This window comes from Panicum virgatum, chromosome 2K, assembly GCF_016808335.1.
Source record: "Panicum virgatum strain AP13 chromosome 2K, P.virgatum_v5, whole genome shotgun sequence".
NCBI lineage: Eukaryota > Viridiplantae > Streptophyta > Magnoliopsida > Poales > Poaceae > Panicum > Panicum virgatum.
In genome coordinates, this window is record NC_053137.1 from 50,412,149 (window position 1) to 50,479,014 (window position 66,866).

At 51.1% G+C, this 66,866-nt stretch overlaps 10 protein-coding genes and 1 long non-coding RNA gene across 15 annotated transcripts; 3 read left to right on the top strand and 8 right to left on the bottom strand.

Moving 5' to 3' along the window:
- Positions 1-4,012: 4,012 nt before the first annotated feature.
- On the bottom strand, positions 4,013-7,487 carry LOC120683162 (beta-glucosidase 30-like). The gene is made up of 7 exons (XM_039965191.1): positions 7,250-7,487; positions 7,044-7,110; positions 6,268-6,326; positions 6,111-6,186; positions 5,732-5,809; positions 5,539-5,626; positions 4,013-5,419 (listed from the first exon to the last, which is right to left on the bottom strand). Exons 1-7 carry the CDS (start codon positions 7,376-7,378, stop codon positions 4,414-4,416), a joined length of 1,503 nt encoding a protein of 500 aa, XP_039821125.1. The 5' UTR covers positions 7,379-7,487; the 3' UTR covers positions 4,013-4,413.
- A 4,595-nt stretch (positions 7,488-12,082) lies between these two features.
- Positions 12,083-15,850, bottom strand: LOC120683179 (squamosa promoter-binding-like protein 17). Its single transcript, XM_039965208.1, has 3 exons — positions 15,047-15,850; positions 13,230-13,366; positions 12,083-13,136 (listed from the first exon to the last, which is right to left on the bottom strand). Exons 1-3 carry the CDS (start codon positions 15,376-15,378, stop codon positions 12,472-12,474), a joined length of 1,134 nt encoding a protein of 377 aa, XP_039821142.1. The 5' UTR covers positions 15,379-15,850; the 3' UTR covers positions 12,083-12,471.
- Positions 15,851-19,076: 3,226 nt separating this feature from the next.
- On the top strand, positions 19,077-19,437 carry LOC120696111. Its single transcript, XR_005684015.1, has 2 exons — positions 19,077-19,235; positions 19,316-19,437. It is a non-coding gene; the product is annotated as an uncharacterized LOC120696111 (long non-coding RNA).
- Positions 19,438-26,574: 7,137 nt separating this feature from the next.
- On the bottom strand, positions 26,575-28,166 carry LOC120683189. The gene is made up of 3 exons (XM_039965218.1): positions 27,889-28,166; positions 27,724-27,783; positions 26,575-27,225 (listed from the first exon to the last, which is right to left on the bottom strand). The coding sequence occupies exon 3, from the start codon at positions 27,126-27,128 to the stop codon at positions 26,709-26,711; it is 420 nt and encodes a 139-aa protein (XP_039821152.1). The 5' UTR covers positions 27,129-27,225; positions 27,724-27,783; positions 27,889-28,166; the 3' UTR covers positions 26,575-26,708.
- A 2,624-nt stretch (positions 28,167-30,790) lies between these two features.
- LOC120695407 lies at positions 30,791-32,358 on the top strand. Its single transcript, XM_039978666.1, has 2 exons — positions 30,791-31,330; positions 32,305-32,358. Exons 1-2 carry the CDS (start codon positions 30,791-30,793, stop codon positions 32,356-32,358), a joined length of 594 nt encoding a protein of 197 aa, XP_039834600.1.
- LOC120683209 (protein EMSY-LIKE 3-like) lies at positions 31,659-36,450 on the top strand. 4 transcript variants are annotated; one of them, XM_039965248.1, is made up of 11 exons: positions 31,659-32,263; positions 32,742-32,816; positions 33,522-33,721; positions 33,818-33,927; positions 34,025-34,238; positions 34,313-34,435; positions 34,520-34,588; positions 35,106-35,348; positions 35,432-35,494; positions 35,618-35,681; positions 35,967-36,450. In XM_039965248.1, exons 2-11 carry the CDS (start codon positions 32,780-32,782, stop codon positions 36,023-36,025), a joined length of 1,182 nt encoding a protein of 393 aa, XP_039821182.1. In that variant the 5' UTR covers positions 31,659-32,263; positions 32,742-32,779; the 3' UTR covers positions 36,026-36,450. The 4 variants fall into 4 exon arrangements, with proteins under 4 accessions (XP_039821182.1, XP_039821174.1, XP_039821170.1 ...); XM_039965240.1 differs by having other exon boundaries at positions 31,665-32,263; positions 32,684-32,816; positions 35,964-36,450; XM_039965236.1 differs by having other exon boundaries at positions 31,666-32,263; positions 35,964-36,450.
- A 795-nt stretch (positions 36,451-37,245) lies between these two features.
- LOC120683199 (damage suppressor protein-like) lies at positions 37,246-40,756 on the bottom strand. Its single transcript, XM_039965229.1, has 3 exons — positions 40,211-40,756; positions 39,239-39,689; positions 37,246-38,551 (listed from the first exon to the last, which is right to left on the bottom strand). The coding sequence occupies exons 1-3, from the start codon at positions 40,576-40,578 to the stop codon at positions 37,568-37,570; spliced, it is 1,803 nt and encodes a 600-aa protein (XP_039821163.1). The 5' UTR covers positions 40,579-40,756; the 3' UTR covers positions 37,246-37,567.
- Positions 40,757-41,438: 682 nt separating this feature from the next.
- On the bottom strand, positions 41,439-43,081 carry LOC120683229. The gene has a single exon (XM_039965270.1). It carries the CDS (start codon positions 42,807-42,809, stop codon positions 41,700-41,702), a length of 1,110 nt encoding a protein of 369 aa, XP_039821204.1. The 5' UTR covers positions 42,810-43,081; the 3' UTR covers positions 41,439-41,699.
- Positions 43,082-43,445: 364 nt separating this feature from the next.
- LOC120696112 lies at positions 43,446-44,059 on the bottom strand. The gene has a single exon (XM_039979259.1). The coding sequence runs from the start codon at positions 43,989-43,991 to the stop codon at positions 43,653-43,655; it is 339 nt and encodes a 112-aa protein (XP_039835193.1). The 5' UTR covers positions 43,992-44,059; the 3' UTR covers positions 43,446-43,652.
- Positions 44,060-44,749: 690 nt separating this feature from the next.
- On the bottom strand, positions 44,750-47,100 carry LOC120683243. The gene is made up of 2 exons (XM_039965301.1): positions 46,679-47,100; positions 44,750-45,171 (listed from the first exon to the last, which is right to left on the bottom strand). The coding sequence occupies exons 1-2, from the start codon at positions 46,856-46,858 to the stop codon at positions 44,998-45,000; spliced, it is 354 nt and encodes a 117-aa protein (XP_039821235.1). The 5' UTR covers positions 46,859-47,100; the 3' UTR covers positions 44,750-44,997.
- Positions 47,101-47,386: 286 nt separating this feature from the next.
- On the bottom strand, positions 47,387-51,310 carry LOC120683233 (AT-hook motif nuclear-localized protein 10-like). Of its 2 annotated transcripts, none has more exons than XM_039965284.1 (5): positions 50,009-51,310; positions 49,405-49,457; positions 48,598-48,729; positions 48,306-48,467; positions 47,387-48,050 (listed from the first exon to the last, which is right to left on the bottom strand). In XM_039965284.1, exons 1-5 carry the CDS (start codon positions 50,535-50,537, stop codon positions 47,784-47,786), a joined length of 1,143 nt encoding a protein of 380 aa, XP_039821218.1. In that variant the 5' UTR covers positions 50,538-51,310; the 3' UTR covers positions 47,387-47,783. The 2 variants fall into 2 exon arrangements, with proteins under 2 accessions (XP_039821218.1, XP_039821225.1); XM_039965291.1 differs by having other exon boundaries at positions 50,018-51,309.
- Between the last annotated feature and the right edge of the window lie 15,556 nt (positions 51,311-66,866).

Sequence of the window (66,866 nt, forward strand, 5' to 3'; positions counted from 1 at the left end):
CCTTAGTGGAACCCGGGGCCAAGGTGACCGTGATTGTGTTCACGGAAGAGACTTGGTGGCCGAGTAGCAATACTCTTAGTGAGTGCTACAACAACGTGGATGTAGGTGTGCCTTTGTGGCTAACCGAACCACGGGATAAACACCCGCGTCAAGAGTTTGCTATCTTCTATCCCTCTCTTTAAGCTTCCGTATTTCATACTAGCAATTTGTGTGCCTTTACTTTCATAGAATAGTTTCTTGATAGAAAAGGCTATAGGTTGCTAAACTCTTTTGGGATAGGGGTTTCGCACTAGAACAACCTAGTTGCACATCTAGATAGCATGTTTTAGTTTAAGTTTTGTGCAAACTAGTTGGAGCCATAGGTCTAAATTTTTATTAGTGCCTAATTCACCCCCTCCCCCTCTTAGGCTAGAGCACCCGATCACTTTCACTACGCATCGCCCAAAAACGCAAGACTCGACCAAATCAGTGTTGGAGCGAGTCCTTCGTTTCCACCGTGTGGGGCAACCAGATTAGCAATGGCCAAGAGAATTTATGCTGGGCCCACTCAAAGAAACTGTGCGTTGGATGAAGTAGTTTTCAGATGGAGTGTCTTGGTGACATGGCATCTAAGAAACTGCCTATGGAAACTTCGGGTTGGGATTGGCCTAAGAACGGTCATGACAACAAGTTCACCCCCACTGTCGACCACCTCCTTCGTCTCCGGCAGTTCCTACGACAGGATCTACCGCGGCTCGCCACCACCATACCTACGCCCGCGCTCTAGTTCTGGCCCACCAGTTGCCTAACTGTTCGCCAGCGGCTGGCGGCTCCCAACGCCTCACCGTGCCGCCCCCTCAACCCGCCACCACCGGCGGGCTTTTCTGCTCCTCCCCTCTTCTTCTAAGCTCGGAGGCCACAGGAATACCTGGCAGCCCTCCTCTTCAAACTCCGGCGTCGAGCTCGTGGAGGAAGATAAACAGAAGCTCCCGAACCCACTTACAGTGACTGGGAGCGGCTTTTTGCAATGCTTTGTCTCGCACCCACGCATGTGACTGCGAGTATTTGCACTATCAGTTGGCTCGCTCACCAGGTGCACGAGCGGCCAGACTCGCTGGGATGAACACCTGCATGCGCATTTAGTGGTACACGTGTCTGTATGTGTGCTCTGAGTATGATGCGTGTGAGTACATTGCATCCTCGTTGTACTCTCTAAAACAACACTGCCATTGGCTGCCTGGCAGCCACGTGCGCCGGAGGTGGCCGGCACGCAGCGCCTCTGCCGCGTGGACGGTACGTGCCGCCCATTGCCTCCAGCTTTCTCTTCCCTTCCCTATGCAAGAACAGTAGGAAGGAATGAAGAGCAAGGGGAAAAATGAAACTTCAAACCTAATTATTCCTTCAAAGTTTAATGAATCAAATTGACATTTCGGCCATAGATCTGCAATGTCAAAGCCGAAAAGATCTAGAGAAAAGATCAAAATAACCAACGCGGAACAAGAAAGAAAATTGAATTCCACACAAAGAGCTCATTCTGGAGAGAAACTCAAAAATAGGTTGAATTCGTGAGAGATTTTGTGGTGGTGGGGGGGGGGGTTGAACCAAAGTTGCTCACAAGGATCGTACCAACAAAACAACTCAAGAAAGTCGAACCAAATCGCAACCGATAGCAACGAATGAAAATTCATCCAAAACTTCACCCAAAAATGCTAAAAAAGATAAATTTTTGAACACGGCATAAGGAAACAATTGGGCATGAAATTGATTGTTGGATTATTATCTTAAAGAGGTCTGATTACAAACTACTTCTAGACTAATCAAAGCATTGGATGACAACAAGCTCAAACGAAGAGCCACTTCTCTCTCCCTCCATGTAACCTTAACCAATCACTCTCACAAACAAAATCACCAAAGAGATAGTTTCCAAACCAACCCACTCTCTCTATATAGGCGTCCGACAAATGACCAAAATGTCTTTACATGAAGCACACAATCCAAATATCCCTCGGGGGTAAAATCGTCCAACTTTTATCTACGTGTCAGACGGACATGTTGTCTTGATGCAAGTTTCACGACGACCAGTGGCGGAGCTCGAATGAAAATTTAGGTGGGGCGCATTGCAAACACAATTTTAAATGACATCGCAAGAACGCACATCAATAGCTAACCTATGGAAAATTTAAACATTGATTGATGATTGTACCTCTAATTTGAAGATAATTGCCCATTAATTCAACAAAGACCATGCAAACAAGAAAAATGTCCAATTTAATCGTGTCTAGGTCTTCTAGTGGCCTAGGCAAGTCAATAGTCCGATTTTTGAAGGCTTGAAATGTCTTCCTGATTTCACCTCCATCAAGGCCTCTAAAAATCTCCTTCTCAATGTAACAGAGTATCAAGTCATTAAGCCATTCATCGGACATCCTATTGCGCAAATCTATCAATTGCTATTTGACATCCAAGATCAGAAATAAAATGAAGATTTGCATCAAATTCCCTAATGAGATGAGTACCTGCACTTTCTTCTTCATCCTGTGTTTGAACTTGCTCTGTAAAGGCATGTGCATGTTCTGTCCTAACCTCTACATCAGTTGATTCAACTTGAGAAACTACAGCTAGTTCTTGATGTATCTCTTCAGATTCCACAGGCACACCAATTTGACTTTCATGGGTACTTGTGCGGGATCCAAAACCAACAACAGCACGCGACCGTGGCCATCGCCTGTCATCGGCTCCCCGGCGTCGCTGCAACAAACCTCCCCCACCATCAGAGCAGGGGAGCAGCCGCCCGTCGGCGCTTCGACCTGTGCTGCGCAGCTCGGGGCCGAACGGGCGGATGGCTGAGGCGCCTCTGGCCGGGGCCGTGGGGCGGCTGCAGGCGGGGCCGCGACACTGCAGTGGAGGCGGCGGACGGCGCTGCGGAGGGCGGACCGCCGGAGCCTGGATACGCGGTGCCAGCGTGGATGCGAGTGAGGCAGCAACCTGCAGGGAGGTCGACGGGAGAAGGCCGAGTGAATTAGGGATTTGGCTTTAGGGAACTAGTTCCATTTGGACTTGGGCTGGCTTATTGGGCTAACTGGGCCTTTTCTTATCTGCCTGACATGGAACAGAGGTTACGACGGCCGCCGCCACCAATTCTGGTCACTGCGTTGCCGCGCTCCATGCTCGCCGGCAGAGAGGAAGACAGGGGAGGCTCTAGTGGTGCTGCTTCGGCGGTAGGTGGGGCAGCTGCCCCACCATGCCGCATGGGGAGCTCTGCCTCTGACGACGACGCCATATGCCCTCCATCACCACCATCTAGCTACACTAGATGCATCCACAGTTTTGAGGCCCAAACTAGAGAATCTGCTCGCATAGAGGTTGTGAGGCCCAAACCGTCAATCTCCGCTTGGCCGCCACGCGATCCCGATGTCGACGCGTGTTTGGCCTCCGCCAAGTGCCACGACGCCTTCAAGTCTTTTGCACTCCCTCTCATGAGCAGTCTACTCGAACTTGTCATCACTTTTCTTCTTAACTTGACCGACGCCGTCTTCATCCGTCCACGCACACTTGCTATTCCGTGCACCATGTGGATCGTCCATAACTTTGTTCGGGTCCCCCAACTTCAAGTGTACTCGTGTTTATCCTTCATCATTCCTGGTCCATCGGCACGAACCTTTCGCTTGATTTTCACCGCATGTCGTCGGCCGTCACGTCGCATCCTTACACATCCCGAGTCAAAAGATATATACATCGATCCAACACAATATTGTCAATCACTCATCATCATATAAGAGTGACCATCATTGGTCCTCAAGTCCAAAGAAGATAGCAGGTATAAACTTTGTGCTTGAGTCGCCACTTCTCGGTTTGTTATCCCCCCCCCCCCCCCCCCCGGTACTTGCTGAGACATTATGTGGCTTTAAGCCATCCATGATTGGCACAGCAGCTCACACAATATTTCCTTCACAGAAAAAGACACGACCCTCAAGAAATAGGCGTCTGAACTTTGAAATAGTCACCACAACTCCAAAAGCACCAAAGACCAAACAGAGACTAAATAGCGAATCAATTGATCAAAGCCTGCTCACAGCTGTACTTGGTTTAATTATTCTGGTTGATGAGAGGAACTGAACTACAATACACGTACGTTGGACCGACAGATAGCTCGGAAATGAGCTTTATTTCCCCTCCCTCTCTGCAAGCACCAAGCACACACAATCACAGCAGCAACCCCGACCCATAGTAGACTACAGGCCCACAAAACAGCTATCGCTCTCTGGAAACAAATACACCCCGGCCCCTCGGCAACAAACTAGCTAGAAGATGCCATGGCATGGCAGCAGCAACGGCATGGCACCACCAGCAGCTAGTCGATCGAAACAGGATGAGATCGATCGATATGGATGGCCCTCGTGACCAGTGTGGACTGCGACGCAAATATAATTAAACCGTCTAGCGCTTCAGGAACTTCTCGATCCAGTAGCTGGACTGCTTGCGATAGCGCTTGAGCCCGTTGAGGCGGTCGATGAAGATGAGGCCGAAGCGGTCGAGGTACCCGTCGCCCCATTCGAAGCAGTCCATGAAGGTCCAGGTGAAGTAGCCCTTTACCTTGACGCCGTTCCTGATGGCGTGGTTCACGAACTGCAGGTGCCTGGAGTGGAACTCGATCCGGTGCCCGTCCTTGAGCGCCTCCCTGAGCGGGATGCGCGCGCTGTTCTCCTCGGCGATGCCGTTCTCGGTGACGTAGATGACGGGGTTGTTGTAGCGCCGGGCGGTGTAGAGCAGGAGCTCGCGGAGGCCGGCCGGGTAGTTGAAGAAGATGGAGACGAACTCCGGCGGGCCGATGGGCACGCCGTTGCGGAACCCGGAGGTGTTGGCGCGGATGTCGGTGTCGTACGACTGCTCGAGCCCGTTGGGCGCCGGCGCGGCGGAGGTGTAGTAGCCGGTGTAGTAGTTGACGCCGATGAAGTCGTAGGAGCCCTTGACCAGCTTGATCTGCTCCTGCGTGAACCCCGGCAACCGGTCGCCGAGGAAGCTGGTCATGGTGCCCGGGTACGCGCCGTGCACGATGGGGTCGAGGAACCAGCCGTAGACGAAGTCGAGGCTGCGCTGCACGGCCCGGCGGTCCTCGGCGGAGGCGGCGTCGTTGGGCACGTACCAGTTGGTCACCACGGTGATGCCGATCTGGCCGCGCTGCGCCGCCTGGTACCTGGCGCGGTACAGCGCCACGGCCTCGGCGTGGGCGAGGAGGATGTTGTGCGTCACGATGTAGGGCTCCCGCGCCGAGTCGCCGGGGAAGCACGACTTGGAGACGTGCGGCGAGCACCGCCCCGGCGCGAACTGGCCGACGACGTACCCGCGCTGGGCGTACGTCCAGGGCTCGTTGAACGTCGTCCAGTCCTTGACGCGGTCGCCGAACTCGCGGAAGCACACGTCGGCGAAGTCCACGTAGTCCTTGCTGCAAGCAAGCACGTACACGGTTGCTTGGTTAGGGTCACAGTCACCCCGTAGGCAATTAAGAACCTTATTATCCCAGTGATGACTGATGACAGATCATTAACAGGAACAGGCACGTACATGATGTTTTCACTGAGGAAGCCTCCGTACTTCTCCTCCAGGGCCAGGGGCGTGTCCCAGTGGAAGATGGTGACAAATGGCCTCAGCCCTGGCGATGAAAATGAAGTTCTTTTGAATGTTATCGGCTAGCCATTGACCACACCGCATGTATGGATAATGGATGCAAAGAGTGATTAGCCAATGAAATACGGACCTTTGGCTAGGACCTCGTTGATGAGGTTGTTGTAGAAGGCCACACCTTCTTTGTTCACTCCTCCACTCAGGGAACCATCTGCGGAAAAAGCACGTGATGACACGTGACACAAATCAGTGTTAGTAGATGAGCATAATTATTACTCAATCTGGTCATAGATGGTTGCTGTTTTTTTAATGTCAATAATTTTAAATTTTGAATGTCAGTATATCTTTGAATTCGTTTAAAATAGATTTTTTTAAAAAAAGATTTAAAATGTTTCTTGTTACTGATCATGACCAATGGTTCAGTATCCCGGGGACCATGCATAATGCTGGGTTCATAAAACAGCAGTTATTGGCGATGGGAGGCTGTGCGTTGAGAGCTGAGCAGTGCTAACTTGGCAGGATCCTGGTCCAGGCGATGGAGAAGCGGAAGGCGTCCAAGTTCATGTCCTTGAGGAGTTGCACATCCTCCTGCAAACAGTTTTAATATAGCATCGTTCGGTTCAGCTGATTCAGAATGCTCCCACCGAATGGTAAGTCAGTGTCGGTCACCTTGTATCGATGGTACATGTCCTCTGCCACGTCGCCATTATCGTTGTTCATGATTTTTCCTGCAAATCGTGCACAGGTGTTTTCAAGCAGTCAAGATAGTGGCCGGTCAATTGTAGTTTAAAAAAAAAGTTCAGTTTACACTCTCCAACTATTATAAAGGTTCGATTTGGAAATTTTATAACTATAAAACCGGATAGGCAATGGAGACTATCCAATTGTCGAAACCAGGCAAGTTTGGCTCTTGAGATGGTTTCGAAGAAAATTTTATTTTTGAAAATTAAAAATATTCAAATTTAAACTAAAAACTTCATAAGTAATTCAATTAGGAAAATATGCTACTAGTAACGAAATTTTTCCAAAAAAGTAATCTATCTATTGTCACTCTACTTCTCAGTTATTGGGATTCAACTTTTTTATAATCCTAGTATTTGTTTACTTTTAGTTGTGCCTATTATGGAATAAATAAGATTCAAATAGATCAACAATAGAGATGTTACATTTTTAGAAAAAAACATGGTACTTGTTTTATATTTTTCTTATATAAAATGAATTAGTTTTAATTTTTAAATTGAATTAGAATTTTTTTAGTTTTTCTAAAATACAAAAATCACATTTGAACCTATCCTAAGGGCCAACCTTATCTAGTTTCGATAGTTAGATGCTTATAGATAGCCCTTGTCCAGTTTTATAGTTGAATGTTGGAAACTGAATTTTTATGATAGTTTGAAGATGTAAACTGATCTTTTCTTTTCTTTTTTTGATAGTCAATTGCTGACCTGGGATGTGAGTGAAGTTGTCCCATATACTGAGCCCTTTGCCTCCTTCCTTGTAGGCGCCCTCGTACTGCAAGGCACCATGCAACTTGTTCAGCTAACAACCCGCGACCGAACACAAGTTGTTGCGTGCTTTGCGAACGGATTGGCAGTTAGGAAGGAAGGTAGAGCGGAGTGGAAACGTGCTGCAGGCTCGGCGGCATCATCACCTGGTACGCCGCGGAGCCGGTGCCGAAGACGAAGCCCTTGGGGAAGCTGTGCCTGTTGAACTTGGCGTGGGCGCCGCCGCAGGCGAGAGCCGCGACGAGGAGCACGGCGGCGAGGAGCCGCTTCGCCATTCCGGTCCCCGATCCCTACACCCAATCCCCAGGACCTGGGCGGCACCGGAACGGCTGGCTCCGGCCTACTGCTGGAGCCGGATTGCCGCTGCACTTCCTGTGGACTAGCCCCGGCCGCCATTTATAGGCGGGAGGACGAGCTGCTGGTGTGATGGTGTCCCTTTCCCGGACAATCCCTTTGCTATCCATTTACCGTCGCGACGCATCGACATTATTCACCTCTCTCTCTCTCTCTCTCTCTCTCTCTCTCTCTCTCTCTCTCTCTCTCTCTCTCTAGATGTGCACGTAAGCACACTGCAAGGTCGAAACGTACGTGGAGCGGCGCTCGGGACACGCAGTGGACAGCCCCGGAAATCACAGGTCCCATCCGGGCGACCTCGACGCGACGGGGGAAGTAGACGCGCCGGGCCGGGGACCCTTTTTTATTTTTATATCGCCACGAGGTCCACGTTGGCGCTCCGGAACAATTTATCTGTTCACACGGGCTGCGCCTGTACCCGCCGCGAGCTCGGTTCGTTTTCATGGTCCAGCCGCCGCGGCCCCCCGGCGGCGAAGGCTCCACGCGACGCGACCTGCTCCGGCGTCGCGAGCTCGATCTATCGCGCGCTGGCCGGCAGCCGGGCCAGAGGACAGCGGTGGTGTGATGGTGAGCCGAGTGGATCGACCCGGCCGGCCGCCCGGCCGGTCCCGGCGCTGCGGATCACGGGCGGATAGACGGGGGCGAATGGTTGGTGGGGCGAGGCTCTGGGAGATCGGGCAGCTAGCGCTGTAGCGCCTGGGGAGAGGGGGCAGCTCGCCGGCAACCGGCATGTGGCGCGGCGGGCCACCGACGGGCGTGCGCGGGGTGGATGCGGCAGAATTGGAATGGCAAGGACAGTGATCTCGTGGTTTTGACATTGCTGATCTGGGACGGATGGTAATGGAAGGTATGGAATTGGTTGGATGGAACTTGCTCAAATTGTTCCGAACACCCGAAACGCACGGCCCCGATCGTAACCAAAGTCGTCGCCGCCGCCGACGGGGAGGGTCGGTTCGGTACCGTCGACCGGTTGGAGCAACACTGCTGGGTGTCGCCGGGTGCTGGAAGCTGGCCATCTACAGTGTCTGAATATTGGGGCAATGAACCCGGAGGTTCAGATGATAGGCGCGTCGCATAGAAATTTATGCGAGCGAGCGACGGGTGATAGTGGGATTAATTAGGTGGGGCTGCTTCGGATTACGAACACAGAGAGCCTAGCTGCGTGCCTAGCCCGAACCAGGGCCTCGCTGGCCGTCGATGTCACCAGCGCGCAGCGGGATGCATCCGCCGATCCGGGACGCCACGCCATGGTGCGTTGGGCGGAGCTCTCATAGCCGATTCTCTGCTAAATTTAGTAGCTCTGCCTGCTGATTTTGTAAAGTAATTCTGTGAAATGTATGCAGCCTTTTCTGCTTATGTGAAGTGATTCCCTATCCTCATTTTAAGAGTGTATTATCGAGAATCAAAGAGAATTACTTTCAACCGCAGAATCATGTCTATCAAAAATTCAGCTTCGTTAAAGAATCAGAATAGATAGAGCTCTACCAACCAGACTCTAAGCGCTGTTTTTTTTTCTAATAAAGAGAGGATAACGACATCGCTCATTGTAGAAGACAGGCGGTATTAATTCCTGCATTAAGAGGTAGGAATGGTCATTGTATTTGTTAATTTGCTAAACATGGTGATTGTGCTCCGACTATGCCTATACGTGGACATCTTAGGTCCACCGTTATCGTCACTGTGCGTCTGTGCGGCACTGTTCCGAACTATAGCGAGGTCGGGACACAAAATAAGGAGCAAAATGAATCGAGAGGAAAGTGATGCCAGATTATTTGCTACACTAGCTGTACTATACAGTGATGGACCATATACATGAAAAGGATCCATGATCTGGCCGTGTCGGATGATCGGACATGGTCAGATTTAATCCACGTCATCCAATTACGTATGTGGCTAAGGAACCAATGACCATATTGTTATAGTCGAGTAATGATTATTGGGTGTGATTTATACTCTCACAGTGGACCAACCAAAACACAAAGACAACTAGAATAATCTTTGGGTGTGATTTATACTCTAACAGTTGACCAACCAAAACACAAAGACAACTAGAATAATGTTTCGTGTACTAGCATAGTGCCCGTGTATGGGTAATATAAATTTTATCTAGATTTATATGAGACCATTTTTGTACTACTCTGTGTACAAGTCGTACCGTGGCTGCGTAGGTATTGATTGTTCAAGTTTTGATTGATATTCAGATTGACTTTTTTCGTGTTCCGATTAAAATTTTGATTGATTTATTTAGGTTCCAATTAGGATTCCGATTGACGGACCATGAAATTATTGCTTGCCTTAGAAATAGTAGAGATAGAGATTTGTGAACTAAGCTGATAAGGTTCCTTGTAGTAGAAGGTTTGAGGTCTCAACTCGGTACGGTTATATTTTTTCAGTGGTAGGCGACTGTGCCCGTCGATAGTCGTCAATTTCGAGAATCTTCCGGCTTAGTTTTTCGGAGGTGCTCATAGGGGTAGAGTTGCGTGCATGTATTTATAGGTTATGTGTGTGTGTGCTTTTGTGAGCGTCTGGGTCTGTATTATATTTTGTAAAAAAAATATTTTATATTTTTTACTTTATTCTATTCACCCATTCATTCACAAAGTTCAAGTTTATTATTATCAAGAAAAACAGCCGGATCAAGAAACCAAGTATAACCCACGACGGATTAATCAAGAAAGTATAACTTTTTTTTCTGAGAGGGATCAAGAAAGTATAACTACACTCGGCCTTGTTGTTTGATGCTGAGCACTCGCTCCCCGCGGGCCTTTAGTGGTCTGGTACCCCTAAGGCCACTTTTGCAAACCGAAAAAGGAAGTCTCAGAGGCCCATCTAAATTCATTCACATTTTGCATTAATATATAACTTTTTCTTGACAAAAATAAGGTACTACAGCATCTAAGGCTTGTTTTGAATCGGGACCTATCAGGCAGCTCGCTGGCTAGGCAGCGATCTCAGCCTCAGGCGATCAAAATTGAACGCCTAGGAGCGTTGCCTAGCCCAGACAGCTTTGCCGAGGCTCAAACCAAACAGCCCCCTACAGTCGAAGTTGTATTATCCATTGTCACTTGTCACGGTAAACATTTAAAAAATTTAATAGCAAAATTATTATCAAATTTGTATCCTTTTGCATCGACATATCCATGATGAATTCGGTATGTTCGGCTGGCCTGTCAGCTAACCAGCTAGCAATATTTTTCTCTCACACCAAATCAGCTCCAGCCACTAGTCATCAGCCAACTAACAGTACTTTTTTCTTACATTACATCAAATCAACACCAACCGCCAGCCATAGCCAATCGAACGGAATGAATACGAATACCGACAGGTAAAGGTTATCAAAATTGTCGATTTTAAATAAGATCGAAGGTCTTTAACTATGATCACAATCATAAAATCTTAAACATAAAATATACAGGCTTAATACAATTAGCATCCGTATTTATGTGCTATATATATGAGCATACATCAATTATCAATACAGAGTAGGGAAGAGTAGCAGGAGTGTCAGAGCAGCGCTACGGCCACGATGGCTATCAGAATCAAGTACGCGCCCTCGATCACCGGCCGCCTAGCTACCATGGCAGCCAGCCCTTCCACCTCTCCTCGGCGTCCGCCGGGGGATCGCGGACCAGCGGCGCCGGGTCGTGCACTCGAGCCCGCCGGCCGCAGACGCCGCAGACAATGCCCACCTCCGGCACGTCCACCACGGCCACGACGCTGAAGTTGCAGCCGCAGTAGGCGCAGGAGCCGACGACCTCGGCGCCCATCGCGTCCTGCACGGACAAGCACAGCTCGTCGTGCTCCAGCCCCGCCTTGCGCCGCTGGGCGAACTCGAGGGCTATGTCCAGGTGGTCGGCGGCGCGCCGCCGGCGGTACATGGCCGCCGAGAGGGCGGGGCGCCCGGCCTCCGCGCGGACGCCTTCCACCCACGTCTCCACGAGCACGCGGAGCCTGTCCACGCGCCGGAGGCACGCCGGGTCGTCCGACGGCGGCGCCTTCACGAACGCCTCGTCGTCGGCCTCGGCGTCGTCGTCCCGGACGAGGCGTTCATCGCCGGTCGTGTCTTCCACCAGACAAATCGCGTGGTCCGCGTGCTGGAGGCACGCGGGGTCGTCCGGCGGCGGCGCCTCCACGAACTCCTCGTCGTCGGCGGCGGCGTCGACGACGTCCCGGACGTGGCCCGTCGTGTCTCCCGCCAAGCACATCGCCGATGCCTCGATCGACCGACGCAATGCAGCTGGTGGTCGGCGGTCTCCGTGGCCGAGTACAGATAAGTTTTATGGAGCTACGAGTTGCCGGATCACGAGCGTGGCCGACGTGGTCTCGCAGACGAACAAGAAGGACCTGCCGGAAATAGAGTCTGGGGAGTACGGAACGGCTGACGCCGAAGGTTAAGTTTGGAATCTTTTCTAGACCGTGCTGATACTGTCTGTCTAATCCGACTCTAAATCGGACACCCCTCGCAGCTACATTTCTCCGATGGGGATTCGGACTCATTTCTGCCCCTGCGAAATGCCAATGCGTGATCACAAACTAATTTGGACCTCCATTCAAACATCAAATCTGGTCTCTTGAAAAATCGTTTTTTTTTCGAAGAAAAAATTCGTTACAACCAGACACGAATAGGATGATGAATTGACGATTCCTTCATTAATTAGGTAGATATAAAAATCATCGTAGATATTTGAGTTCCAAACTAAGCAACAACACGAGAAATAGTAACAAGTCCCTTGAAAAGCATCTTCATAGGCGAACAATTCAGGTTACGGAGTTCTAGAAATTGTAGGATCATCATCATCAGGTGGCCGATCGAGTTCATGGAAGCAGCGGGCTACACGGGAAAGGGAAACTCACGACGATCTACCGGTTAGGAATCCCCCCCTGTTCCACCCTGAAAACAGAGTCAGCAAGGTTCGGCGCGCAAAACCAGGGCGCCCAGGTGCTCCATGTCTTGGTGGCGTGGCGAGGGGCGAGCGGCGAGGCAGGCGGTGCCGAGGGGGGACGGCCCCCGTCCCTACAGGGACCAGTTCATCGCGTTGCTGGAGTGGCTGAAGGTGCCGCCGGAGCTGCCGTGGTGGGCGTGCGGCGTGTTCGACGGCCCGCTTCCCTGCAGCGCGAGCTCGAGCTCGCCGGAGAAGTTGCCGTGGTGGACCGAGCCCGGGTGGACCAGGTGCAGAGCATCCTCGGGGTGCTGCACGCTCCTGGCGCCGTCGGGGGCAGGGCCCCGGGAGCCGGTCCAGGCGCCGGCCGCCGGGTAGCTGCTCGCCATGACGGAGGGCGCCACCGGGGTGCCTTCGAAGGCGCTGGCCTCGGACATGGCTGGGGACCGGTTGTGGCTGGCACTTTGGGCACTATCCCATGGCTGAGTTGTTGTTGACAGAAGAGAGAGAGCACAGCTGGAGTCGGTGGCAACTCCGGCGACACATCCGCCCGGCGGGAGCTCGAAGGCGGCGGGGAGCACCGAAGGCCCCGCCACCGAGCCGCCATGGCCGATGTATGCGTGGTTGCCGTAGCCCGCAACTGTACTGCGGTGAGGGTGAGCTTCTTGGTTCCCTTGCCACTGGATAGTACCCGGCACCCGATCGCCGCCGGGCTGAATCGCTGGCCACGCATCCCTCACGCAGCTCGGAACCCTTGGGTACGAGAAGTCCAGCAGGAAGCTCCTGAACCTGCCAGGCTCTGGAGAAACAAGAGGTTACAGAAATAGCAGATTAGCATATGCATTTGAGGAAGAGCGACTATGGGTTCATCACAGGTGCCGCACTTGTGTACCTTGAAATGATGCGGCAAGCCGGCCATAGCGTGAAGTGAGAGGTCCAGGTGGTGGCTTCCTCCGGCGCTCATTGTGACCAATGAGGCGGCGGCGGCAGCTACGTTTTCCTTGGTCAAATTCAGGTAACTGGTGGAACCTGTGATTAGGGTGAACAATGTATGTTTACTAACTGCACGGACTTAACAAGTGACTTTACTGAAGCAGTCACAAGACAACCTAGCATATCAACTACTAAGGCAGCATCACCAAGAAAACAATTCAATAAAATAGGTAGCATCTACAAATGGGAAAGGGTTATTAAGTTTTTACATAGCAAAAGCAGGCTATGGAATACTACTAAGGCAGCATCACCAAGAAAACAATTCAATAAAATAGGTAGCATCTACAAATGGGAAAGGGTTATTAAGTTTTTACATAGCAAAAGCAGGCTATGGAATATCCGCGGCAATGTGGAAAAAGAAATTTTGCTTGCACATGGAAGAGGGAATTGTTTAACTCAGTAATCAAGACTCTGCTACTGACTTTTGTATCTTAATACCAACTTGCATCAAATGAATAAACATACAAAGCATGCCGCATGTCATGTGAAAAGCTGCGTTGATACAAGCAGAGTGTGTGTTTTCTAATCCTCTTTACTAACATTTCTTATTCAAAGTCTATACAAGTATATATAGCGATATGAACCAAAGACACGCCTTTCATGATTAGATCCATACATCAGGGCCCCATGAAAAAGATTTAAAAGGTTACCATCATGTGCGAAGAGCACCTGCAATCATTCAAGGGGAGCGGACACGCGTAAAGACTTGGTAAAGTGATGTGTTTATCGAAGGAACAACAGGTTTATCTATCAATGAACGGTCAGAACCTTCTCTTTTTTCCGGTGATGCAAAAGGCTACAGACAGTATGAGTAGGGATAGTTTTCCAAAAAAAAAAGAGAGTAGGGCGGTTGCACAATCTCCCCCCCCCCCCCCCCTCCAAAGAGTTCATCAATGTTCAACGAACAGCAGCATTAAGGAGTATGATGCGTGCGTGTGACCTCACAGTTTATACAAATTTGGATTAAACAAATTAAACAACATTATCGACCTACAAGCAAGATTATCGACCTAGAAGAAAGAACTAGATGCTGTCACAGATGAAGGTAAGACTAATTACAGCATCAGCAAAGATAGTACTAAATTCATTGCATTTTCATCTGTCTCAGCCCTGTTTCCAACTTCTGTTCCATTTCATTAGGGCATTAAATAGTGTCGTACAGGTGCTACTGTACTGTGCTACCCAATAGCCATTCACATAGGCTACCTACAGTAGAATAAGAAAAAGAGAAATCTAGGCTTCCTATATATGTGCTGCTCAGACAAGATACTCTGAATGTTCACATCTATGTCCCTTACTATTCTGGTCAGATTCCACTAGCCCAAATTTTACATCAACTTGACGCCCACCAAACAATTGCGCACCAACGGTACTCCCAGTATCCTATCATCTAGATGCCATGTTACCACGATTCCACGGACGCATGAGCACAGCAGCAGAAATAGATGTGTGGAAATCGTCAGACAACCGTTGTGTTTCAGTTAAAAAGAGAGTTAGATGAGCCAATTGCAGAGATTGGCTTCTGTTTTTTTTCCTCCAAAGCTACATGTAGGCATCCCAAAGTATCACGAGCGGAACAATAGGCAGGCAGCTACTCCTCTGCTGACAGGGATTTTTTTTTCTTTCAAAAACTGCTGACAGGAATGAACAATTTTTCGAACCCAATTTGGGGCGGTACCGGGGGACGGAAGGAGTAAGAGTTCAATTTTTTTTTACCTGCTGCACTGCTGGCAGAAACGCTGCTCCATGCCGGCGACGACGACGCGCGGCGTCTTGGTGTGCATGGAGCAGACCTTGTGGCGGCAGTGGTACGGCTTGGCGCCGCTCAGATCCACGCCGCAGCCTTCCACCTGGCACCTCGGCGGCGCGGCGGCGTGGGGCGGGCCGGCAGCCACGCCCTTCCCCTTCCTGCCGCCCGCCGCCGCCGCCCCGCTCCCGCCCGCGGCCGCCGCCGCGTCCTGCTCGAAGTAGATCTTCTTGCCGAACTTGAGCCCGCGGACGTCGTCGCTCCCGCCGCCGCCGTTGCTGCCGCTGCCGCCGGTCTCCATTGGCACGCGCTGCCGCGTGCGTCGCCGCGCGCCCTACGGCTTCCGGCTCTCGTCTGCGGCGGCGGCGAGGGCGTGGCTCCCTAGCCCGCCCTCCTCCTCTCTACTGGCTACTAGTGGGAGGAAGTGCGACGGGGTGAGGGAAAGAGCGAGGGCGAGGGAGTGGGGCTGAGGGAAAGGGAGCTGAGCGAGCGAGGGTAGGAGGAGGAGGAGGCAACGGGGAGCGGAGCAGGCGACAACAGTGGTGGCGCCGCCCTTAAAATAACGCCTTGGCGTGGGTGGTGCAGTGTGCGCGCGTGTGCGCCTGTGTGGTGTACTGGTGTGCCGCCGCCGTCCCTCTCCTTTCCTTTCCCTCCCCTCACCTCGCGTTCAGGCGCTCACCAGTCGCCACCAGCGTACACGCACTCCCACTCGCCGAGTGCCAGACTGCCAGTCGGAGCACCAGCTGCCGTTGCCACTGCAATGCTAGCTGCTACCTCCGGCTCCCCGCCACTACCGCGCTCCTCTTTTCTCGCGCCGCTGCCACTGTTCCATGCGGCTACGCGCCTCCTACCCTACTCGCTCGTTCGGCTGGCTTCCTTGGCTGGTCGCCAGGTCTTATATAGCGCGCGCGTTCTGGGGTGGGAAAGTCCCTGCCCGATCGAGCCGTCTAATATTTCGGCGCGCGGTGGCCGCCTCCGGCGATCCCACACCCACCGCGCGCGCGCGCGCAACAAGGGGGCCGGGCCGGGACGGCCCGTCAAGTGCCGTCGACGGTGACGAGGGAGGCCGGCCGGCCTGTGACATGAACAGCGCCGGCAGTGCGCCAGCACTGTGCCGCGGCAGCGCTGTGCGCGCCACAGTGCCTGCCCCGCTCGACGGTGTGGTGCGCCGTGCCGCGTCTGCTTCCCCGCATCGGGGCCGCGCGGTGCGCAGGGGCGGCCAGGGCCCTCACAGGGTCCCAGGCACACTCGCCCCCCCGCGCGCCCGCCTTGCCTCGCTACGTCCACACCGCACCGCACGGCGGCGTGCGTGCGATCAGGGTCAAGTCTTTCAGCCGGGCCGACGAATGAACAGGGCGGCGGGGGCACGCAGCTGGCGCCGCTCGTGCGCGCGCGGCCATTGGCCGGCGCCAGCAGCAGCCACTGCTCATCACTCGCGCAGCGGGCGTGGCGGAAGACTATTGATGGCCGGTGGTGGTGGCGGCGGGTCCGGCCGCGGCCGTGAGCGAGCAACGGTGGCCTCCTGTTACTGAGGAGAGGTGAGGCTGCCCCTCAGCCGCCGGATATTTCACAGTGCTAGTACCGGTTTGCGTGGATGTGCGTGGGCTTTCGATTTGGTCTAGTCTAACGTGGAGGTAGATAGAGTACGGACTTTTTATTCCGGCTAGCTAGAGGGCTAGTACAGTATTGAATGGCACCAAGTACTCTGCCCGTGGTTCTTATTGTAAGACTTAGACGTGGGATTTATCATAATTTTTTATCTAATTTATATGAAGGTACCGTCCTTAAACATCGCATCACATGATTGATGATTATACTGATATAACTATTTTTTTTAGAAGAATAGGTACGTGATCTTTTTCTCCTATGTTTATTTAAAGTAGATAAAAAATATGTGCGTACCACTTCTTAAGCACCTATAATAACTATATCTTATAAAACAATCTCTTCTTCTATGAGTCCTTAAACAAATGTCTATGTGATGGACTTACACACATGGTCTTTTCAATACGATGGCAGCAAGACCGATCATCCCCAGTATGGAAGCTCGATCTAGCCTAATATCTTACAAGTCACGTCGACGAACACTTTGCATGTAATGACAATTGGCAAATGATATCATGTGGGAGAAAATACGAGATTAACCTAACATGATTGTTTATTTACGAACTCAATTCTAACATTTCCAACTTGTCTTTTTTTCTAAGTTTCTCTAGTTTCCCTCGTGTTTTCCTTGTCTCTGTTCCTCCTATCATTCCATGAGAATCTTGCACATTTCACTGGCAACATGTCGCCGATAGTTTTTGAACTTTGATCCGGATTTGGACTTCGTTCAACTGGAAAGCTAGGAATTCAAAATTGTCCAACGACAACACAAAAGCCCGACCCCAAATGCCTGGTTTCCTCATGCCATGTGCACGTAGCCTCGCCCACAAAAATATAAGGAGCAGGTACCATTAGCGCAGTCCTCGGCGAGACAATACAAAACGGGGAGGGGTTACATGGGGGCATGGGGCGATGGACGTTCTTGGCCTCTAGCCTCTCCTCTCCCATGCCTCCCCCGCTTTTGAGCTCGACAAGACGTCTCTTGCCGTAGTTTAACCGCTGGTCTAGCCCCGGGTCAGGGCGTGCCTTGGCGTCTTCGGATTGGTGGAGAATCTCTTTACGAGCACCCGCGCGCAGACAGTCCTAATGCAGATTCCACTACTAAAATCTTAAATCTCAAAGACTCCATCACAAAAAATTATACTTCTCAATACAAACTATGTAATATTAGTTTCTATATATAAAATTATTTATTATTTTTCTTTCATCACAAAATTCATGGACTCCACACCCCCTTCACAATGCAAATCTCTCTGGTTTCTTAGGCATTGAAGGTCGCGTAGACTTGAGATTTTATCTAGAAACCAAATCTTATTTTTTTACTTCTCTTTTCAATAATTAGAGTGCCACATCAGCAAAAAAAAAATTATAAATATATTTAGACTATGATAAAATCTGGTTGGGAGTGCCCTTAGCGCTCAAAAGCTCGCGGCAGAGAGCTTTGGATTTGCCTCAAAATGCCCCCAACTGATTGCCCTGGGGCTCCGTGCTCGCCACCCTCAGCGAGTAGGAGCAGGGGGGGCATGCAACTTGCTTGACTCTTTTTTTTTATATAATCTCTTGTTGCTTGGCTCTTTGGAGTGTTTTACATATATACCATTATAAAAGATGGTCCCGACGTCTATACCACTAAAAAGAAGTTTGGTGACACCTTTATATCATCGCGTTTTTTTGTTTTGACGTCTGTATCATTCCGTCCATCTGGTGTTAGAATTTAACAGATTCGCAGCTCTGACGGATGGCACCCACCTATGAAATTGTCGATTGTGCCCTCATTCCATTTATCCCTTAGTGCTACTCCACGAGTCAATCTCCTCGCTCCACTCTGCGCCCCTCCCTCCCCTGAACCCTAGCGCGCCGCCGCATCTGGGTCCGCCAGCCGGCCGCCGCCTACCGCCCTTTGGATCCGTGCCAGCCCTGCCTCCCGGCCGTGCGTGGAGGAGCGCCGGGGTGCCGCGCGTCGGGGCCCGCACCGGGGCACCGCACGTCCGGCGTCGGGGGCCTGCGAGGGGGCGCCGCGCGTCGGGGCGCTAGGGGGTGCCGCCCTGGCCGCGTGGGGGCGCTGCGCGTCCGTCGTCGGGGCGCGAGGGGGCGCTGCGGTGTGGGGCCACATTGGGGCGTACGGCAGCGCCGGCAGGTTGAGCTCGAAGACGCGCTAGGTACATTACTGATTTTTTTTCTCACGATTTCGATTGCTCATGAAAGCAGAGGGGTGTGATTGGCTTGTATTTGCTTGCATATGTGATGAGGTTGCATTGTTGTTCATCTGTAGGATGGACGACAATAGTCGCTTCAAGCTAGAAATTCGAATCGTTGCTCCCAACTGTCGTGGTAGATGGTACAACTTGGAAAAAATTGTGGATGCTGACTTCACCAACTTCAGAGATTTAGCATTATTGTGGCCACTCTTGCATCAAGAATGGTCTGGCCACACAATGAGGCAGTGGCTAATGCTACACACAAGAAAGGGAAGAGAAAATCATCTTCATCATCATCAGGTGCCAAGAAAAGGAAGAAGACAACAACCAGTACTTCAACAAGTACTGCTAGCAGGTATGGTCTTGTTCTGTTCTCATTTTTCAATACTTTGTGATTTACAGCTCACTGATAGACATTTCTTGCTTTCACACAAGATCTGGAACTGGATCTAATGATCATGTGCCTCTCCAAGTTCTGCCTCCTGTTCTGCCTGCTGCCTCAGCACACACAGCGCTCACACCAATGAAGAAATGTGGTGTCACGAAGAAGCTAACACCAAAAAGGGCACCAGTTCAGGTTGACAGCCCGGCCAGCCCAGCTGCTGCAAATACTAGAAGCAAGAAGAAACTGAAGCTTGAATAAAATGTGATTGATGAGTGTTATTTTGTTCTGTAATATTATGCAATGGAGTTGTCTTTAAGACACTTTAGTTTCGATGACCAGTCCTGTGGAGATGGAAACCAGTAACTTAGGTGCTTAAATGTTGATGCAACGAACAAGTACTTTGTGATGTTATTTGTTACTGTGAATTGTTCCTCTTGATGTTGTGTTGCTGTCCACATGAATGGTCCTGATGCTGTCAAAATGATGGACAAAAATTATATTTTTATTTGTGCTGTCCAAGTATAATTTATTTGTGCAAGTATTAAAAAATTATATCGTATTGCTGGAGTGGCATGGAAGACAAAAAAAAATTTGGTCATGTACTCAAATGTTGGAAGCAAAATAGAATGGCATGGAGGGTAAATCATTTTTTGGGCACCTAAGGGCATCATGGACCTTTTGCAGCTCTGTTAGCATCCGTTACCCTCCAATCCATCTATAATGGTACAGACGTCAAAACAAAAAAAACGCGATGATATAAAGGTGTTATCAAACTTTTTAGTGGTATAGACGTCGGAGTCATCTTTTGTAATGATATACATGTAAAACCATCGGCTCTTTGAGAGCCTGAATCTGAAACGCTGGCTTGCTGCTGGTGCCCATGCATGCCACCTATTCTGAATCTGAACTCTGAAGACTGGAGTTCACAACAGGGGGTATTCATGCACAGGACCACGCCCGCCCAAGTACCACTGTACCAGTATATACTAAAAGAGCCGTGAAGTACACATGAGTGCGCTCGTGCAGCTAAACAAAAGTGCATGACCATTTGAAGAGAAGAATTAGAACAGTAGGAGGCATTTAGAGGATTTAACTAGGACAGGAATGCATGGTAGATTAATGGTTAACCTGGGATGGAAGTACAGGCCAGGACTACCCGATGTATCCAAGTCACTCGGCGCAAGGCTAGTAAACGGTGGCTGTCCTTGCTTAGCTGATGCAACTGCTGGGGTTGCTTGAAAAAGCCAATGCCTTGTACTATTAGCTCGCCCGGGTCCCCGGTATCAGTTTGTACAAGGCGGCAGTGTGCATCAGTTACCATCATTAGTTGATTCAGTTCTCTGTAAACACAGGAGCACGCACAAGTCATGTAGCCTTATCCAACTTTTTATCCAAGCAGGCACTGGCCATGTGCTCGGCAGCGGTGTGTGATGATTTTTCCTCGAAAGAAATGATTCAGTCAGGAGCGGAAAAGAGGCAGTGGCAACTGGCAACCACACCGGCATTGTGTCCAAGGATCGGCGACACAACAAACGCAGGTTTTCGGCAGCTGTGTCCTTCGCCTTTTGTCCCTCGGGGCCGGTCGTTTTTGCTTCCGGCAACTGGGCCGGCTTGCCCGTACTTTGGATCGTGCTTAAGCCGGCAGCAAATCAGTTTGGAACTTGGAGACAGAGATACACAGTCACGGTCGCCTAACCTATGTCGCTAACGCTGTAGCCTTCGTGTGAAAACAGTTCGAGCACTCGGTGGTGAATTCGTTAACCTGATGATGATGCGCTCCTGCTTAACGGCTTGTATAATAATCCCGTTGCGTCATCTCCGTCTCTCGCCGCAGCTGCTGCCATCGCCGCACCGCACGCCGATGGCTTCGGTCACGAGCGTCCCCCATGCGCGCGTCGCATTCGGCAAGTGCCCGGGTTTCCTTTCGCATCGGCGTGACATCGTCTACACTGCCGCGGGCAGCAGCGGTCTGCGCCCAGCACCGAATCTCCCGGCCGGCTAGCTAGCTGCCGCTGGTACCGGCCGCGGCCGGGCAGCACCGGAGCGGCCGCGGCCGCCGCTGGCCCTTGCCTCAGCTACAGAGACCCGACGGCGACGGCGCGCGAGCGGGGGGCCTAGGGGGCATCAGCATTCAGCAGAACGGCCAGGCCCGTGGCGCGCGCGCGCGCGGCAGCGCCGTGCGTGGCGCGAGGCGACTACACGAGGCGGGAGAGCCGGAGAGGGTCCCGGGGCGACGCTGCCGCCGGCACTGTTGCTGACGCTTACCGGTGACTGTGCGCCGGCCACCGGGTCGCTGGCGCACGTGGGCCGCCTCCGGGCGCCGTGCCGGGCCCCCTTGCTCGCCTGCTCGCGGGCGTTACTGTGCGCCTGTGAACTGTGCAATGGGCCGGGCAGCGGCGACGGCGCTGCGGGTGGCTTGGTCTGGTTAGTATGGCAATGGGCCAATGGCCGCGCCGGAGACCTGGCGCGGGTATCTGGATGGTATTGCGTAGCAGGAGCGCAGAGCAGGCGAGCAGCTAGCTATACGGTACTCCAATGTATGCGATCCTTGCACGAGCTGTAGAAAAAAATACAGTCCACCAGGTGCGGTTGCTTTGTGCCAGGCACAATGGTCATGAAGACTCGCGAGGCACGCGTGATGACGTTGATCTTGCGGTGGTAGCTTCTCTGGCTTTGTTTCCCGGCGACGGCGAGTCGTCCCCCGCCGTCTCGCGCGCGCGAGTGGCCTGCGGCTGAGCGCGAGCCCCGCCCGTCGCGCGGTGAGGCGTGGCGGACGACGCGGCCGGCCGGCGTTGCCTCCATGTCCTGGCCGGGCTCGGCTCCGCGCCCGCGGGCCGTACAGTACAGCGCGATCGATGCGGATCCAGGCGGACAGGCCCCCGGATTGGCCCGGCGCTGTGTGCACTGCGCGCCTGCCGGACGGGGAACAGTGCTTGGTCTGCGAGCCTGCGACCGCTGCGCGCGGAGAGGAGGAAGGGAGAGGTCGCATTCGGCTTCCCGGCGCCCCGTCTGATTGGGCTGGCCCAGCGGTGCTGCAGCCCGCAGCCCGTGCCGGTCTGCCGGACTGCGGGGGGCCGGCCGCGACGCTGCGGCCAGCCATTGCCATCTCGCGTGCGGAAAATCAGCCCCAAAACGAGCTCGCAGTCCCGCATCCAGCGTACTCGACGGCGCAGGTTCTCCAGACGCAGCGGCCCGGGAGCGCGAGGCGGCGGTACGCGTCGGATTGGACGGCACGGGGCAGTCGTCAGGCTCAGGCCGGAGTGTACACACACTGGGGCCATGTTCAAGGCTGAGCCGCCTTCCTTGCCCGGTTTTCGGGCGCCTCGTCTGTTCTTCTTTCTCGACCTCGCCGTGATCTCACCGCTGCCCTCCTAATTTTCTTACAGCCACACCGTATTACGGTCACAGAGTCACTAGTGCAGTAAGTAATAATCTTGCATTCGCTAAAATCAGAGCTAATAGGGCATCGTTTGGAAGAGCTCTGTTGGTGTCTTGATCCGGCGGTCCGGACCCAACTAGTGATGATGCTGCGTGTTCCTCGTCCCAGATAGTTGATGCAAAAGGCAACACAGTCACGCACGGGTTTATCCTGGTTCCGGCCGCGGGGCCGTACGTCCAGCAAAGGAGTGTGCGAGAACACTATACTGTCTTGCACCGGGGGTGCCTGTAGTAGGGGTACAAGCGAGGCGAGAGAGAGAGGGAAACTCCCAGATCTCTGGGAGAGGAGGAGTTGATTGAGGCGAGTGCCAATATCGGGGCTCAGAAGAGTGTATGTGCTCTGTGAGTAGTGCTGAGTGTTGTGTGCTGCCAGATGGATCTGCCCCCCTGAGATAGAGCCCGCCTCCCCTTTTTATAGACACAAGGAGGGGCAGTGTACATGCACGAGAGAAAGGAGAAGCCGTCGTCTTCTCCCCGAATTGCGGGGATGCAGTGGTCGAACACTGTAGAAAGTGCACTGTGGGGTATAGCGTCTGGCGTGGCAGTCGTCCTGGGCGTCGTCCTTGGTCTTGCGGAGATCGAGCCGACGTACTCGTAGCTCCAGCGGGCGGCGTGGTGGTTGCTGTAGGTGGTACCGTCCTCCAGGCGTGGCGTGGCGACGTTCCGAGGGTCCTGCAAGGCAGGGTCCTGTCCTGGTCAAGGCCGGGGCCGCTTCCGAGGGTCGTGCCCATGCCGTTCGAGGGTTCTGCGGAGGGGAAAGCACGAAGAAGGTACGGAGAGTTGGCAGCACAGTGGCTAGAGTAGTGCCGAGCACGTCTTGCACTGTGTCGCAGGTTCCCACAGTGTCGCCACAGCGTCCGGAATGGCGGAGCAGTGACCAAAGTTGGCTGACGGGGCTCCGGTCATAGCCACTGTGGGGAATGGCGGCCTGACGCCGTCTGATCCGGGATCTGTGGAGGAGTGGTTGACATTTAATGCCTCCGTACGGCAGGCAGACGAGCGGAAAGGCCGTTTGTCCTTCCTGCCGAGGGGTGGCCTCGAGCGAGGCGGAGACGCGGGGCGCGGTCGAGGGCCTCGGCGGGGAGCCCTCGAGCGATGCGGAGATCGCCCCGCGGGTTCGAGGGGGCTTGGATGGGCCGCAGTGTGTACGTGGGCCGCGCATTGGGCGTCTTTAAGTCATTTCTTTTCTTCCGGATTGAAAAGAGACCGTAGGCCTTCGTGGACCCGGTTGTCTAACATGTGTTTGCGTTTTTTAAGGCGATTTTAGTTTCCTGGTTAGGGTGCCCCTAATCATGATACCCGACAAGCTCCGAGATGCTCCGGCTCCATGCACCGTTGGGCTACCAGAGCTGGAGCCGGAGCTGGTGGAGCTACTTTTTTCCGCTCCATCGGCTTCACCTCTTTTCTAGTTCACTTTGAACTTGATTTGCTTTCCAGTTCCTACTAAAGTGCAGAGTAAGGCAAAATGATAGAGGCAATTCCATACGAGCCATTAAAAAATTTACAATTCCATCTATGCCACTAAAAAACTTCTCACTCCCAACCAACCATTGATCAAACTTTCTATGGACTCCTGTACCACTGCCGTTAGCTTTTAGTGGAACGGCAGCAAACAACAGCTTGAAATGTCCCTTTTGCCCCTCCTACATGTGGGTCCGCGCTTAAGTCTTCTTCCATCTCTCGCTCCTCCGCTCGCTCCGCTAGCGACCGGCACCGCGCCACCGCAGCCCTGCTGGCAACCTAGGACAGAGCCGGCGAGGAGCACCAGCGTGGCCTCCCGGTACAAGGGCTCGGTGCGCGGCGTGGCCCCGTGCCCCGTGGCTGAAAGCGCGGCGCGACGGACCAGGTACACCTGGGAGAGCGCCACCCTGGCGGCCCGGCCTTGACCCAGAAAGGGAGCAGGCGCTCCTCGAACACCATGCAGGAGCCGCCCAGCACCCACACCAGCAGCGACAAGGCGTAGCTGTTGAGCGCCATGAAGGCCGAGTTCATGGCCCACTTCTTCTTCACGATGCTGTCGTACAGCACCACCAACCTCGGCATGGACTGGATGCCCACCAGCGTCGCCGCAGTCAGCTGCTACGCGGTCGAACACCGGCGTCGCCACGCGAGGGGGCTGCCTGTTGGGAAACGGGGTAGGCTACTCTAGCATTACTACCGCATATACCCAAGATATTTACGAGTAGAAGATCATAGATTATTACCACTAGACGCGCAGCGCAGCGGAAGAAGTCGCGCGTCGATGTAGAGGAAGTAGTCGATCACGTCCCATGAACCGAGCTCCTCGTATTTGATCCCAACAGCCGATCAGCGCAGCAGTCGCAGCAGCGCCTCCACGGAGTCCACACGTACGGGGATGAAACGCGGGGCGTCGGTGTGCTAGCACCGCACGCACGGCAAGGGCGGCGGCCGAGAGAGAGGGAGGGGCGGCGGCTAGGAGGTGGCGCAGCTCTCAGGGTTGTCGCCTCCCTAGCCCCTCACTCGTATATATAGGGCGTACTAATGGGCTTCTATCTCATAGGCACATTAGTAACTCTAATCCCTCTTGGATCAATATTCTATTGGGCCTTTAAACCGTATTGTGATGATGGGTTCTTGGGCATATCACCAACAATCTCCCACTTGCACTAGAGACAATCATACAGGCAAGCTTTCCAACATTCCAAACCCCTTAAGTGCGTGACCCGTTAGGTTCATGTGTAGGTGGTCGTGATCGGAAATTATTTCCGAATCACAAGTCAATAGCGGCACCTAACAGGGCATAGTGACTCACAAATACACATAAAGATTATATCGGCCGAACATTAGATATACTCATACACCGATCCCTTTGCCACACGATACCAGTCAAGCTCAAAGCGAGATGCGTGCCACCTTTGTGATAACTCGACCATTCTCTCGATCTAATAGTGGATTCTATTCATAACTAACCTTTAGTCATCATGATTAACTCTTTAATCACTTTGGCATGGCCATGCACTTTCAAATCTAACTATTTCGAGGGGCCCAGAGATATCTCTCCCGTTATCTAGAAGGGGCAAATTCCATCTTGATCCGCTCACATCCCATTCCATGTTTCATGACACATCAAAAAATATGGGAATATAACTAATATTCCTCACATGGGTTGTGGTAATTTGTAAAAACATTTTCCGTCATAAGTTACATAGAGAATTCGTACTGCATTTCTCATTCTTCACAATTCTATATGTAACTTATAATGGAAAATAAATTTATAAACTAGCACAATGTAACGTAGATAACGGCTAAGATCTACTCTACACGTTGAGTAGACCACACCTGCTAAATAACTCTCTTACGTTTTCGTCCTCGCTTCACGCAAAAAGATCGATCTAGAGTTACTAGCTTCCCAGACTCAGCCTTTTAAGCTGATATGTCTCTCCTTCATTTCAGCATGGGACTAAACTGGTGGGGAATACGGTGTCGATGCTACAGTACCCGCGATGTTACCGTAACCTTTTGCTACAGTGTCACGCGCCCAGCTCATTACGGGGTCATGGGGTGGGCTGTTCTGTTACACACAAACAATAGGTGGCGCCATGCAATCTCCATTGCTGAAAAAGAAAGAGAAAAAAGGGTGCCAAGAAAATACACAATATATAGTACGGGCAATGATACCGAGCACGGCCACCTTTTTTATGACGCAAGCAGCCTCATTAGCCAGCGATTCATATACTCAGTTGTTAGTTGGACTGAAAGATTTTTTTAAAAAAAAACAATTTTATTTATTTTTTTTGGACCAAAAGCTAGTTGCGGAACAAGAAACAGCACGGCCAAAGACGGAAGCATAGTCAAACCGTGGGCATGCGAAATCGGCAACTTATCACCAGCAACTCCTGCTCTTGATCTATACAAAACGAAGCTTGACAAAAAAAATAGAGTAATAACAATGAAATTCGTCACGTTCACGGCTCGCATAGTTAATCCGATCCAATCAGGACTCAGGAGCCTCACTATTCGAGAAAAACAATCAGGAGCCTCACTTCACTTGCACTCCACCCCTGCCTCGGCAGCTCGCCGCGGGGTGCTCTTCCGCCGGCTCCCACGATGCCGGAACCCGCTCTGCTTGACGGCCTCGTCCTTCCCCTCCGCCGCCGGGTCGCAGCCTCGCTTATTATTCGGTTGCCGCCGCCGCCGCCTTCTCTTCTTCCCTCCGTTCTCGGTCGTCGAGCCCTTGCCCGGCGCGACCGGTTTGGCGCCGTCGTCACTGTCCTCCACGTGCTCGACACTGGCACTGTCCTCCTCGTCGTCGGTGGCGTCAGCCTTGAGGTGCATGTGCGGCCGTCCCCTCCTCTTGTACGCTGGCATCACGGCCTCCTCGCCGCCGCTGGCGGCATCGGCGTCCTCGCTCTTGGTAGCTTGGGGCATCGGCCGTTTAGCCTTTCCTCCTCTAGGCCTGCCCATCCGGAAATGGAGAAACCCGCTGAAACTACGCCCTCAGCCAACAATAAGGGGGGTGCGAGATTCTTGTTCTGGGGACACTCCTCGGTCAGTCACACAACTGCAAGTAGGCACATACAGAAAACAAAAGGTTTATTCAGGCTGTTTTCATACGCATGGCAATAGCCCAATATGTTTTGAAAAGTAGGAGAATGAATTTTTCGAACTAAAAGGAAAGCTGGAAAGGGAAAACAGTGGGGCAGAAGTAACAGGAAGAATCTGAAGAAGAAATGGTTAACAGGACTCCAGGGACAGACCAAGCAACTGTTCATTGCCTATTCGTGATATGCTGTTAAACTGACATTCGGAATTCTTTTTTAAACTACAAATGGGATTCAGATATGTGGGGTGGAGGATTGCAACCATAAACGAACTACTACCGAAGCGATGAATGAACTAGCTACAAACAGGGACTGATAATGTACCATCCAATGGGAAAAACCTGAAACAAAGGCACGAAGAATGTCCGGAGCTAGCCTCGCATCTCCTATTTTGATCTCCAAGACATTCAGCAACACATACGGAAAGGAGAGCAGCTAGGAGCACGACCGGAACTGACCTGCCGTTGACCAGCGGTATCAATTTATCATGCAGATGCAGGCGGGCTATCAGCTTCTTCCTGAACAGAAACCAGCGGTCAAGAGGATCTGTGGTTAAGAGATTTGTACCTGTAGCACTATCATGAGAGATCTTCAAGGCTGAGCAGGAGGAACTAGAAACCAACCGGGGCGAGAACGGAGGCGAAGCGCGGAGGACGCACGGGAGATGCTGCTGCCGGCGCGAGGGACTTCGGAGCGCGGCGGAGAAGAGCTGCGAGCAGCGATTGGCGAGCCTTCGATCGAGGTAGCGCCGCAAGAGCTTCGATCGAGCAGAGGAGGCGGCCGCCAGAAGAACTGACTGCCCGCACTGCCTGTTTTGCAGAGAGAGAGAGAGAGAGGGAGGGACGGAGGATGCTTGGCTTGGCCGCCTGAAATACACTCCTCACTACTCCCTGACCCGTACGAGCAAACGGACGTAGCAGCGGGGGGGGGGGGGGGGGGGGGGGGGGGCATCGGCAAGCGTCACAGTAAAAGCGTTCCGGGCACTGTCCCCGGCCCGCTCTTACCGCCGCCGCGAGCCGGGGAAGAAGAGAGCCGAGGGAACGGGGACCCGGGCCAGGGGAGCGAGCGAGCTCGGTCGAAACTTGCGAGGGAGCGACACGCCAATGTGCAATGGCCCTGTTTGTTTTTCTGTACTAGGTAGTATTAAGAAACATTGACTGTTAATTACGATGTTAAATAAAGTTAATTTACAAAATTAACTCCAGAATCCTACGCTAGGAACCCTGAAGATCTAACGAGACATTTGACTGTGCGATTAGAGGATGATTATTATAGTATACTATAGCCAATCATCGCTTAATTACCATCATTAGATTCGTCGTAAAAAGTTATACTCATTCCTAAAAGAATTTTGTAAATAAATTTCATTTAGCACTCCATGTATGCGAGATCCTTTTTTCGGATTGTGTGCACAAACCCCCCTGCCGGCTCAGTTCGCGCGCGCGCATTGCTCCTCCCAGTACGGAGGGAGTGACGCGACCGAGACGAAACGAAGAACGAGACGAGACGGCCGGCGAGCAAACGCGGGACGCCGGGGACCTCCTCCGTCGACGGGTTTAGGCCAAAACCGTGTGCCGTGAAAAAAAAACAGCCGTTTCGGCTCGAAGAGAATGCAGATCTCGGGCCACGCGTTGGAATTTCGATTGCTCCGGCCGGGCCGGCTGCTGGGGTCCTTGCCGACGATGCAGGGCCCACGGCGCGCTGCGATACGCTGTCGCCGCCGCGTAGCGCTGCGGTGCGCAGGCAGGGAGCAGCGCCGACGACGTTGAGGACGGAGGCCGCCGCCGTGGTGGGCGGAACTTGCAACGCACCCGTCGCTAATGGATGATCGGGCGATGCGTGGCTACCGTCTTTTGGGCCGCGAAGAAATTTCGCAGCGTACGTCCGACCAAACGCCCGCACTCGGGCGTGTCGAGATCATCCCGCGGAAAGGGTGCGCCCCGCAACGGGCGTGAGGCAGCGGGGGAGCCGTGGAACGCAAGGCGGCGCCGCGCCTGGAAGCGGCGGTCGCGTCCGGCGCAAGAAAAGCCGCCGCGCCGGCGGCTTCCCCCTCACTCACTCTACCTGCCCCCGCCCGCCGCGGTCTCCTACCGCATCATGGAAGCAGTGATCAGCTAGCAGCCTCACGGCTTGTCGTCGGTGTGGCGTTCTTTGGTGAATTCGCGTGATTTCATCCTTTTTTTTCCCCTTAGCTCTTTGGTAGGCGGCGCCGCGGCGGCGTTCGGAGACAAGGGAGTGCCGCGAGTGGTCGCAGCACGGCGGGTCGGCGGCAGCGGCGTTGGTGGTGTCTGACGGCCGCTGGCCTGGGGTGGGGCGCGCTGGCCGACAGCCTCATGCCAAGGCCTGCGGCCGCGCTCGTGCCCCGACTGCGGCCTGCCCCCGCGCCCGCGCCCGGTTTGCCGGTTCCAGACCCACAAAGACGCCACCACGCCGTGACCTGTCCGCGGATGGATGGATGGATGGATGAAGGGCAGCGCCCCGCCGCCCGTGTTCAAACAGGGGAGGGAAGGAGGAGGGAGACGCCACCCAGGCAAGCCAGACGCGCGGGTCAAGGCTCCAATGATCCCCACGACGCGCGGCAGTGGAGGGGCAACTCAGGGAAGCCAGGAACGTGCTGCCGTGACAGCCGTGTTGATGCCTTGCTGGCCTCCCTTTATATTTGTTCTATTCCTTTTTTGGGGATAGACAGAGGTGTGAGGCAATAGGTTTAGAAAGCCTTGAACCCCTGGTAGAAGCCGCACAGGAAAAACCCCTGACGTGGCTTACAAGTTGTTGATCTCATCCTCATTATTTTGGCCAGCTATATCTCTAATTTGGTTACAACAAGATCCTGAAAATCTACAACGCCTACAATACCAACCGAACCATACAAGGATGAGATCAAATATACATCTAGATACTTTCTGTCAGTGGCGGCGCCAGGGGTATGCCGCTGTATGCCTAGGCATACCCAAGATTTTGAGAAAAATACTAATATGTATTCATAAATGTATACTACTTCTTGCATCCTACAAATAGTGTAGTTTTAGAAAATTTCAGGCACATTACTCATTCGAAGAAATGACTTTGTTATCCCTAATTACTTCTACTAATTGTGATTGAAAACCGTGTTATTTATTTGGTTTTCTGGATTCTCAATGAATGCATACACATTGGAACTAGAAAAGTCATCAGGTCATCAGGATCGTAGTCTAGCGGATCACTCTCCCACTCTCTTGTACTTATCTCTACGGGTGATTAGCATGAGCAGGGGCCAACCTAGAGAATTTTCCTCTCGGTTCATTCCATGTAGCACCCGGGCAATGGAAACCACTTCAAGCAGTGCACGGCTCCAAAAAAGATTAGCGGCTTTTTTTAAAGATTAGACCAGAGGTTGGTTGAGCTCGCAGAGCATGCACGCATCAGGTGCCGGGTACAGACAGTTGAAAAGCTTCAGCACTTTCTGTTTCTGGTCTGGTGTTCGTACTAACAGAATCCGATGATTGCAGAAACTGCCTTGGACTAGTACCGAGTACTAGTGCGCCTATGCGCGTGATGAACACGGAGGAGCGAGCCATGGATCGTGGATGCCAGATTACCAGTGTCGTGTTCGTTCAGCATCGGCGGGCGGCGGCAGTCCCGGACTCCGGAGAGGAAGACCGCGAGGAACGGGGTGGCGTGCCGGGGGACGACTTGCCAGCCCACGGGCCGAACAAGACACGAGCCGTGTGGCCTGCCACAGCTGCGGGCTTCTTCCTTACAGGCCCAGAACACACCCGCGGGCAGCACGTCGGCATCGGCGGCCGGCCGGCACCCCCGCAGCAGCACACGACGCCGGCGCCGCGCTACACGGCCGGCGTATCCGCTGGCCACGGCGGCTCGGACCGGCTGTTCGGTCGTAGGGCAGCGATGCGCGGAGGCGGCGCCGTGCCGCCGTCGCGCGGCGGCGGCGCCCGTCCCCGCCACGGGACCGGACTCCCGAGCCACCACGCGACGGACCGCATGCCCGGACGCCTGACGCCGCCGGTGATTCGGAAACTCCAAGGTCGAATCCCGGAGACCCCCGCGCCGCCTACGACATGCCAGGTAAACCTTCCCCCCTTCCATAGCTTCGCGACATGCGGGACAGCATTGCCGACACAGATAGGCCTTGTCAATTTCCTTTTTTACAAAGAGGAAATCAATACGAACTGTACTAATGTTTTATAAAATTAAAAAAATGTCCTAAATTTTTGCATGAACAAGAGCTAATCCAAATACTACTCGTCCTTCCAATTCGTCGGCGCGCGGGACCCGGCTTCGTACGCGATGACATCACCCGGCTATAAAATCGCGTAACCGCCTCGCGGGCTAGCGGCCCGGCTGAAACGGAAACACAAATATACAGGGAGCCCCCCGAAAAAACTTCTCGGCATCGAAGCGGGGACTGGAAACACTGCTGCTGGAAAACGGAATTTTCCGGGGGGGTAATAGCAAAACACGCTTGCTAATTTGCCCGATCGCCTTGAACCCTAGCCTCTCCGCCCCCCTTCGCCCCCCCGCGTTCCCCAACCCTCATCCGGCCGCGCCCCACGCCTGATTCGGCCCCGGGACGCCCCGAAGGTCGCCGGTGAGGAGCGCAGGCGCGCCGGCGCGCCCGGATCCGGTGGAAGCGCGGCGGATTTCGGCGGCTGACCTGTCTTGGCGGCCCTCGGGGTCGCGCCGGCGTTGCTCCCTGATTCCGGATCTGCGACGAGCGCCGCCCCTACCGCCACGGAGCAGAGCTTCGCCGTCCATCTTCCCCCCAAGGTCAGCAACGCCGCCGGCCTCTGCTCAGGCGCCGCACCGCCAGAAGGTCCCCTGCGCCCCTTCCTCGCACCGCCAGAAGCTCCCTGCGTCCCTTCCCCGCCGCCTCTGCTCCGGATCCGCCGCCCCCGAGGCCAGCAGCGCCGGCGCCTCTTTTTTTCTCCTCCGACTGGACCAGCATCTCCGGCCCCGAACTGACTCCCTGAACAACGCCGACGCCCCTAGCAAGGAGCTGTAAGTTTGTTCGCTCTCTTGCTTGATGCATGAATGTGTAGTGGAGGATATGCCATTTTTTGGTTGCCATGTTGCTTGATAAATGCATATTTTGATACATGGATGGATTGCTGCAGATTAGTGGTATGTGCATAGGAATTAGTTGCTAGTACAAAATTTAGTTGTATCCATCATTTATGTACTCGTAGTTTAAAAATTAGTGCTGGTACATCTAATGGTATATTTGTGATATTAATCTATTTGATGTAATTGTAATATAATTATGTAGTCAAGACTCAAGACACTCATAGAATATAAGAATTATTGAATTCTGCTCGTATTCAGCACAAAAATGAGATATCATCAGCCTCAAGGGCATTTCAGACATTTTACCACTCAACTCAGAGAATCGACTCAAAATAATGATTGCCAAACACCCAGCTTATCCAGACAGCCGATTCTCCAGGCAGTTGGCTTATGTCAGAATCTTGATTCTCAGAGAAGCGAGGTTCAGAAAAGCGGAAACAAACAGGGCCTATGAAGGCGGCGGGATACGGCCTCTACGATAGTAGCGGTGAGTTTCCCGAGTTTTCAGGCCGATAGGTTTTTTTGTGGTAGGAAATACAAGATTTGTTGGGCTGAGTAGTAATTTTAGCTTGGTTGTATGATGCCCCGCTTCGGTAATAAATGTGCGAGGCTGCTGGGAAAAAAATGTCAATTTACCACGATTTTTTTTAGGACTATAATGAAATGAAGGCCGGTCATTTAAGTAGTTCATTGTGGTTGTTGTTGCGAAACATGGCATCAGACTTAAATAAGAAGATTTTGAAAGTAGTTTGGTCTCCTTTACTCGGTTACTCCTAAGCAATGTAAATGAGCAGCAGAAGACGTCAGTTGCCTTCTGTAAATATAGGGAATGGATAACTTGCTCAAACTTTGTCGCTTCTGTAAAAAGGTGCCAGGGGCTTCTTCGTAGTGATTTCACAGATGTAAAATATATACTGGTGTGGTAGTAGTTCTACTTGCTATGTTGATTTCTTCCTTACAGTTATTGGTGTCCCAGCTTTCTGTTGATGATACCATGTCAGTCGCCTTCCCTGACTAGTTCTGGGCTTCTGGGACGATATCAAAATTTTAAATACAAGCTTTAAGTTTAGTTCGTGACTTGGTGTAGCAGCCATAAGATTAGATTGGCCATAAGTCTGCCTGCTTGACTTGCTATAAATTGTGTGTTGCATATATTACTACCACAGTATTGATTCCTCTCCCTTTGTTGTAGGGACTGATGATGATCTTCCCCCGGCACAAAATAGAGGACTAAGAGGGCGATCGTTCAGTGCAAACGGTCGAGCATCTGCTGGGGCTTTTCCTTACATGAGGGCAAATAATGATTTGGAGAGCGAAATACATCGGGTCGAGCAAGATGCATATACTGGTGTTCTTAGAGCATTCAAAGTGCAATCCGATGCAATATCATGGGTATTATAGGCAAATTGATTTTTATGCTAACAGTTTCAGCAATATATCTTGGCCTGCCTATTGTGCTGAGAATAAAATAAATGCACTTTTGTACAGGAAAAAGAGAGTTTGATTACTGAACTCAGGAAAGAACTGAGAGTGTCTGATGAGGAGCATAGGGAGCTGTTAAATAGAGTCAATGAAGATGGGGCCATCCATCGAATGAGGTATTGCATAAAGCATAACAACTTTTGTGTATGAACATGTTTTGCTCTGTCATCAGGAGATCATGATTTGTTGCTTGTACCGAAAAAAAAATTGCAGGGAGTTAAGGCAGGCTGGTGGAACTCCAAGTGCTCTGCATCGTGGTAGCAGGGCTCTATATGATGCAGAACCTGGGCCCACTGCCAAGAGACAAAGGACATCTCATTTGATTCCTTCGCAATCTGCAGGCCTCCAGTCCCCTGTGATGCCTTCGCACTCCGTTCCATCTGCAAAATGGGGCCCACTATCTGCAAGAGGCAAGAAGCCAAAGACGGTATGTTCAGAATATATACATAATGTTTTTCATTTGTTAAGAACAATTTTATGACAGTTTCTTTACTTGTACAGCCCATGCCACGGGCACTACCATCTGCGGATCCAAGCTCATTAATAAATCACAAAGTTTATACAAGGTGGCCAGACGACAACAACTTCTATGAGGCCACCATAACCCGTTATAACCCCGTGACGGTTGGTTTTAACTTTTGCTACTATTGCTCCTTTGATGCAGATACACATACCTGTCTAGTAACTTTCTTTCATGTTTCCTTTTAGGGTGAGCATGCACTCGTTTATGATATGGGCACACAAGCTGAGACTTGGGAAATGGTCAGGCTTTGTGATGTAAGAAATATTTTCCTGTAATGCTTCTATTGTTTTCCTTTACCCCTTTCCTCCTCCCTTTTCTTCTGTATTTGGTTGTGCCGCCTGCATTATCTTCCATTGAAGTGTTTCATTTTTGGTTATGCATCCAGTCCATGGCTAATAGTTTCTTCTCTACCCTTTGCCATGAATAGTTGATTTTTCTGCATGTGCCTGTGATAGTATCTTCTGACTGACTCCAACTAGTCACTGTCTGCTCATGTAACTCAATAAGGTTAAAATTTAAAGGGTAAAGGATTTGTCGCTGCAGCAGTTTTCTTGCCAATGATTTCTTGCCATGGTACCATACCCCAAATATTATTACCTTTACTGATCTATAGAGCTGTAATTCACTGCTCATATGATATAGTGTATGGAAATCTGTTGATTTTTTCTTGTTTTGCAAGTGAATTAAAGTTTGCTTGTTGAATTAGCCTGGCTGATTGCCACCTTTCTGTTAATTATTCCATTGAAGATTATATGAACACTCCTTTAACAGATGCCACCTGAAGATATAAGATGGGAATTTGATGGGCATCTTTCAAATCGAGATGGTTGGGGCCCTTCTGGCCCTATGTTGACTAGGCACCTCAGCAGCAATGGTGCTATGGCAGGCCCGATCAGGGGGAGAGGCAGGTTATCAATCAATGAGCCTACAAAGGACTACGCTCCACCTCAAAATGGGATCAATAGGAATTTCAATAACATTGACATTCCAAACACTGAAAATGTTGTGACAGAGGTAGGTATATTTTATTCAACAAGTCAGGCGCCAGAAGGTAATCAGATATAATTTTGTCTCAAAGTTGTATGTTCCGAATACAGGTGGAGAGGGTGTTGTCCAATCCGAATATTCGTGAAATTGAAAACGCAAGGAAACTGCTGAAAGTGAGTTAGCTCTTCTGTTCCCATGCTGTTCCCTTTAGAAAATATGTGAACGACAAGGCCTAGTTATCATCCTTTCTATCCTTCAATTGAGATATGTGAAGCCAAACGATATTGTCCTTGTAGGATCAAGAGCAGTCACTACTGGATGCAATTGCCAGACTTGATGAAGCATCGGATAGTGAAAGTGGTAAGTTCCTGGTCAACTCTATGGTTGGAGTGCTCTGTAGACTGTAGGAGTAATAGTAATATTGAGGCGGAGATATCCAAAATGGTGTAGCATTTAAGGGATGGTGTATAGTAGAAAAATAGGATCCTTGGATGAATTATACGTGAAATATTGTTGTTCTAACTTGAATATTGTAAGCTTCCTAGATACTGGTTACTTGTAGACATCGGGGATATAGGGGTGAAGCATCATACATGGTGTTTTTCAACTTATTGTTTCACTAACCTGTTTTTTGTGTAACAGAAGATATGGCCACAGAAGGCCGAACGGGTCCTGCTGGCGAAGGCAATGGAATAACAACTTAGTTGTTGCTAGCATGTTGTTGAAATTGTAAGATTAACATGCCTTTTGGACCACCTGCCTCAAACTCTGGACAAAGAAACCATGTTATGGCAAACTGGGTTGCCGAAAGAGGGCGTATTGGAAACAGTTGCCAGTTGGTGCTGAAATGGGATTATTTGGTTACTCCTACGAGGGGCAGGGAGACGATGAAAAAAAAACTGTTTGGGCGCCATCTCTTCTGGTGATTATGGCGGTGGTATTTCCAATGTAACTCTAGAAGTAACGTAATACTCTAGAAATGATTATTAACATGAATCACCTGATGTCTAACCCTAGCGCAATATCTTGTGTCTCAGATGTACATTGTATTTTACCTTTGTTGTGATTGTAGTGAGCAGGCAAAATTGGCTGTTCTTGTATTTTAATGAGAAAAGACATTTTCATGTGCTGTGGAGCAGTAATGGCGACGTACTTGCAAGGATGCAAGAGTGGTAATATAAAGGCATAGTGCGATGTGTATAGAAGTCCTTTAGACGTACAATCAAGCGGGTATAGCTCAGTTGGGAGAGCGACATAAATTCGCGTATTCGATCCACGCTACATTATTAAATTACCTCTTTCACCATTAAATCCAGATTTTCTTTTCGTCTTATTGTGATATCCTGTGCTCTTTTTTTTTACGATTCCAGCATTTTTCTTTCATTTGTCCACACGGAACACACACACACACACAGAGAGGGCAAAAGACCTGCATGCGGTGCAACCCTTCCCAGTTCATCAGTTCAAGCAGAACCAGAAACACAGAAGAATCCTTCAAAAAAAAAAAGAAACACAGAAGACCAGTCAGTCCCAGGCATGTCAGCTCGGCACGCTCTCTTTTCCCTACCACAACGTGTCAAAAAAATGATTTTAATTGAAATGTGGCCCATGTAAATTATAAAAATAATTCATGTTATAAAAGATCTTGTGTTATGGTTGAAATACTCTCTACTCTCCTCTCCCTTAAATATTTTTGTGTGTTATATGAATGAGTTTGGGTATGTATGAATGTACAATTGGCTCGTACAGGCACTAAACGCCGCATGCTTCTTGCTTATGTTGCCGTGTACTGTTGCCTAATGAGGCCATCTGGCATGCATGTGCACTAGTGGATTTCTTATTGGCATTAGACAACGTACGAAATTTAAGTCCTAGGTTCGCCATTCAAATGACCATGAGGTAAATGCTTCAGGTATCGCCAATGGGAAATAAAAGGCCGAGCATGTGTTTGCCGGGCCAGCTATCAGCTATTGGAGAGGAATCTCAGTGACACAAGCTTAGAAAAGAAAATCCACATCCTCTCAAAAAAAAATCCACATAAAATACTTGAACACAAATTAGAATTTACTAACTCCCAAATCATCAAGATACACAAAGAGCAAGCTATGGAACAGAGAGAAAAATGCTTCGAGGACGCAAAGGAGATGACGTGGCATTAGGTCGGTTAGTGCGGCATGGCATATGAATGACCGAGTCGTGCGATGCCCACATAAAAATCATTTTAATTCGGTCGGGTCAGTTTTGTGCTACTTGGTCTTGGCCCTCTTGGACGCCGGCGGCGTGGCCGGAGCCGAGCCTCGTTTCAGCGGCCGCCCGACGCCTCTCTTCGTCCCGGTAGCCCTGCCGCCCCTCCTGGAACCACCGCGGCCGGTGCCTTCTTTGCGGCCAGCGCCTCTCCTCCGGGTGGTGGTGTTCTTCCGCTCCACCGCCGCGGCGGCGGCAGCCGGCGCCGACCGCTTCCGCGTCGTCCCCAGCGGCGACCCCCGCTTCCTGGACGGAGACTGGTTCAGCCGCTTCAGGAAGTCCACGGCGTTCCGCTTCTTGCCTGACCCTCCTGCCGCCGCGGCCGCGCCTCGAGCGCCCTTCTTTGCTCCGTCTGTCGCCGTCGTGGCTGCATCGTCGTCCGCCGCCCCCTTCGCCCGATTCCGCCCAAGGCCCGCCGGGTTCCTGGCAGCGCCGCCACGGCCCTTCTTCGTCCTCGGACCCCGCGCCTTATCCTTGGTCGCCACGGCCGCGGCAGCGGCCTTCTTCTCGTCCTCGCTTTCTTCCTCCTCTTCCGCCGCCGGTTCGGGCTCGGGCTCGGGCTTGGCCTTCGCCGCGCTCTCCTCCTTCCTGGCGGCCGCCGCAGCCTTCGCGATGGAGCTCCGCTTGCGGCACACGATCAGCGGCTTCCCCTTCTCGATCAGCGACCCGACGATGTCAGCGCCCGCCGGGGCCGGGGCCGGCGCCGGCGCCGGAACAGCCGCGCGGTCCTGCTTCGCCGGAGCCGACGCGTGCCCGGTCACGAGCGTGCGGGCCTCGGCTGCCGCGGCGTGCTCGGGGCTGCCGCGCGGGAAGAAGACCACGGCGTTTGTGCAGAGCAGCAGCAGGTCGCGGTAGAGCTCGTGCGCGGGGCAGTGGACGTCGTCGCCGCCGCCGCCGCGCGAGCTGCCCGCCGCCGTGTCCAGCCGGCGCCGCACCGTCTCCAGGTCCACGTGGCGCCTGATCGTGCCCCGGTACGCGGCAGCCTCCTGCAAGTGGACGGATCGAATTGACTCGGACGTGAAACAAAAGAAAAGGAAATGGAAGAAAATATCTCGGAGGAGCATCGCCTAGCTACAAGGCACCCCATGCCATGTATATGATTGATTGCAACGCTGCACCCAACTCGGCCGTGCAGAATGCAACGAGCAAAAAGATGGCAACTTTCCTTCACCAACAAACCGAATTTCGCACGACTGGTAAATTTTTACAGCCACTACTCTCTGCCTAGTGCTTTCTAGTACTGACTACGGCTTCTTTGAAAACAAGAAGTTTCACATGAAATCTGGAGAGAGAGAGAGAGAGAGAGAGAGAGAGAGAGAGAAACAGACTGGTTGTTTGGACTTCGTAGTGCCCTGCTCAAACGTCTCGCCCACGTAAAATCAGGTGGGTCACGGAATCACGGCTGCTAATCACAGGTCATCATGCATGCCACATGCACGCCCAAGCTTATCCAAGATTTCCACATCCAGGGAGACCCGCTAATCAGGCGGTGGGTCCCACGGACTGACATTGCCCCGGACTAAGTCCTTGCCAGGCAGTTTTTACGATTTAACCCCCTTCCCAAACTTTTAACCTTGTAGCATCCCCGCTGGTACGAAAAGGAGTAAAGGACGACGAAAAGGGGGGTAATTTTATTTTTCAAAATAAAGAGGGGTAATTATTGGGGCACCCACCTCGCCTTCGTGCTCGTGCAGCCGCTGCAGCACGGGGCCGAGCATGGCCGCGACCGCGTCGAGCAGGGCGGCAAGCGGAGGGGACCTGGCGGTAGGCGGTGGGCCGGGCGCGGACGCCTCGTCCTCCTCCTCCTCCTCGGCCTTCCCGCTGCCGGTCCCGCGGCGGCGGCGGCACAGGCTCGCCGAGCTCCGCACGTCGCTGCTCTCCTTGGACGCGGCCGCCGACTCGCCGGACGCCTCCTGCTTCGCCACCTCCTCCTCCTTGGCGCCGCCGCCCTGGTGGCCGGGGTGCGTGGGGGGCTTCAGATCCGTGGAGTTGGACTCCCGGCACGACCGCCCGGGCTCCTCCCCTGAGAGCCGGTCGTCGCCGTTCGCCTCCTCCGGCTTCGCCTCGCCGGAGACGCTCCGCTCCCGCTCCTCCCTGAGCCGTTTCACTTTCGACTGAAGCGTCCTGCGCGAATTAAAAAAAAATCAAATTAATATTCAATTCAATTAAACGAATCGCGGTCGAGTAGTCTTTTTACTGAATTCTTTTTGACCGTTAGATTTCAATCCAACGGTGGAGGGGTCTTCTTCCTCCTCCGTCCAAACAGCAGTTTCTTTCTTTCTTCTTCCCTCCACCCGACGGCCCCGAGCTCATCTCTCGCCGGCAAACGCCGGCGCCCCGCCCTCTTACAGAGTCTCTGGCCGCCAGATCCGCCTCCACCGCCCACTCCCTCGCTAACCCATCGATTCAGGGCACCCCCGCCCTTACCCCGCGTCCCCGCCCAACAGGCCTCCACCGCCACCGCGCCCGCCACCTCCGCCGGGCCGGCCTTCCGCCGCCGGTTACCCTCTAAGGCCGGCAACGGAGAGAAGCCCAATCCTCGAACCCTAACCTCGCCGGAGGTGGAGAAGAAGCTCGCACCACCTTGGACTGCCCGAGAGGATGAAGGACAAAATCGAGTGCGGGGTCCTTTGCTGATTCCGTACCCGATGGAGAGATCGCATCGCTCGACGTCGCGGCGGAGCTCGGCGACGCGCAGCCGCCGGAGCTCGTCCACCCACCCCTCGGCGGCGGAGGCGTCGGGGTCGTCCTCCCCGCCGGTCCCGGCGGCGGTGAAGCGGCGGTGGAGGTGGCGGAAGCGGAGGCGGCAGCTGTGCGGCGTGAGGCCGGGCCGGGCCGCCAGCGGGCACCGCGTCTGCACCTCCATGGCCACCGAGTCCCAGCTCGCCGTGCCGTGCCGGGTCACCGCGCACGCTAGGAGGAGCTCCTCCAGCGTGCCCCAGATCTCCCCGCCCTTCTCCGCCGCCGCCGTCGCCTCCGACTCCGGCGACACGTCGGCGCCGTCCGTCGCCATCGTTCCGGAGTGCCCGCCCGTCGGCGCGGTGGTGCCAGTGCCTCTAGTGGAGGTGTGGTCTCAGCCCTGTCCTTGCCGCTTGCCCTCCTCCGTTGCTTTCCACCGTCTCCTTTTCCCTCGGCCCGGTTTGATTTTTATCGGTAAAGAAGAGATGGCATGGTGGTCATGGCAGGCAGGCCGAGCGCGCGTCCTCGCACTCGAACAAATTCCGAGTTTGCCAGGGTCGTTTCTGGAAGAATTATCAGAGTGGGGCCCACATGCGGCTACTTCTTTGGCAATGCCCGTATTACCCCTGGTCACTGGTCAGCTCCTTCTAGTATAGTACGTGTATGTACGTCCGTTGGCTACTTGGCTTGGCGCCTTGCTTTGGCAAGCACAGGCACGCACCACGCCACAGAATAAACTTGAGCAGCTAAAGCGAAGTCAAAAGCATCCGAGATTCAAATAACCGGGAAAGCGTGATCCTGAAGGTAAATCCCGGTAAGTTTGCGAGTTTAAAATAATAGTTTTGAAATTTTTTAATTGGAATTGCTAGTTTTGAATTTTAGTCCTCGGTCTATCGTGTGGGACTGAATTGATTTGGTGCAGTGCAGGTGAAATCGTTTTGACTGGATCAGGCTGATACACGTTTGCGCCGAATCTAACATCGATCCTGTCCCGAATGATCGAAATAAAGGCAGGATATTCGTAAGGATTTGACTCAAACAATTCAAGTTCTGAAGAAACTGGGCAGGCCAGACCATTGTTTGCCCAGTTCCACTTTTCCGGAGCCTTTACTCCTACTTCATCAGTCAAAGTCGTGCAAGCCCAAATTTGCCCAGATTAACGCCTACATGCCACGTCGCTCTCAACACGACCCGTTGGAAAGAAAAACTAATCATCCATTCATTCAGAATGCAAAAACACGAATTTATACATTACACGATAAAATCCTAACACAACTAAATGAAATAAAACTGCCGCAAAGCTATTAAATCACCTATGGCAGCCTCACTTGCTTCCAGCCAGGGATGTAAACTGCCCTTAGCAGTCTATTATTAAGCATAAAACTTGACATGACAGAAGCAGCAGCCATGTCAAACTGCAGAGCATGCAATGTCAGCAAGACCTAGCAGAGTTCCTCACTTCCGGCGGGCCTCAAGCGCCTTCTTCAACCCCTCGCTTGCTTCATTTGAGGCTGGTTTTGGTCCACTGTCAACCAGTTCCTTCCCACCGCCATGGTAATGGCGATCTGGTTTCGACACAAATGGCTGTTGTGGAGGAGGCAGTGCTGCTGTCAGCTTGCGACCCTCACCTTTGCCGGACCCGATCTCAGCGCGCAGGTCCTCTACGGCACGCCGCAGCATTGTGCTCTCTGTGCTCAGCGCCTCGAGCTGCCTCTTCATCAATGAAAATTCCTCTCCCTCGCTTGCTGGCAGCGCGTCTTTCTTCCTCTTCCTGTCCGTTTCCGACTGCGAAGGTGCCTTGGGTGTGTGCTCAATGGCGATCTTATTCATGACCAGCAGTGGCATCTTGCTGATGGCGAGGCTACTGGCCTTGCGCCCGTAGCCATCGTCAGCGAGTGCGGCCTTGAGCTCCGGAGGCACACGCAGGCCCCAGTGCAGCCGCAGGCTCGCCTTGTTCCACAGCGGCAGGACGCTCCTGGTGGTGAGCTGCATCCCGGACAGCAGCGCGCCCACCCCGCCGCCGCCCCTCCCCGCGGCTGCCGCGACGTTCGCCGCGAAGCCGTTCCCGGCGAAGGTGAAGCCGTTGACGTGCGCGTCGCGGTCGCGCTCGTGGTCGTCGCCGTTGGTGGCGAGATCGGCCATCTTGATCGCCAGCGGCGGCTGGGCCGGCGCAGGCGGCGGCGGCGCCGCCGCCGGCGGGGAGCGGACGGAGCTGGCGAGGCCGAAGTCCCCGATCCGGGGCTTGAAGTGGAGCGAGAAGGCGGGCGCGTTGGAGGAGAGGAGGTTGAACTCGGCGGCAAGCGCGAAGGGCGCGCGCGCCGGGGAGCCCAGCGGGCCGAGCCCCGTGCGGACGGAGAGCGCGAAGGGCTGGAGCGGGTCGTTGGGGCGGTACGAGAGGCGGAGCGCCGGGCCGGAGGGGAACGCCGTGGAGAGATCGAAGCGGAGGTCCTTGGCGTCGCCCCCCGCGGCGAGGCCCGAGAGGAAGGGCAGCCCCAGCACGCCGACCGGCACCTTGGCGCGCAGCAGCGGCCGGTCGTCGTCGCGGAACTTGATTGACGCCTTCATGGCGGGGGCGGGGGACGGCGGCTAGGGTTTGCGCTCGGAATCGGGCTGGGCGCTCCTCGAATCGGTGACGGGGGAGTGGGGGGGGGGGGGATTTGAAGTGCGGAGGCGATGGGGGGCGCGGAGGTTACGCCATCACGGCGGCTGCAGAGACGGCGGCGGCCGCGGCCGGATTAATTGATTTGGGGGTGGAGGTGGAAATGGGGATCGGATTGGGTTTCGAGGAGAGCTTGCCGGACCGTTCGTTGGTTCCCTCTCCTCCTCCTTTTACCTCGCTCTTTCTTTTTCACTTTTCTTTTTTTTAAAGAGATTTCACTTTTCATTTCACAGCGCTGATTTAGCTCGTCTAGTCGCGGGCCTTGCGGGATCACAGGACAAGTAAAATGCAGTGATTTGGGCCGGGCCTTGTTAATGATTGACCATGTCCAAATTAAGGACGTTCCACTTGGTCTTTGCGCCGGAAAAAGGAGCGGGTAAATCACAGGCCGGTCTTCATAAGGTTGGGTTAGGCCCAGCAAAAGGTTTCGCTCCCAAAATCCTTATTTAATCTGCATCCTTTCTTTCTTTATATAAGCTATATAAAAAATTTAATCACAATTTTCTAGAAAAATCGTCACCGTGTTTGCTTAACGTCCTTGCTTGAAATATGTAAGCCGCGTCCATCCATTCTTTTTTTTTCATTCGTAAGTTTTTGGCACCATGAAGGTAGAGTGCAAACAGTACAAAATTTCTAGCTCGCTGCAAATCAATTCTACACGAGATGTAATCAATAACCAATCCTAACAAATAATCAGTCCCTAGTTCTCACAAAGCAACTAGGAATTGGAAGGGAAGCTCTGTCATGAATCACTGCACAGCGGCGAGTCTGCACGCGCCGAACGACCGCGCGTGCCAGGACACGCCCTCCTCGGCCATCCACGCCCCGTCGTCGAAGTTGCGCGCGTAGCTGGCCGAGTCGTACTCGTACCTCGCCGCCGCCGCCTTCGCCCGCCGCGGCAGGGCCGCCCTCCTGCAGCCCCACAGCCTCCGGGCCGCCCAGCGCCGCCGCGCGGCGTACAGCCGGGCCACCCCCGCGGCGGCTCGCCTCAGTGCCTCCCACGCCCTCGCGGCGCCGCGCCCGGCGCGCGCGCCGCCCTCCGGCTCCGGGCCCGCCGCCGACAGCCTCTGGTAGTTCGTGACCCGCATCGCGGAACGCGGAAGGGGCGGCTCAGCTTCTCCCTTCCGCTTCGACCTCGGTGACGTGCGCTCGCCGACGTGGGTGGAAACCTGGCTCGCCGGTCGCGGCTCGCCGGGGGGCTTTATAACTGTGGCAAATGACCACCGTCGCGATTAGGCGTCGGATCCAGGGGTGTTTTGGGTTTTTTCCTCCCGGGCGGGCATTCCCGTGGAGTTGGATCGCACAACGTCCCCTCGGTCTAGCTGGACGGTGGGCCCTACCTGACAGGATGACAGCCGCTCTGTTGGTTCTCCAGCTGCCAAATGGACCCACCGCTACGGATCGTGTTCTGTACACACTGATCATTGTTCCAGGACAAAAAAAAAATGATTTGTTTGCCTAGATGGCATGATTGGCATCGTTCTCAGACGTGCATAAACTGGGATCAGGCTGTTTGATTGCGTTTGGTGAACTGAACGGCGAATGCCAGTTGCTGCCCAAAGCTTCGTTTGATTCTTTAGTAGTCCCTAACCAACTGTTATGAACGACTAGTTTCCTTTTTGCTTATAAGTTGGCAGAGATGTTTAAAGGTGGCATCAGATAGCTCTAAGCCATTGACAGCTTCTTCTTAGCGTCCAATCAGCGGCAATACCGACAAAATCTGATACACCAACTAGGTCACTGCAGAGTTGTTGACCATTTATGCAAACTCGACAACTCGTATTCTAGAGCCACAACTGAGCTGGTCTGGCGGGCAGTAACATGTAAACATATCAACAAGAACAAAGCATCCCAACTGACAGCAATCTTCAGTCATAATTAAGTCCCATTGCAGCTGTTCTAGCTGCCCAGTTTTTTTATGCCAGTCTTAACATCAGTAAACATATTACTCTGTTTCAGCATATTTCAGGATTTCCATGTACAAGAAAAAAGAATCCAATCCAATTTAAATCAAGAGAAGGGCTAAGCAAGGCTATGAAACTATGTTCAGTCCAGTACACAAGCTAGAGCTCCTCAGCGCCAGTTCATCTCCTCTCATTTCTTTGCCTTAGAGAAGCGAAGGCACCTGTACTTCTCGCCACTGACGGTGATTTCAAGGGCTCCATCTTGGTTGTCCTGGCTGGAAGCGGTTCCCATGAGGACGCTCTTTTCCTTCTCCAGGTTCTCCTTTTCCATCTTCAGCCTGGCCTCTTGCCGTGCAATCTCTGCCTGTTCGAGATGCAACCAAAGGAAGTCATATTGCATGTCCCGAGATCATGGTTCATATTGATGAATTGGGTAGACTATGATAATCAGACACACTTGACATTCACTGTCAAAATGCTTAATTAACAACAGAAAGCTCCTGCCCAAATTCATATTGCTCTAAGAATTTAACAAAGTTCAAAGCAATTGGAATCATGTGCTTTAACTCAACTTGGTCCAAATTGGACAAAAGAGAACCAAATTAACTGTTCGAGGAAAAAAAAAGAAACAAAATTAACCGCACACTAGGGCATGAAGTAACTGTTAGTTGCCACAACATTAATAACTTCATTACATCCAAAGTACCTTGGAACAGTCATAGACACTTCTCAGTAGATCCCTGTTCCATATCACACACTTAAACAGTTTAACACTCTATTCTTCCAGCATGGCAGCAGAAGATACGAGTACCTATTAAATTTTATGGCACCTCAGCAATGCCCATAATAAGGAATAAGTCAAGACTTACAAGCACTGGCTAGACGAAATACTACAGATAAAAATGCTTCATATAGAAGACATGACTACACTGCAGCAACCATACCAACTGAACACGTAAAGTCAAAACAAGACAAAAGGGTACAATCAGCTTCCATAAGTGAAGTAACAAATTATAGTACTAATCATGGTAATGCTAAGCTGCTAACTCAAATAAGGAGCGAGCCCATTATGGATGTGCATGACTGCATGACTAAACCAGATGTCTTTCCTTCAAGTCATCTAAACTTGTGGCCTCTCGCTCTACACCTAGAAATCTAGTTGTTTGATCTCCTCCCCCATCATAAAGACCCCGTAACCCAAGCACTAACTATCCCACTGCACGCTCCATTGCCCTTTCTGACCTCCACCGCCCCCGCCGTAATGAAATCCAGGGCCAATGGCACCCCCAAAATGCTCTGTCAGGCTAACACTGCACAGCTAGTTCTTGGGTTGAGGGTAAGTGAAACCTGAATCCTGAACTGGACAGCCCAACTCTATAGTCTATAGCTCACAAGAGAAGAAGGCTGGCGCACTGGAGGGATTCATGTTAGAAATTTGGATGAATTTGGAGTTGTTTTTTTCATCTGCTATGTGAGAAGAGAAGTATTAAAAACGTATTTTATATGCAAGCATCAATTACTAAAATTTGTACGACAGAGGCTGAAACCCAAGACATTATGACAGAAGCAAAATACCACCAGATGAGGAAAGCAGTTCCCCAGTCACAACGTTTAGTGATTACTGATAAACCTACATCATAAACCCAAACTGCTTCACTTCAATGGCTCATGAGCTCTTCGATTGCAATCGAAACATTGCGTGATCAATGAGGATCACGAGCACTGATTACGCGAAGATGTTAGCGCATCAACATTGGGCAACCGGCGACTCGCAACATCAGCCAATCCATCAACGCCACCCCATTAGGAGTAGCGCACGAGTCGTTTCAGGTTTCGACGCGGGCGAGGGAAAATTGCTGGGGCGGTTTTACCTCGCGGCGGGAGAGCTCGGCCTTCCACGCGGCCTCCCGCTCGGCGACCTCGCGCTCGCGCTCCTCGATGTAGCTCTGCATCTCGCGCTCCTTCATGACGCGGTCCTGGATGTCCGCGTCCAGCGCCTCCTGCAGCTCCTTCACGAACCGGTCCACCACCGCCTTGATCCGCACCGACATCGCACCCCGCCCGCGCCTCTTCCTCCCCTCCTCCCCGCGCCGCACGCCTCAGGCGAAGCGATTCCACAGGGTCACGGCACGTCCTCCCTTGCGCCTCGCTATCGTCGCCGGTCGCCGGCGATATCCATGGGCGGGAGGGCGGGTGGATGGGCGGGGCGGCTAGGGTTCTTCCGATCCGAGGTGGCGAGGTCAGGCCAGGCGGGCGCCGGAGTTTCGTGGGCCGCTGGTTCACTTTCCTGCGTCCGTGTGGAAGAGAAGAGTCCAGGGCCCAGCGACAGAGACTCAGCGAGTCCAGTCTCGTCGTGTGGAAGACGTATTCCAGGAAAACTGCAGGCATCCTGCACACTTGCCCAGGCTCTTTTTAATTTCACGCCATCGAGCATAACACTGTCACTGTGAAGCGAAGCCCTTTGCTCTCTGCAGCGCAGCTCTGCTTACCAGAAGAAAAATCCGAGAAAAAAGGTTTCAGATTCAGCGTCATCCTGCTAGGGATTATCCAGTTTCGGGCGCAAACCATTCCACGGAAGAAAAAAAAAACTAGGGCTCACGAGTAAATCACGCGTGCCAAGTCGAAACGCACGCAGCATCGAACATGCCGCATAATCGCACAGCATAACGGTAAAGATTCAGTACACGGCACCCGGACGACGATAAGCAGCAGCCCGCCCTACCAGCACTACCGCTGCACGATCGAGACACACACACGTCAACACCTAAAGCGAGAGCTGCAGAGTCTGACGACACGCACACCACCTACAAGGCTACAAAGCTTCTCGTCGTCCCTCCAACGCATCAGTGCGTCACCCTACACAAAAGAGCTTCTGGTTCCTCGACGGCCACCGGACGTCCTTCGTTCTGCCAGAGTCCTACGACGGTGAGAGAGACGGAGCCTGCTCCGGTCACCGATGGCGCGGGGGATCGGAGGTCATTTCCAGGACGCGCCGGAGAAACCCCCTGCCGACTGGTGCTGCTGCCCGTGGCTGCCGCCGCCTGCGTGCGGCGGGGGGCTCGGGGCCCCGCCGGATGACTCGCTCAGGCTCATCGTGCCCCTGGACGGCGGGCTGCTCGGCGCCGCCGGCGCGACCTTTAGCGGCGTCGGTGACGCGTCCGACGGTGACGGGGCAAGCAGCTGTTGCTGCTGCTGCTTCGGCGGTTCCTTCTTTCCATGGGGGTTGAAGCTCCCCGCTACGATCTGAAAGAAAAAAAACAACAACAGTGGAGGTCACATTGCAATTGGTGGATGGCATTTCACAGATGACAGCGCTCCCTCTGTAGATGCTTTGTAGTACTCCCTACCAACAAATGAAACCAGGAAGCTGCAGATTTCGGCAGCAATCATCCAGCCATAGAAGGATAGTTAGCGACGCAAACGCCGAGTGAACAGCGCTGGAGCCGTAATCTGATCATCGGATATTCGGATGAATGAGAAGAAGGTAACTCAACGGACCTGTACTGGCGAAGCAGCTGTGAGAAGTCCGGCGACACTGCCGCCCAGGACACGGCCGTCAGGGCCTGCTAGCGAAACGCTGAGCCCACCGGTTCGACTGCGATGGCCGCCGTTCTCCGACAGAAGGAACGACCCGGACAGGGACAGTATCTCGAACCGGCCCTGTGGGGAGAACAACGATTTCATAATCACCCACAGTTCTTTGCATTTTTCATGCATGGAAATTGGAAAGGGTTGGATTGTCACGAGTTACCGGAGACTTCGATCTCTGACAGTAAAACAAACTACAAACCTCGTATGTCACTGTTCCACCAGAGGTAGCAGACTGCCGAAGCGTCACATTTGATATGGCGCCATTTGCTGAGAGGATGCAGACCGCGCGCGTCCCGTGCTGAGAGAACGACATGATCTTTGCTGATACGTCCTGGAAAAAGCAAAACGTTTAAGCCATTTTCGGTGGTGAAAATGAAAACCTGTGTGTTACAAACATCTGCACCACTATCCTCACATCTACATGCAATCTAACTCCACAAGAAAAGGAATGCGACCTCTGCTAATAGATAAGAAGTCTAACTATACTGAACAGTGCTGGTATTTTTCAGGGAAATAACAGACTGGTTATGCAGAAGCTGGTAACCAAGTTGGTCGCAATGCATTGGCTCTCCACTTAACTAAAGGGCCTTATGAGTTGTAATGTTTTATGGAGCTAACACATGATACCAGGTTACAATGAGAGACTTTACATTCTGCTAACAGAAGTTATGGAAGTGTAAATGGCAAGCATGTGACTAGATTTCTCACGTACTAAATGTAATAGAATATCATATGCTCTGCTTGCTCAGAATAACCCCAAAAAGCTGTAATATGATAAAGGCATCATAATTCACTACGATTAATATATTAATGCAAAGTAGGAGTTTCCACTGATGATAGGTGAATCAGAAAGATGGTGTCATTAGTTCTTTATTAATGTTAAACCTTACTTAAAAAACTTAACTGAATAATGCAGTCAAATGACATAGTGCAGCATCCAAAAGTGAGCTGAATAGCTGATATATTAAAAGAACCCAGGATATGCGAGATTAACGATTAGCTATACCTCGCCGGTTTTAACGAAAATGACATGAGGTGTAAATCCAGCCCCTGCTGAGCCTGTAAAACATATTTGCATCAAAACCAAATCCAACATATGTACACTGAATTCTCATAAAAAAATATATGTACACTGAAGTGCTAAACATTTTGAAGCATCAGTTTTTACTGTTCTAGGACAAAGCCTGGAGTTTTAAAAGTTCAGTTAAATAGATATTTATACTCCAACAATGTGATAACCAAACATTGTTCGTGACTTCCCAAACATTAAGCATTAATCATCCTTAGCCAGACATTCCCAGAGAAATCCCAGAATGATCCGATTGAAATGGACTATCTTACATGCAAAATAAAGAAGAGGTAGCTTTTTAAAAGAAGCTTGGGAAAGTACTAAATTCCTGACACCACTCCTGCAGTCCATTATCTCAGATCTATTCAGAAGCTAATCACTAACCAGCGATTCTGAGCAAGTCCAGACTCCAGGCAGTAGTTCTATAATTTGTAACAAAAATGAAAATTACAAGAAACGAGATGAAGCCATCAGAGTTCTTGGGCTTCATAAATAAAATAAGGAAACCTAATAAAAGGCGTAGTTTCGGATGAGGAGATACCAATATTACCAAGAGCAGGCACGTGCTTCTTGTTGGTGGAGCCCTTCGGCCGGCCCCGCTTCTTCGCCCCCTCCGGCGACGCTGACGGCGCAGTGCTCGGCGTCTTGGTGCCTTCAGGCGAGAAAGGCCCGGAGGCGCCGGGAGCCGCGGGCCCCGGCGCCGCAGCCATGGACGCGGGCACCAATGCCAGCGACATGGAGCCGTCGGGGCCGTACTTCCTTGGCCGGCCACGCTTCTTCTTGGCCACCGGCTCGCCAGCGCCAGCGGGAGCCGGGTGCACCGCCGCTCTGCCATTGCCTCCTGCGGCAGCCAAGCTCGGAGCGGCCCCGCCGCCCAAGGGCTGGTACGTCGCCGTCGCCGGCGGCGCGGAGCTCACCGGGGCGAAGACGGGGGTGCCGTCCGTGGTGAACGCCATGCGCAGGCTCTGCGGGCCGCCGGAGGACGGCGGCGTCGGCGGGCTTTTCGGCAGCCCGAACGGCTCCCTCCCCGGAATCACCCCTTGCTCCGAAGACGGCCTCACCTCCATCATTCCACACTGAGCAAGTGAGCAGCAGAGAGCTACGAATCAACAGCTCCCTCCGACGATTTCTCGCTCCAAAGGTTGCAGCTTCTCTGCTGCAAGGGCCAAATCTTACGAGCGGCGGAGTGAGGTAGGAGCTGGAAAAAAAAAACCAGCGCTGCTCAAAGCCAAAATTTTCGGCGACGAGCAGAGCAGCACAGATTTTACAGCGTAGGGTGGTGGGTGGCAGCAGCTTGGAATGGCGGGGGAGAAACGAGGAGGAAATGGGAAACGAAAACGGCAGGAAGAAGGGGTAAAGCAGAGTAAATAAAAATTGAAAATAATGGGGATGGTCAGGATTTGGCAAATAAAGCAGACAAATTAGAGATCTCCGTCTGAGAATGAAGCACACAATTCTTCCAAGAAATCTCCAGAAATAGGAAAGCACTAGGAAAAAATAGAGAGAAAACACAAGAAAATAGGCAAGAAGCAAAGCTTGCACACTGGCAGCTCAGGAGTCCTCGCAGACCACTCAAACAACTCAGCTCATGCAGCCCAGAGAAATCAATGGATTTGGCTTATACCCTAGTACGTAATTTCCCCTCACATCACACCGCCTTCTTCTACCCCCATTTTCTTCTTCTCTCTCTCTCTCTTTCTTTTCTTTTCCTTTTCCCAGCTCCCCTCTTCGGTCTTCGCACGTAATCTTTTGGGAAAGAAAAGTGTTTTAATCGGGAAATAAAAAAAAAAACAGGCGGGTAAGTGAAGCACGTCAGGATTGCATTGGTAAGGGTCTACCTTATTTGACCCCCTATGCTTATTTTATTTACTTTGTGGCCTCCTATGCTTTTGGCTTTATCTGCTTCTGCATTTCTTTTGCTCTGTCTTGTTTTACACTGTGCACATGGACCTAACCATGACCATTTCCAACCACATAACAACTGGCATGCAAAACCGAAAAACAAAGGAGCATGTATTTGTTTTGACCACAGTCTCGACCTCATGCCATGCCATCGAGAATTTGAATTTCTCAAGCAGGCTCAATAGATATCCTCATTTTTTTTAGAAATAAATGTAACTCGACCCCTTTTACATATTTGGGTGGTGCATGAAAATTTGGAAATTCAGGGGTTTCTTAATTCCTGTAGCCTATTTTCAGTTTATTTATTTTATTAAATTGTGTTTGCGTATTTATCAATTTTTTACTTTAAAAAGATTCTCATTCCTCCTGCATGCAGTTATTTTCTTTTGCTCTAAATGATACATCAATTCACGAACACAGTTTTTTCTAGCGGAAAATCGGACTTTTTTTGTTATATGGTTTCCCATTTGAAACACACAGATTATAAATTACCTAAAAAAAATTCATAACGTTCTAGAGCTGCTATCGAATTCCCTCGCTGCATCCTGCCCCTCGGCCAAGCCTTCAATTTATTACAGCACTAATTACATGCTAGATGAATAATTAATTCACAGATTTCACGGGATTTGGTCCTCTGTACCAGGAAATTCTGCTGCTGGGGCGGCCTTGTTTTTCCGTTAGGTGACACAAAACATCAAAAAGTCGGCGCCAGAACCACTGGGCCTAGTCAGCAAAACATCGGCTTTATTTGGGAGCAGAAACGGAATCGAAGCCGGACACGGCGTCTTGGCAACACTATTTCTATTCCAAACGATTTTGACACCTGCAGTACTGGAACAACACGCGGGCTCCACCTCCAAATTTGAGCCTTATTTTTCTTTCTTGTCCCGTGGAATGGAATGCTTCATCCCTTCACGGTCACGGCAAAGCACAGGATTTGAATGAATTTCTTCCGTTTTCGCGTGGTCCTCTGAAATAATTGCCGTCGCTTTGATAGAAATAATTGGAGTGTTTTAGAACCGCCGAGAGAAAATGATGCCCTAGGTTCGAGCGGGTGGAGTGCGCGCCAAGAATTAAGCCTACAAATCGAATAAAGTAAAGTTTGCACTTTATTTAATGTTATTATACCGCCACTGGACATACTACTTTTTAGTAGTAACTTGACTTGTTCAGCACGTGTCGCTTGCATCGTCCTCATCGCCCCTCTCTCTAATTGGCTTCTTTACCTTTTTTTTTCTCTGTAATTTTGTGATGTAGCATGCGGCTTGTTTTGCCGTCCTGACGTGGTAATTTGTTGCAGTGATTTTATTAAATATAAAAAAGGGAAGAATGCCAAGAAAAAGTGGAGCTAGGTCCAAGATTTTTAGCTGGCTGCTGGCGGCATGGAATTATTTGGGGTATAAACCCTTGAAATTGGATTTAGATTTTTTTCCCACTTCAGACAGATTGGTCTATTGTTCCGTTTTATATGGTGTGATATCATGCGTGACCCTATCATGAATTTTGTTCTGATCCGGGGTATTTTAATCTAGGCGAAAGTATTTTGTTGAAGACATTCACGGATTTTTTTTATTAAAAAACAGAGAAGAAATTCACGGCATGGTGTTGGTGTCTGAACAGTTTTTTTTGTGTGTGTGTCAGTGTGTGGACGTGTGAAATAAGAAGTCTGAACAGTGGGAACTGGGGGAGCAACTACATCATGCGCGGAGACAAAAGGCCTCGCCAGTCCAAACTGCATCATGCCAAAAAGGAGAAAACTACTGTTCTTCAAAAAAGAAGATGGATTCAAACAGGCGGTTTGGGTCGGAGAGAGAGAAAAAAAAGATGAAATTATTGACTGTATCTGTGCTGTACGTGGCGTCCGTCTCTGGAACGAGCAGGAATATACTCAACTTTTCCGGTGAGGTGAAAGGAGAATATTCGCAACAGTTACGTACCCGTGTCGCTGGTCGCGGCTCCGGCGGCGTACTGTACAGAACGCATCCAGGACAATCACGCTGGGAGTGGCGAATGTAAAAAGTACAGCAGTGGACGTATGAGCCTCGTAGGTGCTGAGTTTTGACAGATTAAACTAGGGCAATTCCCTCTATTGTCACAGGAAATTATACTCATCTCTTATATGTCATTGGCTCCACATGTCATTGACACAAAAAAATTCCCCTATATGCCATTTAGAGGCACACAAGAGATAAGTTATATTTTTCAGTGCCATAGAGAGAATTTACTCATTAAACTACCGGTAACTTTCAAATGTCTAGCTTAAAAAATTAAAATAAGGCATATATTTGCTTTCAAGAATATTCTTCATAATTAACTACGCTCTATAAATATTTTTTTCTGTAATTATGCTTCATATATATGAGAAATTTTACAATAATTGAAAAAATAGGAGTGTTCATCTGATAAAATCATACGGTAATGAAAGTAGGAAGTGCCCCGAAGTACCTAGAATAAAGTACCTGGTACTTCCAAAATGTAGGACCAAGTACCAAAAAGTGGAACCAAATATTAATTTAATTTAATTTAATTTTTATAAATACTTTCTATAGATCAATGGTTAGCAAAAATTTAAAATAAAAGTACCTGAAAGTACCCATTGATACTTTAAAATCATTGTAAAATGTCTAAATATAATTAGGAAATCCTGATCATAGGCAACAAATACCTTGACGCATGCATGTGATGGCAGCCTTAAAATTATAAATATTGCGTACATTTAGAGTATTATAAAAAAATATCGGTTTGGCTTGTAGAAGGCGTGCAACAATTGCATAGCGTGATGTTTGCGTGCACCTATCGACTACCTTTTCTTTTCCTACAATAACACAAACAAGAACACTGTTACCTGCTTCCCATTTCCTGATGGCACGCCATCTTTTTCTCTCTCTTTTTTTCTATATTCAAACCAGGCCGTCTATTTTCGTGTAGTACCTTCACGTTCAGACCCTCTCCCCCCCTTTTTGTACTAGTGCGTGCAAGCTTATCCTTTGAGGTAGAAAGAAATCTTTGTCAAAAGTAACCCTCGCAATTTCCATACCTCGACACAAGCGTGCGTGTGACTGACACAGAGAGAGAAAGAAAAGAACGAAATGCAGCCACAAATTCCCCAAGGAACTAAATATCTCCTTTAGATGATGAAATCTTTTGTGTTATTTTAACAGCCTAAGTGGTCTCTGTGGCTCCCAACCCTCTCTCACTCCACAGCACAGCGCTGCTGCCTTGTTAAGCCAATTATTGGCTCGAGAACTGGGAGAAGTTGGAGAAACTTTGGCCACCTGTATTGACTGTTTCTCCTGTTTTTGAGCTTGTTTTTTCCTCATTGATAGACGAAAAAAAGTTGTGTCTAGAGGGCATGCACATGATAATTAGGTACTGGCGCATTTTCTCCCTGGTAGGCAGAGGTCGTTGTTTGCTGGGAACTTATGCTTACTGAAATCGACAAATACCGGCGCACACCTTGCTCGACTTGTGAAGGCATTGCCTCTGATAGGTATAGAAACTCGTTGATTTTTTTTTTAAAAAAAGGATATGAAATTGCTCTTTGTATTTAGCACAGCATTGGTGTAAGTGGAGCCAAGTGGCGTGTCAGTTTCAGAGAAATTAGAAAACAGGGTACACGGAAATGTTTCGCTCCATGTCTCGATTACATGATTAGAGAGAGAGCGAGAGAGGGGCAGATAAACCAATAATAATAATAACTGTTTAAAGTATGTATATAATAGGGCTATGTCGTCAAATCACAAGGGAAAATCAAGAACATGATTATACCACTGGAAAAAAAAGATAAGGAAAAAAAAGGGCAAAGGAGGCAGGGCTCACCATGTGACCTCTCTCTCCCCCGCTCCTCTTTAAGAACTGCTGGCTATGATGGCTTTTGGAGCCTTGCATCGCAGCACACCATTCCGGTGCAGGGTTAACCATTTCGTTTTCGTTGCAAATCCCGGTGTTTAGCGAAAACGAAATTTCGTTCCGAAATTTCGGTAAATTTCGGCGAATTTCGGTGACTTTTGGCCGAAATTTTTTGAATTTTGAATTTTCAAACGAAATTTTCCGAAAAATACCGAAATTTTTTTTCCCGGTAAGTAGCGAAAACGAAATTTTTCGCCGAAATTCGGCGAAATTTCGCCGAAATTTCAAACCCTGTTCCGGTGTAGCCATGTATACACCCCACAATCTCGCTTTGTTTTTCCTAGAACACGTAAAAGCTAAGATGGGACAAGAGGGGCAAAAAAGAAAAAAAAGTGTTCCCTTGCTTGCAGGGCATATCCGTTACACTACATGTGTCGAGATCAGGTGTTGCAGCGTCATTAACGATCCCCCAAAGCTTATCTCTTCACTATGATCTGTGTGCGCACAAGAAGAAAATCATACTAGTTTGTACAGTTTTTACCATTCTGTAACAATAATAGTCGCTGCTGCATTGTTTGTGTGTGTGTGGTCTTCCTCGTGGGGTAGCCCGCCCGGTGCGGGGCTCCCCGGTAGCCCGTTTAGTTACCAAAAATTCACCCAAAAATATTTTAACTCCCCTTTGAACACATGCATGTAGTATTAAATATAGTTAAAAAATAAAACTAATTGCACAGTTTGAATGTACACGACGAGACGAATCTTTTGAGCCTAATTAGTGCATAATTAGTCATAAGTACTATAGTAACCCACATGTGCTAATGGTGCGGTCAAAGGCCTCAAAAGATTCGTCTCACGATTTCCAAATGAGAGTTCTGAAATTAGTTTTTTTTAATTAGTATCCGAAAAACCTTCCCGACATTTGATAAATAGTCGATTTGACATAAAAAATTTTCATTTTAAGAACTAAACAGCCCCTTAGACACTACTCCCTCCTTCCCCGTTTATAAGGCATGGTAGAACATGACACGGTCTTCTAAACAATACTTTGACCATTTATTTATCATATATTATATCACTTTTGATTATAAACTTATAATCATTGTAAACTATGTTTGATTATGAATCCAATCATATGAAATTTGCATTATAAAAATAAAAATTTAATAGTCAAATTATTGGTCAAAGATGAGAAGGTTTGAATCTTGATATACGTGTATGCCTTATAAACGGGGAAGGAGGGAGTAGTAAAGAGGGGGGGGGGGGCTCTGGCACTGGCACTCCCCCGTGCCTGCTCGAACGGCTTCAAGCCCGTCGTCGATCCGCCGCCCCCGGGGCCCGGAGCAGTAGGCTAGTAGGGCCGGCGGCGAGCGACGATGAATGCGGCGAGGGGGGCGGTGGGGGCGCGCAGGCCCGCCTGGACGGAGGCACGGTGCACGGTGTGGCGCTCATGTCCTTCGCCAATCGCCATGCGCCACACCAGTTTGCCTGTCTACTTGTCGGGTTTGGTTCGGCTCGGAGAAAAAAAAAAGATGGACGGGCAACTCGTGTAGGCGTATTGGGCTGGGCTGCTACGTAGGAGTAGAGCCACGAGGCCGAGACTGGCGCTCTCAGCCCACCATCATCCCGCAAATCCAATTTCACACTCGCCCGCTTGTTCCGAAACGAGAGAGCATCCGACCCACGCGCTTCTTTCTCTTTTGTTGCCGTCCCCACCCCCACCTTTTCCGGCTGCGCCTTCCCGTCTTGCTGTAGCCACTGGCCAGTGGCGCGGGGTGGCGTGCGTATAGTGGAACCCAGCATGCGACAGCTTTGATTCTTGAGCACAGTGGTGAATGACTTTTTTGCTATTTATGTTTACTTTTTCTTGGTATTAAGCTGATTCTCATATGTTACTCTTTTTTTCCACTTCTTTTGCTGTCAAGTATTTGTTCTTTTTAGCAGTAGTTATGAGCACATGCGAGTTACATGTTCTTTTATACAAGTTATATATAGTCTAGATGCTGTGTATATAGGTTGTGTTATAGTATAATAACCCTTTTCCATAAATTATGTATATAAATTTGATTCGTTCCAATAAAGTTAAGGTGAGAGATTATTGTATATATTTTTTGAACAAATTATGTGGATAAGTTTGCATCATGTCAATGACTTATGTAGAAAGGTTATTTTAAATATTTTTTTTCTTAAGTTATAAACATAATTTTTTTGATCATAGAATTAAGTGATATAACTTTACAGAATAGACATTTGTTATAGCCCTTTTGTAGTGCAATAGGTTGGCGCTAAAGATTATTTATATATCTTTTTAGTGCATAAGTTATGTACATAATTTATTTGCCAATAAATTTTGCACATAACTTATGTACGTGCAGATAAGTTAGGCAACATATTACTGTTGAATTTTTGTTATAGATGACAACATTATATAAGTTTGTATAAAAAAACATGCAACACGCCAACCCACTGAATTTTACCGTCGAACCGCCCACCCAATTTTTATTCCCTATATTTCCATTAGCCCCGAATGTTTTTGCACGCCAAAAGAGAATGCACTAGTGACGCGCTGAAAGGAAATGGGCGGCTGTGTCTAGGAGGCCAGGAGGGGGTGCGGAAAGAAAATGCAAGCTTCCGCGGGCACGGACCAACCAAACGCCTGCCGCGTGGAAAGCCGAAAAGAGAATGATCCGCACGCGGGTGGCTGAAAAGGGAAAGTTTATACTTGTAGGAAATCGATTGCTACCTCCATTCGTGGCGAGCGCTCGCGAACTAGCATAGCCCCATCCACCGCAAGGGAAACGCCAAACGCCCCCCGCGTACGCGTTCGGCAAGCGACAAGTGAACGAGATCCGTGTTGCGTGAAGCCTCGCGTCGGCGTCGCGCGCCACGATCCTTGCCTGCCACGAGGGGCTGCCACTCGCTCTGCCCGCAATTAATATGAGGCCGACGACCTACGAGAGAAAGTGGTAAATTGCTTTATCTGGGTTGTCAGACGATACAATTAACAACCTGTGAAAGAACCGCCACTATGAATTGGGTGACTTTTAGATGCATCTCCAACCCTCTCTACCAGGGCCGGACCTATGATTTCAAACATGAGTATTCAAAATATTGAAGAACAATTTTTTTATAGCCTAAACTTAATTTTTGCCATGTCTAATTGATTGATTGTAGCATTAATTAATGCTAATTGTACACTAATTATATCTAGATCTTTCTTCTGACTTATGCAACTGACATTATTAGACTGACATACAACAAGAAGAAGCATAACTAAATTTTGATGGGGAGGGCCGGAGGGGTGGTGGTGGGCTATTTCATTTTCGAACCTCTGTCACACTGCTGTGGTGTTTATTTTTCACTTTTTTTCTTCATATACTTAAGAAATACTATATATATAAAAATTTTGGTAAAAAAAAAGGGTAATCAAGTGAATACCCTTGCTCCCACTTGGGCCCACCCCTGCTCTCTAGTTCAAAATTTTGTACTATTTTTTTTTCAAGATGAGATTCTTTTTTTTTAGAGGACCTACGGCAGGCAATTGCCGGCCTGAACATATATTACTCATGCAAGTGTTTGCATATAGGGGATTTGTGAAAGAATGAAAGTATGAGAGACTGGAGATAGAATCAACCTATTACATGCTCAAAACTATCACACCAGCTGCGAATTGCAGCTTTACAAGAGGGGTTCTTAGCTCGAAACAGCCACAGACTTAGATCATTGATGAAGCCACGTAGCACACCTCGCGCCGGGGTCTCCACATTATCAAAGGCCTTCCGATTCCTCGCCTTCCAAATGTTCCAAAGAATGCACGTAATAACAGTAGATTGAACCTTCTGGGTGTTATCTCGGAACACCTGATGGGCCCAAAGATCCGGCACCTGAAGACTTGAGAAGGAGTGCAGAGGCCATAGCATTGACCAGACTTGAGCAGCTCTTGGGCATGAGAAGAATATATGTAGCTGATCTTCCGGTTGGCCGCAGGAAGCACAACTAGCAGAGGTGGTGATGTGCCGATGGAAAAGAAGTACACGGGCCGGTAGCCTCTGTCGGTGGACCAGCCAAAGGAATTGCTTGGCCTGAGGTGTAGCAAAGTTGTTCCAAATGAGAGGAGCAAAACAGTCAAGTGGTAGCTGGGGCGACCGAGCGCGGTAAAGGCCTGCAGTACTGAAGGAGGTGAGATGCCCACGCAAACGGCGATCATCGCCGACATTAGGCCGCAAGATAACACTTTGGAGGGCTTGACACAGGCAGTCCAACTGGTCCTGAGCGATAGTAGAGAGCGTGTGTGTGAGGTGCAGATTCCAATCCCCGGCGTTGCAAGCTGTGGAGACGGAGATATTCATCCTAGTCGCATGGGAGAACAACGCAGGCATAAGCTCGGCTAAGGGGGCATCACCAATCCAGTGATCTTGCCAGAAGGAAGTAAGCTGCCCATTTCCCACGAGAACAGATGTGTGCTGTCTGAAAGAAGGCAGCAGCGATAGTAGTGCCCTCCAAGTTGGGGTATCCAGGTGGTGCTGATCTCCCATATCAAGGCTTGAAAGCCAACCATAGGTGCACTGGAACCAAGTCTGCCACGACATAGTTGGTGGGCAGTGAAGTTTGAAGAGTAGTTTAGAGAGGAGACATTCATTTTGCCGAAATAGATCCCTGACACCAAGGGCACCTTGCTCTTTTGGAAGGCAAACTACTTCCCAGGCAACCTTACACTGACCGCCTTTGCAGTTCCCTTCCCCAGTCCAGAGGAAGGCTCGGCATTTCTTATCCAAAATCTGTAGCGTCCCAGGAGGGATCAGCATGGAGGGCATAGCATAGGCAGGCAGGCTTACTAGAACAGAGTTGAGCATGGTGGTGCGATCACTAGGAGTGAGCAATCGGCTCTTCCAACCAGATAAGTACCCATCAAATTTGTCAACCAGAGTCTGAAAGTTGCAGGGTCTCAGCTTGTGTACAGACAGTGGACGGCCAAGATAAGTTTGTGGGAAGGTGGCTACAGGGCAGCCGAACACTGATGCCAACAAGCTCTGTTCATCAGGTGCCACATTCATAGGTACCATGGTATTTTTTTCGAAATTGATTTTCAGACCAGTCATTTCCGAGAAGGAATCCAGAATTTGCTTGACAAGGCAGAGTTGGTCAACATCGACTTTGACGATGAGGAGTGTATCGTCGGCATACTGCAGAATTGGGGGAGGGGCATGAGGTACAAGAGGATGTTCCAGGACACCTGAATCCGCTGCTTGAAGGACCAAGCATTGTAGGAGATCAGCAATGATGATGAAGAGATAAGAGAGAGGGGATCGCCTTGTCTCAACCCTTTTTTGCACGGGATCCATTTTCCGGGAACACCATTAAGCATAACTGCAGTTTGACTTGTGATGTTCAAGGATTGAATCCATACTCTCCATCGAAGGAGGAAGCCTTTTGCCTCCAGAATCTGATCAAGAGCACGCCAAGAAACTGAATCAAAAGCCTTCTGGAAATCTAATTTGAGGACCACAGCAGGCTCTTTCCTCTTGTGACAACACTGCACAATTTTCAGCTGCATAGACAAAGGTTTCCGAGATAGAACGCCCTTTAATGAAGCCCGTTTGATCAGCATGAACCAGCACCTCAATGAACTGTTGCAGGCGAGTGGTCATTGACTTCGTGCATATCTTTGTTGAGCAATTTTGCAGAGAGATTAGTCGGTAATCTTTTGGGTGTGTAGCAAACTTTTTCTTGGGCAGCAGCACTATAAAGGCCATGTTGAACCGCCGTAGGTCAATTGTCCCAGGGTGGAAGTCGTTGAGCAGACATAGCAGGTCATCCTTGACAAGGTCCCACTATGCCCGGAAGAAGCTGGGGCCAAAACCATCTGGTCCCGGGGCACTGTCCATATGCATGTCAAAGACCGCACGACAAAGTTCTTGAGCAGTGAACGGTTGGACCAACTGCTCGTCCTGGAAGGTGTCGAGTCTAGAATCCGAGAAGAGGGTTTCCAGCCCAGGGATTGTTGTAGTTTCCACACCTTGCCCCAGCAGGTTACGGTAGAAGTTAAGTAGTAACTCAGCTTTTCCTGGATGGTCGGAGATAACTTGGCCGTCAACTTCAAAAGCTTTGATCTTGTTGTTCCTCATGTGCACAGTGGCACACATATGATGGTAAGTAGTGTTCTCATCACTCAGGCAGCATCTTTTCACTTTGCCCCTATGGCGCTAATAAGCTGCTATCATTGTAGACTGTCTAGCAGCTGACTCGCGCACCAAGGTCCGTAGGGTGAATTCAGCGTGAGATAGAGGTCGTTGCTCCTCCAGGGCGTCCATCATTCCCACAACTAGATTGCAGTTAGCGAGCACCTGGTCTGGCTGCCTCAACTGCTTAGACCAAGCCTTTAGATCAGCTCTGGACCTCTTTAGGCAGAGACAGAGTTTCGCAGACTGCGAAAGCAAAGGCCGAGAGGTAGCCACCGACTCCCAAGTAGACTGAACAATAGAGTTGAACTCATGGTGATGAATCCAGTGGTTGTTGAACCTGAACACGATAGGTCTGGGCACGTTGGTGGAGGCCGTCAGGAGGATTGGAGCATGATCAGACACCGGGGTAGTCAAGCAGACCGAGGAACTGGAAGGGTAAGCTTGACACCAAAGATTATTGACAAAAAAATCTGTCCAGCCTGACTAAGATCGCGGACGGTTGGTGGTTAGAGCAGGTGAATCTTCTGTTGGTGAAAGCAATCTCATGGACCCCCCATATCTGAATGGCATCATTGAACAAGGTAGCAGCAGCATGCGGGTCAAAATTATCATTTGATCTGTCGGAGGGAGACCGGATAAGATTGAAATCCCCAAGCAAGACCCAAGGACACTGCAACGAATCAGACAGCACATTGATTTCCTCCAAGAAGTCTGGTTTTTCAGGATCAGTGCAGGGGCCGTAAACGTTGGTGACACAGATTTTGTCTCCAGAGACACGAGAGGCCAAAGTTGCAGAGACAGAGTAAGTAGTGTTGGAGGAGTCGAGTAGAACATAAGTGCTGTCAGCCCAGGCAATAAGAATCCCACCGGAGGCGCCAATGGAGGGCTTAAAGACAAAGGAGCTGGAATGAGTTGCAGGGAGGAAGGTGCAGGCTTTGAAGCGGGAGATGCTTTGGAGTTTTGTTTCCTGGAAACAGATAATGGGGGGGGAATGAAGATTTGTAGGAGCCGGGTACCCCGGTAGGTGTTATCCTGTACCTCCATTTTTACCTCGAGATTTTGACGGTGTCAGAATAGAACAGGTTTATATCAAACCATATATTCTATACATGTACATGTACAGCTAGTATACAGAATAAAAAGGGTAGACTCCCCCTCACCCCATTTCAAAATCATTTGAACCTTTTGTTTTCTCTCTCATCCCCTCCGTCTCAACCCACGGTAGGTGCTCCCGAGGCCAGTGAGCGGCACCATCGGCGGCGTGGCCAGATCCGGCGATGGCGTGTCCCGATCTGGCATTGGCGGGCCCAGATCCGGCGGTGTTGCGTGTGGCGGCAGGCGATACCGCGGTCGGCGGTGCTACGCGCCACGGCGGGGCGCAACCGCCGCCCGCGAGGAAGCGCGCGGCCAGAGGGCGCGACCGCGGACCGCGGGGATGCCACAAGCAGATCTAGCGTCGCCACGAGCACGACAGCCAGTGATGGACGAGGTACCTCTATGGCAAGCGCGGCATTGATGGCCGCGAGAGAGCAGACCCTGTACCAAGGGGCCTCGACGGCCGCGAGAGTACAGCTCACACCGAGGAGCTCCACTGGCTGAGACCCTCGCCTGTAGCGGCCGAGACCCTCGATATGGTATAGTCAAACGATGGGCTTACTTGGGCGGCGGCGGATCTGGGTGTCCCCCTCGGCCGGTGGTGCTGCGCGCGGCGGTGGGGCGGGACCAACTATCCCGTCCCTTCCCCTCCCACATGTGGTACAGCTTCGTCGGCGGCTACTCCATCCTCTCCACGGCCCGCACCAGCGAGGACCAGATCCAGGGCTGGCGAGACCGGATCCGGCGGCGAGGGCCAAGATCTGGCGGGTGCCGTGGCCATATCTTCTCTACTGCTGCTGCTAGCTTTCACTCCGGGGCCGCGGCGGCCGCACTCCGGGGCCGTGGCGGCGGCGGGCCCCGCCTGGTCCTGCTGTAGTGTAACACCCGGTTTATAAAAGAACATAAACCGAGCAATCATATACGTGCCAGGATCAAGTCACACGTATATACAACAGAATGAACAGTATATCACAGCACATATCACGAATAAGTTATAATAAATCGAAATACTAATGTTATTTATTACAATAATGACAAAATGTCTGATACAGCGGAAGCGAAGTACAAAATACGATGAAAGCTCTCCGAAGCTGAGCAGGGCGCCACAGGGACGTCGACTGGGAGACGAACGCCTAGAAGTCCTCGTAGTCCTGGTAGCACTGAGCGAACTCCCTTGTGTCGGCAGGAACTGAGCAGCAGTAGCGTAGCCAAGAGGAAAAAGTAGAGAAGAGGCAAGAGTGAGTACACAACTTGTACTCAACAAGTATAACACAAACTATGAGGCTCTAAGGTTGGCTGACTCAACTGCATTAGCTTTTAAGTGTTGGCAAGATTTTATTAAAGCTATTTACTACAAGTTGATGAATTACCATTAACCCAGTTACATAGTAATTAATCAAGATTAAACATGTTACTATTGAGAACCAAACCAAAACCAAGCCACCAAGGTAACCCCGAGAGGCACCCCCTCGTCGGAAGAAGCTAACCCCACTAATCAAAAGGAGGATCTGGGCCGCTCATAACCATGAGCACGGCTAGTATACCAGTTTTACACTATGCAGAGGTTGCACATCTTTACCCACAAGTCGTGAGCTACGCTAGAGGTTCATCACACTTCCTTAGGTGAGATGACTAGCGACTCACTACGAGGCCTTTACAAAGAATCTCGTTGGTAGGGAGTAACCGCGAGGGTGGATCGGCGACTATGGAGCAGGTCTAGTGGGCGTCAAGACACGAAGCACAGACGAGGCCACTCAGCACGAGGGCCATAGAAGCTTACCGCCCCTGCCCCGCAGGTAAGTTACTCCAAACCAAAAAGAACTAATTATTACGCCAAGTCTATCCCATTCTAGCCTTGTGGTAGCGCTGTTGTCCCAGGTTGTCGCTCTATGAACCGGTCCTTATGGAGAGTGGCCAACCAAGCACTAAGCACCGTGCTGGCCCCCTAAACCATGTTTCTACAAAAACCATATTTTAACGAGACGTGAGCCACCCAAGCACGAAGCACAGAGGGCCACTCTCAGAATTAAATTCAAGTAAACCATTAATCAAATTAATTAAAAAGGACCAGAGTGTGTTGTAGCGCAGCAACCTAGCACAACTAAACAAAATGCAACCCAAAGGATATGTACAGGATGTAAAGTGGCTAGGACAGTCCTTATAGGCATACAGTATTAAATGCAGTATGAAATTGTATTTAAAAGTGATGGGTTGTTCATGTTATACTTGCCTTCCTCGTATTGCTCCTGCTGCTGCTCAAAGTGCTCGGAAGACGGCTGCTCCGGGTACTGGTACTGGGGCTCCTCAGATGGATCAACGTCTACTCACGAACACATGGCCAAAACAATGCACGATAATAAGCATACAAGCAAATACTAACAAAAACTAAGAAACAGTACATCAATACATAAAAACAGCAAGAAAACTAAGCTAAAACTATTCTACGCGTTACAACGATCGCGTGGACATAAAGAACGCTTAAATCAGAGCTAAAACGCGTATTCTAGGCTAAAAACAAGATTCAGGGGCTTATTTGTAATAAAAACAGGGTTCCAGGGACTTTTCTGCTAAAACCGAGGGCCTAAACGCAATTAAACATTAACTCCAGGGTCTAACTCGTAAAAGAACTAGGGCTGGACGGCGGGTACTAATTTGGAAAAGCTCAGGGGCTTAAGTGAATAAAACAGGCCTAATCTGTAATTATTTTTGAGCGGCTGTGGACTGCGGGTTGATTTAGAAGAAACCTAGGGTCTCTTTAGCAAATTTGCCAGGCAAAAGGGTATCTTCAGATCTGATCCATTGGATCGAGATCTGAGGGCTCAGGTTTGATGGCCTTTGGATCTAATCGTGGCCGTAAGATTCGGATCGGGTGGCTACAGGCAAAGGGAAGCGCGGGCGGCGGCGGAACTCGCCGGCGGCGCGCTCCCGCGGCGGCGCATGACCGGAGAAGACCGAACTCGGTCTTCCCGGGGCGGATTCGAACGGGGGCTGGGTCGGGAGGCACCTACGCTGTATGCGTAAGCCACTGGTGGCAAAAGCTGGGCACGGGGATGGCTGGAGCGTGGAGCTCGACGGTGGAGGCGGCTCGGCGCGGCGAGGTCTCGCCGGAGCAAGCCCTCCCGGTTTTTCTAGGGGCTACAGCATACCGGACCGAGCGCAAAAAGTGTGGGAGAAGGTGCTGAAACTCACCAGGGGTTCGTGGTGGCCGGAGCGGCTGTGCAAGGTGGACGCCGACGTGGTCGTGCGGCGGCGGTGGGGCGGTACTCGCGGTCCGGGCGGTGCTGGGCTCCTCCGGGCTCCTGGGCCGCACGGATCGACGAGTGGTGGCGCTGCGAAGTGAACCAGGGGGTCAGGGAGGGCTCAGGGGTCGCCGGCGGCGACGAATTTCGGTGAGGAGCAAACTCACCGTGGCGGCGCTCCGGTGGAAATCCAAGGCAGGCGAGGTCCGAGGTCGGGGATGGCGGCCTCCGTGGTGCTCCTGGGGTCGTGTCGAGGCTGCTGCGCGTCCTAGCCGGGACTCCGGTGCGGCGGAGCAACGTGGACGCGGCGGCGCAGGGGCTCCGCGCGGTGGGGCTGTACTGGTGTGGTGGCTAGGGTTTGTGGCGGCCTTTGGCTTGGGGGTGAGGGTGCTGGGGGGTCCTCTGGGGCCAATTATAGGCCGGGCGGTGATCCTGGGCCTCCGTGCTGTTGGGCGCGGGCGAGATCTCCGGCGGGGAGATCGGGCTCTGCTGGCGCGCTAGAGAAGGAAGGGAGCGGGGAAGGGGATGACAGGCGGGCCTGGGGGCTCAGCGAGAGCGACGCGCGCGCGGGCGGGAAGAGGCGACTGACGCGCGGGTCCGGCGGGGCAGAGAGAGGGGGCGAGCGTTCTGCGGGCGCGAGGCGAGCGGGCGGAGGCAGGCCGCGGCGTGGGCCGTGCGGAGATGGGCAGACTGGGCCGCGGGAAAGAGGGAGAGAGCGGACCGGGCTGGGCCCGCGTGGGAAAAAAAGGTTGGGCCAGATGGGCTGGTGTGGGTTTTAGGTTTTCTTTCTCTACTCCCTTCCTTTTCTATTTCTTTCCTCTTTTCTAATTCTATTTCTAATTCAAACAAAGTTTGAATTCAAATACAAATTTGAATTCAAACCACACTCAATTAATTAAAACTATGCACCAGCATGAATGCAACAACAAAATTTTAAACTTAGGCAAAATTTTAATTACTTAAGGAACAAAATTAAATTAAATGCAAGGCTAAACACAATAAACCTTAGAAAATTAAATAAAGCCATTTAAATTTATTAATAAATGCTGGAATTTAAATTAGGGTGTTACATGTAGCCGCCATTCCCCACAGTGGCTGTGACCGGAGCCCCGTCTGCCAACTCCGGTCACTGCTC

Excerpts from the sequence above, each read along its gene's own strand:
- LOC120683162 (XM_039965191.1), bottom strand. The coding sequence starts at position 7,378 with ATGGCGAAGCGGCTCCTCGCCGCCGTGCTCCTCGTCGCGGCTCTCGCC. Across the intron at positions 7,111-7,249 it reads CCGGCTCCGCGGCGTACCAG|TACGAGGGCGCCTACAAGGA; the intron begins GTGATGATGCCG and ends GGTGCCTTGCAG. Across the intron at positions 6,187-6,267 it reads ACATGTACCATCGATACAAG|GAGGATGTGCAACTCCTCAA; the intron begins GTGACCGACACT and ends AACTGTTTGCAG.
- LOC120683179 (XM_039965208.1), bottom strand. The coding sequence starts at position 15,378 with ATGGAGACCGGCGGCAGCGGCAGCAACGGCGGCGGCGGGAGCGACGAC. Across the intron at positions 13,367-15,046 it reads TTCTGCCAGCAGTGCAGCAG|GTTCCACCAGTTACCTGAAT; the intron begins GTAAAAAAAAAT and ends CCCTAATCACAG. Across the intron at positions 13,137-13,229 it reads GCTTGCCGCATCATTTCAAG|AGCCTGGCAGGTTCAGGAGC; the intron begins GTACACAAGTGC and ends TTGTTTCTCCAG.
- LOC120683189 (XM_039965218.1), bottom strand. The coding sequence starts at position 27,128 with ATGGGCAGGCCTAGAGGAGGAAAGGCTAAACGGCCGATGCCCCAAGCT.
- LOC120695407 (XM_039978666.1), top strand. The coding sequence starts at position 30,791 with ATGCGCGTGATGAACACGGAGGAGCGAGCCATGGATCGTGGATGCCAG. Across the intron at positions 31,331-32,304 it reads CGCCGCCTACGACATGCCAG|TGGAGGATATGCCATTTTTT; the intron begins GTAAACCTTCCC and ends ATGAATGTGTAG.
- LOC120683209 (XM_039965240.1), top strand. The coding sequence starts at position 32,780 with ATGAAGGCGGCGGGATACGGCCTCTACGATAGTAGCG. Across the intron at positions 33,928-34,024 it reads GGGGCCATCCATCGAATGAG|GGAGTTAAGGCAGGCTGGTG; the intron begins GTATTGCATAAA and ends AAAAAATTGCAG. Across the intron at positions 34,239-34,312 it reads GAGGCAAGAAGCCAAAGACG|CCCATGCCACGGGCACTACC; the intron begins GTATGTTCAGAA and ends TTACTTGTACAG.
- LOC120683199 (XM_039965229.1), bottom strand. The coding sequence starts at position 40,578 with ATGGCGACGGACGGCGCCGACGTGTCGCCGGAGTCGGAGGCGACGGCG. Across the intron at positions 39,690-40,210 it reads CGATGCGATCTCTCCATCGG|GACGCTTCAGTCGAAAGTGA; the intron begins GTACGGAATCAG and ends TAATTCGCGCAG. Across the intron at positions 38,552-39,238 it reads TGCACGAGCACGAAGGCGAG|GAGGCTGCCGCGTACCGGGG; the intron begins GTGGGTGCCCCA and ends GTCCACTTGCAG.
- LOC120683229 (XM_039965270.1), bottom strand. The coding sequence starts at position 42,809 with ATGAAGGCGTCAATCAAGTTCCGCGACGACGACCGGCCGCTGCTGCGC.
- LOC120696112 (XM_039979259.1), bottom strand. The coding sequence starts at position 43,991 with ATGCGGGTCACGAACTACCAGAGGCTGTCGGCGGCGGGCCCGGAGCCG.
- LOC120683243 (XM_039965301.1), bottom strand. The coding sequence starts at position 46,858 with ATGTCGGTGCGGATCAAGGCGGTGGTGGACCGGTTCGTGAAGGAGCTG. Across the intron at positions 45,172-46,678 it reads CCGAGCTCTCCCGCCGCGAG|GCAGAGATTGCACGGCAAGA; the intron begins GTAAAACCGCCC and ends CATCTCGAACAG.
- LOC120683233 (XM_039965284.1), bottom strand. The coding sequence starts at position 50,537 with ATGATGGAGGTGAGGCCGTCTTCGGAGCAAGGGGTGATTCCGGGGAGG. Across the intron at positions 49,458-50,008 it reads GCCTGCTCTTGGTAATATTG|GCTCAGCAGGGGCTGGATTT; the intron begins GTATCTCCTCAT and ends TATGTTTTACAG. Across the intron at positions 48,468-48,597 it reads GTGGAACAGTGACATACGAG|GGCCGGTTCGAGATACTGTC; the intron begins GTTTGTAGTTTG and ends TTCTCCCCACAG.